The sequence below is a fragment of the Homo sapiens genome, chromosome 20 (assembly GCF_000001405.40).
Source record: "Homo sapiens chromosome 20, GRCh38.p14 Primary Assembly".
Classification (NCBI taxonomy): Eukaryota; Metazoa; Chordata; class Mammalia; order Primates; family Hominidae; genus Homo; species Homo sapiens.
The window spans coordinates 11,580,872-11,652,960 of NC_000020.11; the positions used below are offsets into that span (position 1 = coordinate 11,580,872).

The 72,089-nt window shown below is 38.5% G+C and overlaps 2 pseudogenes, besides 2 other annotated features; one reads left to right on the forward strand and one right to left on the reverse strand.

Moving 5' to 3' along the window:
* Window positions 1-27,378: 27,378 nt before the first annotated feature.
* LIN28AP3 (LIN28A pseudogene 3) lies at window positions 27,379-28,249 on the reverse strand (annotated as a pseudogene).
* Window positions 27,632-28,133: an enhancer, noted in NCBI's record as "H3K4me1 hESC enhancer chr20:11589151-11589652 (GRCh37/hg19 assembly coordinates)". NCBI's record gives its function as "activates a minimal SCP1, AML or CMV promoter by ChIP-STARR-seq in naive H9 embryonic stem cells {active_cell/tissue: H9 hESC(naive)}" and the evidence as "EXISTENCE:reporter gene assay evidence [ECO:0000049][PMID:30033119]".
* Window positions 28,134-28,633: an enhancer, noted in NCBI's record as "H3K4me1 hESC enhancer chr20:11589653-11590152 (GRCh37/hg19 assembly coordinates)". NCBI's record gives its function as "activates a minimal SCP1, AML or CMV promoter by ChIP-STARR-seq in naive H9 embryonic stem cells {active_cell/tissue: H9 hESC(naive)}" and the evidence as "EXISTENCE:reporter gene assay evidence [ECO:0000049][PMID:30033119]".
* PGAM3P (phosphoglycerate mutase 3, pseudogene) lies at window positions 40,245-40,604 on the forward strand (annotated as a pseudogene).

The window sequence follows — 72,089 nt, forward strand, 5'->3', positions numbered from 1 at the left end:
CAATCAATCAGTTATTTCCAAATCTTCTTGATTAGATTAAATTTTATTAAATGTGTGCCACTGTATTAAATTCTAGGAATACAGCCAATAACAAAGCAGTCATGGTCCCTGCCTTCAGGATACTTATAGTCTTTAAATTATATGTGAATACAAACTAATAAAGTACAAATACCAGAATATGTAATTCAAACATAGTTATCTCATTTTAAAATATCCACCATGGAATTTTATATTGGGGATACTTACCTCCTTTGGGATTTCTTTCAGAGTTAAATTATGCTGAACCAAAAACAATACTGCCCAATGAAATGCCACAGCACGCTGCCCAGATTTTTGCATTAGTTAGGTAAGTAGCCCATTTTAGCAATTCAGCCTTCCAAAAAGTCTCTCATGCCATCAATCCCAAAAGGAATGTCTGATTGAATGGCAGGCTTGCATGCCCATTCAGGGCCCAATTCTCTTCTGTCTTCCTCTATTCTGCCTCTAGAGTGTTAAATGGGAAAGACAGAGCACAGAGGATTGTGGGAGGTTTCCATGGTCCAGGCCAAGAAGTACTGCAGTTACTGCTGGTCACATCTCTTTCACCAGATGCAATCACGTGACTGCAACTGACTGCAAGAGAGGCTGGGAAATGTAGTCTAAGGTTGAGTCCAGAGGAAAGAGGAAATGGTTTTGGGGAGCACATAGCACTTCTGTGTCACAACTTGTGTCTGGATGCATTTTAGCCGTTCCTGGGGAAAGAAAGAAACAAACAAAAAAATAAACAACAACATAAAACCTGCTTTTAAAGAATATTTATTCTATGGAAAGTTATTAAAAACTATGTCACAACCTTCTTAATTAGCTCTTTTCTAGTTAATTTGATATTTTAAAAAATTATTTTCAGTTCATTTACATCTATAGAAGAGTTACAGAAATAGCACAGAGAGTTATTGTACATCCTGTACCCAGCTTCCTCTAATGTTTAAATCTTACATAACCATAGTACACATAGAAAAAAACTAAGAAATTAACATCGGCACAATGTTATTATAGATTTCACCACATATTTTTGACTTACGTCTTTTCTTCTGTTCCAGGTATTTCTATCTACTTTTAACTCACACATACACACACACACACATGAACACATCCCTAAGGCTTTATTTCTTCTTTGAGTTTCCTAATTTCTAGAGTAAAAGACATTTTTCCATTCTCATAAGTAATCATTATTCAAATATCATTGGTTTTCCAAAAGTGAAATCTTACATAGACTATAACCATTGCCAGGAGTGTGGCAGTCATCAGAGGAAAGATGCTAACACATGGTAATAATGATAAGAATAACGACATAATTGAGGTCTACTGAGCTGTTACTACATCTGGCAAGTGCTAGTATGACTCACTTAATTCTTGAAGAAGTTGTATGAGAAACAAATTATTTTAACCCTCTTTTCCTGGTAAGGAAACTGAGGCTCCAAGAAGTTACACAATTCATCGGTCCCACAGCTAGTGAGGAAAGAGCCTAGGTTCACTTCAGTCCATTTTAACCACAAAACTTCAAGGGAAAACTGAAACTAATAAGGACAAAAGCATATCCAAGGCATTTCTGGATGGGGTTATATCCAAGCATTCACAAGAAGTATCCATTAGAAGGAGCATTTAGAGGTAGGTTTTTGAGGACAAAAAGAACAAAAAATGAGCCTAATGATTTAACTTTTTGCCTTTATTCCTAGTAGTTCAGCATTTACCTAGGACAACAATCCTTCTTCCCTCTCAGTTGTCAGGGGTCACATAGGAATTAAACTGGTTGCAAGAGCAAGAGCTGAGGTTCTGAGCCTTGGTACTTTCTGAACTTAGCATTTCCGACCTTGAGTCATGTTTGCCACCTGTGGCCCTTTCTGATCTTTGCAAATCCGATTTCTCTAGTCAGCCTAGTTTTGAGACCTAATTACTTGGCATTTCACCTCTGACGGTCTCTGCGCAGGCCTGAATGTTAAGCCCTGTGATTCTAGCAATAAGATGCCCCTGTGTCTGCCAGTGAGTCCAGGCTCCTTGCATGAGTACCATCTGAGATCCATCTTAGAAAAAATATATTCCATTAGTGCAATCATTCCCAAAATGTGAGCCTTGGGCTACCAACATCAGCATCACCTGGGAACTTGTCACAAATGCAGATCCTCAGGGTCTTCATGCCAGCCCTACTGAATCAGAAATTCTAGGCAACAGGGAACATCAATCTGTGTTTTAACAAACCCACTATGATTTTGATGGATGCTAAAATTTGAAATTCCTGAATTAGTATCTGTGTCTCCTCATTTGCTATGATGCCCATTGGTACAATGGATTAAGACAGGGAGGACTTAGTGTCTGACAGCTCAGCAACTTAGCTGGTTGCATGCCCCTGGGTCCTTGCTCAGCCTCTGTGCTTTTCCATTTTCTCATTTTTAAAAATACACCAAAGAGCTATAATCGAGCTCTCGTTTTTCTGTGTTTGCTGATGAGTAACTAATGGAGGGTTGTGCTATCCCATGTTAATCTTAACTGCCTGACTAATGCTTAGCAATGGCTTTTGTACAAAGGTTGTCCTTGTGATTTCTGAACCTCTTCTCCTGCTTGGATTTAAGCAGCAATATCCCATCACATTTGTATTACATAAATCATTGGGGCATGGGTTGAATGTTATATACTCATAACTATGTGTAATTAAACTTAATATGGATTTGACCATTAGTTAAACTCTCACGCTTTGAGATTAGCTATAATTGAGGAAGGCATGACCTTTATTCTAACAGGGTAGAACTTTCTCTTGGAGCATTTAAGGTTAAGGTATGAGAGGACTTTGCTGTTATACAAAAATATTCCACATAGGAAGTTCAAGTAAAATACTAAACCTTTCTAGGCCAGAGTTCTTTAAGAAATTAATCCAGATAAAACCATGAGATAGAGATAATTGCCACAGAAATTAGCAATCCTGCCAAAAGAACTGACCATGCATAGGCTGATCTTTTAGGAACACGGAAGGGACCTTAAAAATGTCACATGGAAACCACTCTTTGGGAGTTGTTTTTTGGATCAGAACAGAAATTAAGAAGCTAGATAGAAAAAATTCATGAAGATGAGTGTCTTAGTTTGAATTCCCCAGAAGCAGATTCTGAGTAAGAATTTTAGTGCAAGTGCTTTATTTGGGATGTGATCCCAGACAATACTAGCAGGAGGGGAGCAGAAATTGAGACAGGACAGAGAATGAAGGCAACACAGTGTGTATTATCAAGCAAGTTATCACTATCAGCAATTGAAGTGTAGGGTCAGAGTTTCTGAATACAAGTCTAGGATAGGCTCTGTGGCTTATCAACTCAGCCCTTGAAGAATTATACCACTTCTTTACGCATTACATCCTTCTTCAAAGAAATGAAGATAAAAATGCTCTCCAAATGGGATGATGCGGTTGCTATTGATAATAAATGGCTACCTTTTATTGAATACTGATCCTGTACCAGGTTCAGTGTTAATCTTTACTCCAAATCCTAGGAGATAGGTAAATGTTCTTCAAATTTTACTAAGAGATCATATCAATTATATACATATATATGTATTATATAAATATATATATTTAACTTTTAAGTTCGGGGTACATGTGCCGGTATGTTATATAAGTAAACTTGTACCATGAGGGTTTCTTGCACAGATTATATCATCACTCAGGTATTAAGCCTAGTACCCATTACTTATTTTTTCTGATCCTCTCCCTCCTCCTATGTTTCACCCTCTGATAGGCCCCAGTGTGTGTTGTTCCCCTCTATGTGTTCATATATTAGCATCATTTAGCTCCCACTTATAAGTGAGAAAATGTGGTATTTAGTTTTTTGTTTCTGTGTTACCAACTATATAATTTTATAAACATAAGGGGCTTTGCAAACTGTAAGGTGATGTTAAAGAGAACTTGTTGCAGCTTTTCTTGAGTCAATGGAAAGTCCATACTTAAGTTATAATTTTGCAACTCATTAGCCATGAGGCTTCAACCAGATAACTTTGCCTCTTTCAGTCTGCCTCCTATATTAAAAAGTACATAAGCCAGATGCTAATATTAGGCATTAGGGGAGGCTGGATACATGGGACAGAGGTCTCTGCTGGGTATTTCTTTGCAAATTCTTATAAATCTGTAATTATTTAAAAATAAAAGTTAAATAATCATAGTTGGGCTGGTGGAAATATAAATTGGTCTAACCAATTTAGAAAATTGGTATAATTTATGAAAGCCAAACATATGCATACATGTAGCCCAGAAACTACAGTCCTAAATAGATACACAACAGAAATACAAGCATACGAGCACCAAAAGCTATGTACTAGAATGTTCATAGCAAGATAATGTGTGACAGTAAAAAATGCAAACAACACAAGTGGCTATGAACTGTAGAACTGAATAAGTTGTGATTTACTCATGTATTGAAATATTATGAAGTGATGAAAATGAATAATCTTCAAGAATACATGACAAGGATGAATAATATTACAGATGTGATAGTCAGTGTGACAAACGTCATACAAAAGAGAACAGTATAATTCTATTTAGAAAAAGTTCCCAAGAAGCAAGATATGTCTATGCTATTGGAAGGCAGGATGTCTGGGAGGGCAGTGACTGAAAGAACACAAGAGGTGGGCTTCTAGGAAACTGAGAGTTTTCTGTTCTCGTTCTGGGTGCTGGTTACATGGGTACACTCATGGAGCAATTAAATTATTATCTGTGTACTTTTCCATAAGTACTTTGTATTTTTTAAAAGTTTACCTAATAAAAGCACTATGAGTTGGGTTAGATGACTCCAAAAGATTCTTCTAGCTCTAAAATCCTGATCATGAGATGAGGCTCTGCCATCTTCCCATATCTATTGAGATGAGGCTGGGAGTTGAGTTGGTCCACTTGCCAACATGAGGTCAACACACTGGCTCTGTTTAGTTCTGCAACACGAGGATGCCCCTTTGCATGGCACAGTTCATTTTCCTCTCGCTGGTACTCAGCACAGAGATTTATACAAACAGGTACTCAGCAGACACATGTTCAAAGATTTTAGATCATGCAATTTTAGAAACTTCCACAGGGTGGCAAGGACGCTATTACTTGATAGTCTTTACACACATAACAACCTTTCTCCTCTTTTTTGTCCCCCTCAGTCTCTTTCACAACATACAGGTTTCCCTATCCATGGCTATTATAAATATTGGAAAATACAGTTTTATAGACTATACTATTTCTAATGAATGCTCCATATTACAATTAAATTAGAGGACTAATCTGAAGCTTGAGTAGACTAAATAAAATAGTGGGTAGGGGGAAATCAGTGTTGTACCAGAGAATATAATTTCTGAAACATAAGAAAATTAGCACAGAACATGACCAAGGGGAGGAATTACAGCAAAATGAGTTGCAAGGTAATGGAATAAAGATGACATAATATTATTTGCCCCCTTTAAAAAAGGTCCTGGGCATTTGATAAGCACAAAATGAATTCAGATAGACAATAGCCAGAAGGTGGTAGATTGTTTGCAAAATAATTGCTGCAATTATTTCCTTCCACATATCTGCATCATTTTGCAATGTGGTTTTTCAAAAACTCCCATTAAGGGGTGGAGCTATTTCCCTACCTGTTGAATTTAGGTTGGTCTTTTGACCTATTTACTAGAAAGTAACAAAGTAATTATCTTCTACTTTTAAACTTAAGACTAAGGAGTCCTTGCACAGTTCTGCTTTTTCTCTTTGACCATAGCCTCTGCCACGTGAACAAGCCTGAGCTGGCCTGTTAGAAGATGAGAAGCCAGGTGGAACAGTCATTCCCATTGTCCCAGCCAAGCACCTCCTAGCCTTTAACCTACCCAGCAGCAGACCAGAGATACCTAAGCAAGGCTTGCCAAGAGCAGCCGAACCTCACCCACATCAGTAGAGCCACCCAACATGACTGATAAACTTGTTAGCAAAAAATTTTTTTTAAAAGATAATTGTTTAAGTCATGAAGTTTCATGTGGTTTGTTAGGCAGCAGTGGCTAACTCACGGCCATATAAAAATATCAATTGCACTAGCTTATTTTCTGCTAAACTTCCTTTTAGATGCAGCTTTGTATGCAGTGAGAGCCTCAGCCTGAAAGTCAAGAACTTTGGATTCAAACTTTTGTAACAGTAAAAAAATGAGAGATCTTGAAAAATCGCCTTTGAAGTGCTTTTTTATCAACCTATCTACCTATCAATCAGTCATCTATCTATCTGTGTGTGGGTATATTAATCTTGTAATGGGTGCACGTGTATGTGTTTAATGTAAACACACGAAGAATGGTCAGTGTCTTCGGTTAAGTTTTCCCAGCAGCAGGCCCCAAGACAAGCATCCAAGTGCAAGTAGTTTATTTGGGATGGGACCCCAGGACCTTTTAGGAAGTTGGGAAGTGACAAAGGGAAAGGAAGACAACCATGAGACTGCATTAACAAATAGGTTACCATTGTGAATAATTCGATTTTTATCTTCCTGGGGAACTCCAGAAAACAGTTTAAAATTTAAATTTTAAACCTTAAATTTATCCTATCCAGGGGTAAGGGAGCTGGAATATTTATCCTACCAATCCCAGATATTACTGGTTGCGAGTTGATCATGAAGGGAATTTTTTTCCCAGTACTTCCCATCACATGCATGGACAAAGTGGGCTCTGGTAGCCAAAGAAAGTCCTCAGGCAAAGAGAAAGGAGTGCGGAACAGTGGAAAGTTGGGTAAGAATGGTAAGGCCCAATAGGAAGCAGCAGAGCACTGGCAGCATCTGCCAGCAACACTGTATCTTAAACCTGGGACATGCTAGATGTACAATTAACCTTTGTATACAAACATTTTTCTATTTTAGAACTTTATTGCTTACAATCTTTAGTATATAAAATGGGTTCTATTTTCACTCTCTGAATGAGAATTCAAGGGAGAATTCTACCTCCTCTGTAGAGCTCATCTTATGCAATTTTATCTACATTCTCCATCAATAAAGAGATCAATAGATAAATAAATACAGACATATATACATAAGATAGATGAGAGTGTGTTCTTTATTCTTCAATAACGATCTACGTTTTACAAATCACAATGTCTGAATTTATCATATTGAAACTATAATTATACTTAGGGGTCTCTTTTCTGCTGATTTTTTAGTTCTGTAAGTATTTATGTAATTCCAGTATGATCCCTGACATATATTAAGCATTTGTGAATGTTGACTGCCTAACCAATGGAATGCACTGATGGGTACTCACCAAATGCTAGTAGAAAATCATAAATATAATTTACATATACCCTATGTGGTTGAATGTCTCAGCAGGCATGTTATATGCTCCACGAAGATAAAGATTCTATTTGTATTGTTTACTTTTATACCCTAATGCCAAACAAAATGATTCTAGCAAAGTAGAAACTAGAAAAATACTTGTTAAATAAAAGAAAAATTGTTTGAAGTCTAAAAACATTACTGAGAATTTAAAAATAGCAAAAATAAATTACTTACATCTTTCTGTATATTCTGTTGCACTGGACACATTCAATTTGCATTAAGCACACAAGATAGCAGAATTTTAGATGACTTCTGTACAATTCATAGATTACCTATACCTAATTGCAAACTTCATTTGAGAAAAAAGTTGATGGTCCTCTTGTTTGAAGAATTTTATTTCTGTTATGAAGTTTCACTGTGGGATCCCAAATACAATAAAATAAGTCAAAGCATTTTTGTGGTCATGGAAAATAATGTATAGCTGATTGTTCATTATTAAACTGCAACATATATTGAATGTTATCATGTTTCAAGGCTATTTTATAATTAGTAAGTTTTTGCAAAATAAAAATCCTAGAATTTTATTTTTCACACCTGCACTCTTCAGAGTTCAGCTTCATCCATATACCTCTTTCTACAGTGAGGTGCATTGGTTGAACTAGGAAATGCAGAGATTACTCTCAATTACCAGTTATTACTGAGTTGCTGTGAAAACATTCAAAAAATGTTGAGATTATTATCAAAGACGCAGGCCAGAAAAAATAAAAAACTGTATAGGACCAGGAAGAGCTGTATTCACACTAATGTCAGAGTTCACTGTACAAATGTCTTAATTTGTCATTATAAAATGAATCTGGAAATACCGAACAAATCAAAAAAGATCTGTTGTGACGTGGTGATTTTTTTTTTGAAAGCTACATACCACCAGAGAGCTTCTGTCATCCAAGTTATTCCAAGACAGTTTTCTATTCTTGCCATGGCTATGAATGACAGCTTAATATAACGTGTGTGGAGGGGAAAAAAAAGAAGAAATTCTTACTCAGACTCAGGGCTTCCAAGTGTCTAATAACAATCCTAAAAAACAACTGCATCTTCAAATAACTCTTAAACTCTAACTTATGGTTTAGCATTCATCTTTACTCAAGTACTAGTAGATGAGATGAATTCAATTATATCAAAGGTGTGGCATCCTATGGAAAATCAAAGACATGCTGGGCTGCTACCATTTAGAAATTGATTTCTCATGAGGAACCTTTACCTCTTTGTCTGTCATCATGAAACTGTCCCTTACCAGTATTGATAGCATTTAACCCTCTGGATGAGGAAAACACTTGAAATAAAAAATAAAACTGGGTAGCCCATAAGCTGCTATTATCTCTAAAAGGAACTGACATTTTAGGATTGATGCTAGACATAAAAATATTTTATTTGTGCTATTTTTTTATTTTTACTTTATTGCAAAGTTTCTACTAAAATAAAATTCAGGGCAGAAATTAACCAAAATTCCATCCCGAAGTCAAAGTTAGTGTTTTTATTTTTCTAATACAACTTCCAGTCCTTGCTCATATTCAAAAGGCTACCTTTTCAATTTTTGCAGTCTACATTTTTACTTAATTTTATACTGTGGCTTCTCCCTCCCACTTTCCTACAACTGTTTTGTGGTTTTTTGTTTGTTTGTTTGTTTGTTTGTTTTTAGCCTTTCTTTCCCAATTCTATCTATTCCATCCACACCATCACATTCCTAATGTAACAAATGTTACCATCTTGGGGTATATTTTTCCAGATCTTTTTTCTGGTCTTACAATCTGTATTAGGCAAAATTCTAAGATTTCCCCCAATGAAAAATACCCTTGTATAATCCCAGCCCTTGAGTATGGGTAACGCCTGTGCGCATAATATGATTATCACTCCTGTGATTATATTATGTTATATTATATTATATTATATTATATTATATTATATTATATGGAAGTTATTTTGCTAATGTAATTGAGGTCTGTAACTAGTTGACTTTGAGTTAATCAAAGGAAAGATTATCCTGGGTGAGCCTGACCTAATCACATAAGCCCTTAAATTAAAGAGTACTGAGCTCTTTCTGAAAGGAAGGTGATTCTTCTCTATGTTTTGAAGAAGTGAATTGTCATATTATAAGAGGACTATGTGGCTAAACCTGAGGGTGGCCTCTGACAGGTCAGAGCAACCCTTAGCCAACAGCCAGGTGAAAAATAGGAACCTCAGTCTTAGAGTTACAATTTTGATTTTGCTAACAACCTGAATAAACCTGGAAGAGGACTTCAAGTTCCAGGTGAGAAAGCATCCCAACAGACACATTGATTTTCGCCTCGTAAGATGCTGAGCAGAAAACCCAGTAATTTTGTGGCCAGATTTATGGCCCAGAGAAACTGTGAAATAATAAAAGGGTGTTGTTTTAACTGCCAAATTTGTAATTGCAATAGAAAACTAATTCATAATCATTTACACACATATAGAGATAACGTCACTATTGTTTGTAATAGGATGTTAAAATGGAAATTTGTAGCAGACAAATTCACAGTTATAGTCAGAGGTTTTATTGCCCTACATCAATAATGTTAGAATAAGTTGATATAAAATTATTAAGAATGTAGACTATTTGAACAACATGAACAAAAACCTTAGGCTAATTAAATACTCAACCCAACAATAGCAAAACATATACCCTTTCCATGGGCACAGGAAACACATTAAAATAGATCATATTCTGGGTCCTAAAACAAATCTAAAAGAAAGCAAATTTAAAAGAGAGTACTTTATCTGAGCAAAATGAAATCAAATGAGAAATTAATAACAGAACAACTCTAGAAAATCCTTAGATATTAAAAAATTGCATATCGCACTGCTAATAACCCCATGAGTTAGAGAAGAATTTCAAAAGAAAATTATAAAGTATTCTGAACTAAATAAAAATTTCAAGACCAAAATATCAAAATTTGTATAGTGCTACTGAATTAATAATTAGGAGTAAATTTATAAAAATAAAATTTTATATTGAAAAAAGAAAGAACTCATATTAATTACCACAGCATTTATATAAAGAGATTAGAAAAAAAAGAAGAGCAAAAAGGAGCCAAATTAAGCAGAAGAAAGAATAATAAATATAAAAGCATTTCTCAGTTAAATAAAAGTAGAAAAACAATACAGAAAATTTAATGAAACTAAAAGGTGGTTCTTTGAGAAGACCAAAACAACTGATAAACCTTTAGCTACACTGACGAGAAAAAGAAAGAATAAAGGCACAATTTACCAAGTCAAAAATAAAAGAAGTGTCATCACACAGGCTATATAGATAATACAAAGATAAAAGGAGAATATTGTAAAAAATTTAATGTTAAAGAAACTTAGAATAAAAATTTTATAAAATACACAAACTATTAAGATTCACTACAGAAGAAATAGATGACCAACATAGCCTTATATCTATTAATTAAACACAATTTAAAGTTAAAAGCCTTACTGACTAAAAAATTCCAGCCTCAGATAGCTGGCTCTACATTGGAAAATTCTTAAACATCAAGGAAGGAATTATACTAATACTACTGAAACTTCTAAAAAGCTGAAGAGGAGAAATAATTGAAAAGTAAATCTATGAAAAAACAAATTATTTTATAAAGTCACCATTATCCTCACACCAAAACCAGAACAATAAAGAAAAACTATAGATCAGTATCTCTTATGAAGATAGATGCAAAAAATATAAATAAAATTATAATAAATTGAATCCAACAATGTACGAAAAGGCTAATATATCAATCATGACTAAACAGCATTTATACTAGGAATGCAAGGTTGGTTTAATATTCAAAAATTAAGAAATGTAACTTATTATAAAACTCAAAAAGAAAAAAGTAAGGTCATCTAAGTAGACATGTAAAAGTAAATTTGACAAAATCTAATATACTTTCCTAATAAAAACTCTCAGAAAATAGAAATACAAGGAGATTCCTCAATCTCTTAAAGGGCATCTGCCAAAAACTCATACTTAATGATGACATCATACTTAATGATGAAAGAAAGTGTTCCTCCTGAGATTAAAAAAAAAAAAAAATTTTCATGACCTGCCTGCAACATTGTCATGGAGGTTCTAGCCAGTGTAATAAAGCAAGTAAAAGACATTAAAAGAAATGAAGATTAAGAAGGAAGAAGAAAACTGTCTTTATTCACAGAGGACACCATTGTCTATGTAAAAAATATAATGGAATCTACAACATATCAATTAGAAATAATAAGGGAGTTTAGCCACATTGCAGGATGCAAGATCAATATAAAAAATTAATTATAGAGCACAACATCAGGAACAGTAGCATCAAGAGCTCCATGGAATCTCCCTCCAGCAAAACAATCATAATAGGTAAAAACTGAAAAAACAACAAAAACCAGATTACTTTAATCTCTTGAAATTGTTATAAGAGCATACAGAAAATTTTTTAAAGATAATTTATTATAATAAATCTAGTAAATATTGGTAAGAACAGTGCTACTCTGTGGCATTTGAGCCACTACCTGTTCCCTCCCTCCTTTCTTCCTGCTCAGCATGACAGAAACATTATGTCAGGGCAGTGCAGTGAAATACACAGGACTCCCTCTCACCCTACTTCCCACTTAAGGACTATGACACCTTTTGGGGAGAATCAGGCCACCAGAATTTCTCCTTCTCTCCGTTTTTTGGTATAGAAATTCAGTCAAGAAGACCCCTAAACGAAGTCAAGAAAGAATGAAAGATATGGGACTTTCTTTCCCCACACAGTTCTAATTAAAGGGTAAAACTTTTATCTCAGGCATGACAGCCTGAGACTATTGGAGCCCAATTTACTCTTGTCCCAGATCACTTGTGAGGCTTCACACTAGAAGATTCCATACCAGATGAGGCAAACTAAAAAAGACAGAAGCCACTGGCTCTGTCCACTGTCCTGCTAGTAAAGCAGATGTGTTACTCCAAGACAAGTGGGTCATTGCCCCCCTCCACCCCACCCCACTCAAGAGCAGTCACAAAGCCCATTTGCCTAGAAAGAGAGTGATCAGATCTCTATGAAGAAACGGATTTTATTTGGAATAGCCTGTGGGAAAGTTCAAGCCTTAGGGCAATTTCAAAAACAATGAAGGTTTTGGTGGTAGGTAATTAAGAAGATGCAGGTAATTCCATGTAAGCATCTACCTAAACCTTAGACCAGCTGAAGTTTACCAGAGATAATACAGGAAAAGATACAGAAGAGCACTCCTAGGGTTGAAGATTCATCTTAAAGCCTACCTCTGCAAAGAGACCTGACTTTCTTGAAAACAGGCTGCAAAGCAATTTAGGTGCCCAGGGCATTGTTGAAAACAATAGAGCAATTATCCATCAGTTCATGTAACCTAACAGCTAGATGTGACCAACAAAGTCAAATAACCTAATAGACGAATCAAGGAAAAAGTCAAAGACAGCCCTTCTAAAAACATTGTCATCCCATAGTGACAGTGCACATCTCATACCACCTTTTTGTTCTAATTGGGCCATTAATGTATTTGATGATGCCCAACCATGTTGCTGAAGCCAACTTTCTTTACTCAGTCTATGACTTAAATGTTTCTCCTGGAAACACACTCACAGACACACCAAGAAATAACGCTTTACCAGCTATCTGGACATTCCTTAGTCCAATTAAGCTGACACATAAAATTAACCATCACAGGCAAAGAGGAGAAGCAGCAAACTTGACAGTCCACTTGATATTGCATTTAAGGAGCAAAATCAAAAGGAATGAAGAAGCAAAAAGAGACTCTTGAAAACAAAAAGTGAAAAGTGACTCATCACATAAAATATATCTCCAATAAGATTAGCAGCAAATTTCACAAAATAAACCTTGCAGGAAAGAAAGCAGTAGGATGATATATTTAAAGTCCTGGAAAAAAAATGCAAGCTGAGAATTCTATATCTGGCAAAACTATCTTTCAAAACTATGGGAGAAATTAAGACATCCCAAGACAACAGCTAAGGGAGTTTATTATCACTAAAACTTTCCTACAAGATATGCTAGAGAGAGAGTCCTTCAAGTTGAAAGGAAAGGACATCAGACAGTAATTCAAAGTCATGTAAAAATATACAGTTCTTAAGCAAAGGTAAACATGTGGACAAATGTAAATAAACAATATTATTGTAATTTTGGTTTGTAACTTAAGTCTTTCATTTTCTACAAAATTTAAAAAACAAATGAATAACAAATTGTAAACCTATGTTAAAGACTATGTGATATAAAGATGTACTGTGTGACATTGATAACATAAAGGGGTTGAAACTGTATAGTAGTAGAGTTTTTGTATGTGATGAAGTTAAATTGGTATGAACTTAAGATAGAGTAACATAACTTTAGGACATTATATGCAATCCCCATGATAATCTTAAATAATCTACCTATAGAATATAAACAAAAGGAAATAAAAAGGGAATCAAAATGTATCACCACAAAAAATCAACTAAAAATAAAGAAAATCAGAAAAGGAAGAAATAAGGGACAAAATAGCGATAAGAAAACAAAATTTACAATGTCAATTGTAAGTTCTTCCCTATCAGTATTTATTCTCAACATAAATGAAAATATTTATATTTTCATTCAAGAGACAGATTGGCTGAATGGATTTTTAAAAATTAACAGGATCCAGCTATATACTGTCTGCAAGAGACTCACTTTAGACCTAAAGACACACATAGGTTGAAAGTGAGAGGATAGAAAAATGATATTAAATTCAAAAATTTACCAAAAGAGATCAGTGGCAATTATATTAATATCAGACAAAATGCACTTTCAGTGAAGAATGGTTACAAAAAATGAAGTAGGACATTATATAATAATTAAAGGATGAATTCACCAAGAAGACATAACAATTATAAACGCATATGAAACAAACATTGAGAGAATTGAAAGGGGAAATAGACAGCTCTACAATAATAGGAGACTTTAATAACCCACTTTCAATAATGGATAGAAAAACTTGAAAGACCAATAAGAAGATAGAGAACTTAAGAACTATTTTAGAGCAATTGTATCTAATAAATATACACAGAATACTCCATTTAACAATGCAGAATATGCATTTTTCTGAAGTGCACATGGAACATTCTCCAGGATAGACCATGTTAGGCTACAAAACAAGTCTTAATAAATGTTAATGTATGGAAATCATATGAAGTTTTTTCTCATCACAATGGAATAAAACTACAAATTAATACCAGAAGGAAAACTTTAAAAATCAGAAATGAGTGAAAATTAAGCAACACACTCTTAAACAGGCCATGGGTCAAAGAAGAAATCACAAGGTGTATTAGTTTGTTTACATGATGCTGATGAAGACATACCCGAGACTGGAAAGAAAAAGAGGTTTAATTGGACTTACAGTTCCACATGGCTGGGGAGGCCTCAGAATCATGGCGGGAGTCAAAAAGCACTTCTTACATGGAGGCGTCAAGAGAAAATGAGGAAGAAGCAAACCCAGTAATCCCTGATAAACCAATCAGACCTCATGAGACTATTCACTATCATAAGAATAGCACAGGAAAGACTGGCCCCCCATGATTCAATTACCTCCCACTGAGTCCCATTTGAATTCTGGGAGATAAAATTCAAGTTGAGGTTTGGGTGGGGATAAACCCACCCAACCATATCATTCTGCCCATGGCCCCTCCAAATATCATGTCCTCACATTTCAAAACCAATCATGCCTTCCCAACAGTCCCCCAAAGTCTTAACTCATTTCAGTATTAACCCAAAAGTCCACAGTCCAAAATCTCATCTGAGACAAGGCAAGTCCCTTCTACGTATGAGCCTGTAAAATCAAAAGCAAGCTAGTTACTTCCTAGATACAATGAGGGTACAGGTATTGGGTAAATACAACCATTCCAAATGGAAGAAATTGGCCAAAACAAAGGGGTTACAGGGCCCATGCAAATTTGAAATCCAGCAGGGCAGTCAAATTTTAAAGCTCCAAAATGATCTCCTTTGACTCCAGGTCTCACATCCAGGTCACACTTATGCAAGGGGTGGGTTCCAATGGTCTTGTGCAGTTCCACCCCTGTGACTTTGCAGGATACAGCCCCACTCCCAGATGCTTTCACGTGCTGGTTTTGAGTGGCTGCGGCTTTTCCAGCCACACAGTGCAAGCTGTCGGTGGATCTACCATTCTGGGGTCTGGGGATGGTGGTCCTTTTTTCACAGGTCCACTAGGCAGTGCCCCAGTAGGGATTCTGTGTGGGGGCTCCGACCCCACATTTCCCTTCCACACTGCCTTAGCAGAGGTTCTCCATGAGAGCCCTGCCCCTGCAGCAAACTTTTGCCTGGGCATCCAGGCATTTCCAAACATCTGAAATCTAGGCGGAGGTTTCCAAACCTCAGTTCTTGACTTCTGTGCACCCACAGGCTCAGCACCATGTGGAAGCTGCCAAGCCTTGGCAGCTTCCACCCTCTGAAGCCACAGCCCAAGCTGCAAGTTGGCCCCTTTCAGCCACGGCTGGAGTGGCTGGGACACAGGGCACCAAGTCCCTAGTCTGCACATAGCACGGGGACCCTGGGCCCGGCCCATGAAACCACTTTTTCCTCTTGGGCTTTCGGGCCTGTGATGGGAATGGCTGCTGTGAAGGTCTCTGATGTGGTGGCCTGCAGGCATTTTCCCCAAAGTCTTGGGGATTAACCTTAGGCTCCTTGCTACTTATGCAAATTTCTGCAGCTAGCTTGAATTTCTTCCCAGAAAATGGGTTTTTCTTTTCTATCACATAATCAGGCTACAAATTTTCTGAACATTTATGCTCTGCTTCCTTTACAAAACTGAATGCCTTTAACAGTATCCAAGTCACCCCTTGAATGATTTGCTGCTTAGAAATTTCTTCCGCCAGATACCCTAAATCATCTCTCTGAAGTTCAAAGTTCCACAAATCTCTAGGGCAGGGGCAAAATGCTGCCAGCTACTTTGCTAAAACATAACAAGAGTCACCTTCGCCCCAGTTCCCAACAAGTTCCTCAACTCCATCGGAGACCACCTCAGCCTGGATTTTTTTGTCCATATTGCTGTTAGCTTTTCGGGTAAAGCCATTCAACAAGTCTCTAGTAAGTTCCAAACTTTCCCACATTTTCCTGTCTTCTTTGCAGCCCTTCAAACTGTTCCAATCTCTGCCTGTTACCCAGTTCCAAAGTTGCTTCCACATTTTCGGGTATCTTTTCAGCAACCTACTCTACTGGTACCAATTTACTGTTTTAGTCTGTTTTCATGCTGTTGATAAAGACATACCTGAGACTGGGAAGAAAAAGAGGTTTAATTGGACTTACAGTTCCACATAGCTGGGGAGGCCTCAGAATCGTGGCCGGAGGCAAAAGTCAGGGGGGCAACAAGAGAAAATGAGGAAGAAGCAAAAGCAGAAATCCCTGATAAACCCATCAGATCTCATGAGACTTATTCACTATCATGAGAATAGCATGGGAAAGAGTGGCCCCATGATTCAATTACCTCCCCTGGGTTCCTCCCACAATATGTGGGAATTCTGGGAGATAAAGTTCAAGTTGATATTTGGGTGGGGACACAGCCAAACCATATCAGAAGGGAAATTAGAAAATATCTTGAGACAAATGAAATGAAAACACTACATGCCAAATTATGGGATTCAGTAAAAGCAGTGCTAAGAGAGATAATTGTTAATGTTAAACACTTGTATTAAAAAAGAAGAACAAGCTCAAATAAAAAATCCAGTGAGGAGAGTAAAAATCACCTGGTGACCATCAAGCAAGCCCCAAAGACAAAAATTTCTTATCTGAGGAATTTAGAAGTAATTAGACTTTCCTATTGTCTAAAGGCACCTGGTTCCAGGCCTCTTTTCAACTTAAAATTTATAAATATAACTAGAATTTCTATACATCTCTGGAATGCACGCATATCAAAACTCATTGTGCAACCTTTGCCAACATTAAGGAACCATAATATCTACAAATGTAATCATTTATTGTGCAAACTACCTTTCACTTCCTGCTTTAAGGTCCATAAATACTCCTAAGGAAAAATCCACTGTGGGCACTCAGTCCTCTCTTGCTGTGGTGCCTGGCTGCACTCTTCTGCAGTGTTCTTTGTATCTAATAAAACTTTCCTTTTCAAATCTATACTGTTGTTGGTAAATTCTTCTTACCAACCCATGAGTCAACCACTTCCCTATGCAGGAACTCTGACACCTCGCCTGATACCTAGGTTTACACCTGAAGGACCTAAGAAATATATAAAAACAAACTAAACCCAAAGTTTGCAGAAGAAAATAAATTGTAACATAAATAAATAAAATAGAGACTAGAAAAACAACAGAGAGCATCAACAATACCAATAATTGGTTCTTCAAAAAGATCAACAAAATTAACACCTTGTAGCTAAGTTGACAAAAAAAGAGAGAAGTTTCAAAGAACTAAAATCCAAAATGAAAAAGAAGACATTATTAATTACTACTAATTTTTTTTTTTTTGAGATGAAGTCTCACTCTTGTCCCCCAGGCTGGAGTGCATGGCACAATCTCGGCTCACTGCAACCTCCGCCTTTCGGTTTCAAGCGATTCTCCTGCCTTAGCCTCCCAAGTAGCTGGGATTACAGGCACCTGCACCACGCCCGGCTAATTTTTGTATTTTTAGTAGAGACGAGGTTTCACCATGTTGGCCAGGCTGGTCTCGAACTCCTGAACTCACGTGATCCACCCACCTCGGCCTCCCGACATTACTACTAATTTTACAGAAATAAAAAGAATTATAAGAAAGTCCTGTGAACAACTGTACCTCAACAAAATAGGTAACCTAGATGAAAATGGACAGATTTCTAGAAATGTACAATCGACTAAGACTGGATCATGAAGAAATAAGGAATTCCAACAGATGGATAATGAGTAAGGAAATTGAGTCAATCATCAAAAACCTTACATGAAAGAAAAGTTCAGAATCAGATGGCTTCATCAGTGAATTCTAACAAATGTTTAAAGAAGAATTAACATCAATCTTCAAATTGTTAAAAACATTAAAGAGGAAAGAATACTTCTATAGTCATTCAATGAGGCCCGTATTATGCTGATGCCAAAGCCAGAAAAAGATATGACAAGAAAACTACACACCAATATTACTTATGAATATCGATGCCAAAAATTGTTTGGTTTACTAGGAAACCAAATTCAATTGCATATTGGAAGTATTATATGCCAAGATGAAGTAGGATTTATTCCTGGGATGTAAAGGTAGTTTTAAATACAAAAATTAATTTGCCATACCACATTAACAGAATGAAGTTGGGGAGCGTGATTATCTAAATTGATGCAGAAAAAAAATGCCAAAATACACATTTTCTCGTGATAAAAACACTCAACACACTAGGAATAGAAGAAAACCATCTCAGCACAATAAAGATATATGTAGAAAACCCATAGCTAACATCATACTCAATGGTGGAAAACTGAAAGCTTTTTCTATAAGATCAGCAACAAGGCAAGTACGTTCAATTTTACCACTTTTATTTAACATAGTGCTAAAAGTTGTAGCCAGAGCAATCAGGAAAGAAAAATAAATAAAAGGCATCTAAATTGGAAAGACAGAAGTAAAATTATCTCTGTTCTCAGATGACATCATCTTATATGTATAAAATCCCAAGAATACACACAAACATCCCCCCCAGCACACACACAGGAACAAACAAAACCTGTTAGAACTAATAAACATATTTAGCAACGTTTCTGTAAACAAAATCAGCACATAAAAATTGGCTATATTTGTGTCCTAACAATGTGTAAGCTGAAAAGAAATTTAAGAAAACAATTACATTTACAATAGCATCAAAAGAATAAAAAACTAAGTCTAACCAAAGAGATGAAAGATTTATACACTGAAAATGACAATCCACTGCTGAAATTCAAGAAGACACAAATAAATGGAAAGAAATCCCATGTACATGAACTAGGTGATTTACTACTATTGTTATGATATTCATACTATCCAAACTAATCTACAGATTCAATGCAATCCCTTTTAAAATTTCAATGATGTCTTTTGCAAAAATTAAAAAAAAAATCACTCCTAACATTCATAATAAATCTCAAGGAATTCCCAACTGCCAAAACAATCCTGTAAAGGAAAAACAAAGTTAGAGGTCTTATATTTTCTGCTTTTGAAACTTACTACAAAGCTATGGCAATCAAAACAGTGTAGTAGTAACATAAAGACAGACATATAGACCAATGGAATAGAATAGAGAGCACAGAAATAAATCTTTACATTTATGATCAAATAAACAATGGTGCCAAGATGGCTTAATGGGGGAAAAGACAGTCTTTTCAACAAGTGGTACATAGAAAAATACATATTCACATGCAAAAGAGCAAAGTTGAACATTTTATTGTCTAATATTATTGAAAAAACTTAACTGAAAATGTATCAAATATCTAAACCTAAGAGCTAGAGCTATAAAACTTTTGGGAGAAAACATAGGGGAAAAGCTTCATGACATTGGATTTGGTAGTAATTTGTTGGCTATGACACCAAAAGCACAGACAACAAAAGAAAAAAAATACACAAATTGGACTCCATCAAAATTTAAAAGATTTGTTCATCAAAGGATGTTATCAACAAAGTAAAACAAGTAACACAAAAAATGAGAGAAAAAATGCAAATCACCTATCTGATAAAGGAATAATATATAGAATATAAAAAGAGCCCCTACAACTCAACACCATAAAACAAACAGTTCAATTCAAAAATGAGCCAAGGATTTATAGACATTGGTCCAAAAATATATACAAATGGTCAATAAACATATAACAAATACTCAACATCACCAGGAATCAATAGGAAAATGCAAATCAAAACACAATGAGACACCACTTCTCTTCAAAAATGCATGGGGGATTTGTGGTAATTGGGTATGTCAAGATTATTATAGACACAGAAATGATGATTGTGAAGAACTTTATACTCACAGATTCCCCAGAAACAGGAGGCATAGCAGCCCACACAGGGCCACATGAGAGAAGCAACAAGGTCAGTTAGGAGGCACAAGGGGAACATGGGAAAACATGGCCTGGAGCCTTTATTCGGGGTTTCCTGGGAAGAAATGGGCAAGGCAGGATAGGTACACCCAGTATATTTGGGATATGTTTTAACAATTTTGGTGAGCTGTAGACTATAGGAGTCATCTCTAGTTGTCTGGTATCTGGCTCCAGGGTGATTTAGGACAGGAAAAATATTGGCTCGGTGTGTGAAAGTTTGATAAAGGAGATGGTTGGGGATGTGGACTGAATTGTTTTGTTTGTATATCAAAGACAGGCTGAAAGGGGAGTTGTTTGCTGTCTGAAATTAGTTAGTTACCCTTGGGAAAGGAAGTTTATCTGGTATCAATGAGGCCCCAATTTCCAGAGCATCAAGAGTGTGGAAAACTTAGTCAATACAACTTTAGGATGGCTATTTTTCAAAACAAAACAAAACAGAAAACAAGTGTTACAAGGGTCTGAAGAAATTTGAACCATCAGTATTTCTAGTAGAAATAACAAATGCAGCAGCAACTGTGGAAAACAGTATGGCAGTTCTTGAAAAATTAAACAGAATTAAACCATAGGATTCAACAATTCTACTTCTGGGAATATTTTTTTTAATTTTAAAAAATAAGTTTATGAATATTTGTACACTAGTGTTCATATCAGCATTATTCACAATAGCCAAAAGTTGAAAACAATACAAATGTCCATCAATAGATAAATGGATAAATTAAGTGTGGTCTATAAATACAAGTGGAATATTATTCAGCCTTTAAAAAGAATGAAATTCTGATACATGCTACATGGGTGAAACTTGAGTGCATTATGCTAAGTGAAGTAAGCCAGACACACACACACACACACACACACAAATGCATGATTCCACTGATATGAGATACCTACAGCATTCAAATTCATACAGACAGAAAGTAGAATGGAGTTTTACAGTAGCTAGGGGAGGAGAAAATGGAAAGTTATTATTTAATGTGTATAGAGTTTCACCATGGTATGATGAAAAAGTTATGGAAATGAATGGTGGTGATTGTTACACAACAATGTGAAACTTAATGACACAGACATGTACACTTAAGAATGGTTAAAATGGTAAATTTTATGTCTTGTACATTTTAACACAATTTTAAAAATTAAATCTAACAATAACTAAACAAAACTAGGCAGTTTTTCTCCATAAGCTGTGCTTTTAATCATTTTGTTGTAAGTAATGATACAGAAATGTTTTCACCAACAAATAAGTTTATGAATATATGCAGACATATAGATATATAAAGCACCATTAACTTAAGGTTAGGGTAAAAGCATTTGAGTATGATCGTAGTACAACAGCTCATAAAGCAATATTTAATAATAACCTAGACAAGACAATACATGGTACAAATATATTACGAGAGAAAAAAGGTTGTAATCCATTGTTCAGTCTTTCCTCAATTAAAATAGAGCTTTATTCCTTAGTTTACCTTCATCTTTTCTATTCACTTACATCTTTCTTCTTCTTCTTCCTCTTCCATTTTCCATGCCATTCATGGTAACAGTCTCTGCTGTAAGCATGCAAAAGGAAGAAGGTATTGGCATTTCCATACAACAAAGTTCTTGAAAATTTTCAATGAATTCACTAAATGTTTCTGTTACAAAGATATTCAAGAGAAAACTGAAGAAGCAGCGTAGGGAAGTGTCTTTCCATAGAGAGGGCATGACTTCTAGAATTTACTAATCTAAGAACAAAAGAATACGGCCTATAGAAAAAGTTTGCTTCATAAACAGGAAGTAGAAGTCTGTGTAATGTCATTTTGACCAAAGTCCTTTATCTTAATAGAAAAAGGTGATTTTTCTCTCTAAGAAGGCTAAGTTTAGTAGGGTCAGGTTCTCGAGTTAAAATAAATAAAATCTACTCTGTCTAGGTTAACCAGTAAGGGATTTATTTATAAAAAGATCTTAATAGCTACCAGAATAGCAGTTATCTGGGGGAACAGATAAGGTTGAGATTCCAGAAATAAAACAACACAAACCATTCAGTAGAACAGGCTGCATTTAACAAACAAACAAATAAAATTAATAGCACTGCCATATCAATTACTGGAAGAAAGGAAGTCAGCTTTTCTGAAACCACTGTTGATAAATGCTTTGTAATTTTCTAAAATGTGTTAACGTAATTAGGTGATAGTCCCCAGTTATTTAATTAAATGCTAATCTAGTGTTTTTGTGAAGTGACTTTGGAGATGTCATTAAAGTCCCTAATCAGTTAACTTTAAATAAGGGAGATAAGCCTGGATAATCTAGGTAGGCATGACAATCACTTAGAAGACCTAAAAAGCAAGGCAGAGTGTTTCCTGAAAAAGCGCAAAGAAATTCTTTCTGTTGACAACTTTGGCCCATGCCCGTGAAGTTCCTCCTACTCATAATCTTCCCTTTCTGACTGCCCACCCTACAGATATCAAACTTGTTTCAACTGTATCAGTTCACACCACTGTATAATTCAATTCCTTGGCACACCTCTCTAGAGAGCTAGAAAGCGAATTAAATATGTATAGTTAGAGAGACAGGAAATTCTGTCTGCTGTAACACCCTATGGCAAAAACCTGACTTTGCAACCACTTCCATTCCCCAAATCCACAGGCTTCCCATAACCAAAGGACAATTCTACTCAAAACAATGTCCTCTATTTCCTGCCTTCAGATCAGTGAAACTAGTGGGTATATGTAAGTCAAATGCCTACAGCCTAGCTCTAAGTGAGACTAGGAACTCAATTTTGATTTCTACTTTGAAAAGACAGACTTCTCACAGGTGAATTTTCCCAGATACTGGAAGCCTATCCAAAAGGTTGAAAACAGCCATAAATATAATTCCTGGCCGGGCGCGGTGGCTCACACCTGTAATCCCAGCACTTTGGGAGGCTGAGGTGGGTGGATCACAAGGTCAGGAATTTGAGACCAGTCTGACCAACATGGTGAAACCCCGTCTCTACTAAAAATACAAAAATTAGCCAGGCGTGGTGGCACGCACCTGAAATCCCAGCTACTCAGGAGGCTGAAGCAGGAGAATCGCTTGAACCCAGGAGGCAGAGGTTGCAGTGAGCCAAGATCATGCCACTGCACTCCAGCCTGGGCAACAGAGCGAGACTCTATCTCAGAAATATATATAATAATTCCTGCTCCTCAAATTTCTGGCTTCTCAAAAGGTCTTAAAGGAAGAATTTACTCTTTAACCTATTAATCCCAATTAATAATTGAGTAACATATTCAGGATTAATAGCTGAAAGAGCAAATTGTGTTTTATCAGCTTTGAGTATGTTACTCAACTGACTTGAGATCTCAACATAATGGTGATCATGCTAGCTTTGATTAAACAATCACGTGATGACTATTTTCCTATGTTAATGCATATTAGTCTGTGCATCAGTCTGGATGCTCTAGATTATAGGGCTGTAACAAGTAACCTCCAGAGCTCTGTGGCTTAATACAACAAATGTTTATTTGTTGCACATGGTACAAGCCCTATGTGTTGGGCAGGGGGCTTTTTTTACCATAGTCACTTAGGAATGCAAGTTGAGGGACACTTCTTCTTGAAGTGCACTTCCATAATTATCAAGGCAGAAAAAAGGGACATGGTATATTGTGCATTTTATGTTAAAACTTCTATAAGAGAGGTCACAGGTTCCTTCTGCTCACATTTTGCCAACCAAATATAGGTCATTCTTAGATTCTGGAGAATATGGCAAGTGTAATCTAACCATAATTTTTGAAGAAACACAATGTTTGTTAACAACCTTCTTTTTTTTTTTCATTCCCAGTAAGTCTTTATTTATTCACTGTATTTTCCCAGGGAAAGGAGAAGGGAAGGGAAGAGTCAGCATGTGTTACAAAATGATTAGAAAATGGGAAAGGAAGTACCCAGTACAGCAAATTCAACCACAAATAAATACACCCCAGTGATGGGGTCACCAAAGCCCAAAGGGGCTCAGTCTCCTGCAGTTCAGGAATGAGGGGAAGGGATCAGGAAAAGAACAGACAACCTCAGGCTTTCCTACCCTCCCTCCCAATAAACGCAAAATTTCACACAAAGCTTTGGTTTCTAGCAGCAAACATGGAGTTACATTCATTTGTCTCCTATTAAACAATCTTGCGGCCACTTTGACAAAAGTTTCTTGCACTTGCATAACAATTCCTGAGTGCCTTGGATATACATTCGTATTCCCTTTCTTGGCCTCCTGACCCCACTTTCCACATGGAAGGCCCCCAGTTGCTTCTCTCTACTTTAGGATTAAAGATTAACTAGGTTTGATCCATCCAAAGTACAGCAGTGTCTTAAGAGTTTGGCATGGATACATCAGGAAATGGTCTTGACTCAGGAAGTTGGGAACAAGCGATGGAGGGTTCCTAGCTTCTTCAGGATGTTTGCATAAATCATTTAAGAGTTGTGGAGACACTCCGAGCATTAAATGTGTATGTGTCTGGGTGTGTAGGTTTTCTTTTGGGGATGAACAGAAAACAGGGCAGGGTAGGAGACAAGTTTTTAGGACAGAAGATGTGGTCTAATAGGTAATGGGGAAGAGGAACACAAAATAAAGGATGGTTCAAGATCTCCACTTTAATAAGAGGGCACCCCAAACTAATGTTTGAGATCTTTTTGCCTGGCGCAGAACCTTCTGTCAAAGATGGTCTCAATACAAAAAGAAGTTATAAGTAAACAAGTAAACAAGAAGTAAACAAAACCCCAAAAGAACATGGAAAAAGACCAATGCATTGTATTTACATAAAGTAGGCCCTCTAGCAATCACCAACTGGGTGAAGTCCTACAAAGCCCAGACAAATACAATAACTGGGGGAGTGGGGAGGGCAGCATTACATAAAGTAGGCCCCCTAGCGATCACCAACTCGGTGAAGTCCTACAAAGCCCAGACAAATACAATAACTGGGGGAGTGGGGAGGGCAGCATTTAGGGAAGATAAGAACCCATGATCAGACACACACCACCCAGTGCGGTCCATTTCATTTGTCCCGTTTCAACACAGTGAGGTGGGTTTGTGGTGATCTCAGAGCATGTAAACGAAACCCTTTTCTCCTTTAGCTACCGATACTATTAATCACTACTGTAGCAAGCAGGGCATGGGCTCCAGGCACCACAAAGAAGCCCTCGCATCAGGAGATCGAGACCTTCTTAGCTAACATGGTGAAACCTCGTTTCTATTAAAAAGAATACAAAAAATTAGCCGGGCGTGGTGGCAGGCGCCTGTAGTCCCAGCTACCCGGAAGGCAGAGCTTGCAGTGAGCCGAGATTGCGCCACTGCACTCCAGCCTGGGCGACAGAGCAAGACTCTGTCTCAAAAAAAAAAAAAAAAAAAAGAAGCACTCGCTTATGGGTTTCCCTGGAACCCCCAAATTTTGAAAGGTTAAGGATTTTAGACCTTGCTTCATATACCCAGCCCTCGACAGCACAGGATAAGTACAGAGGTATTGGTCTTTAAACTTATCCCTACCAACTCACATTTTTTTCCAAACACACATACCCTCTGGAACATGGTAGACCTAATCTAGTGAAGAATGGATCTGGGATGTAAAGCATGTCCTGTGCCCTAGGATTAGACAAGCCTCACCTAATCTTGGCTTCCTCTCTGGGCCTTTCACCTGGCCCAACCTCTCCTAATCTCTCTGCACCACCATTTCCTGTTTAGACTAATTTCCAATCTTCCAGTAGTTGGCTATCGAGTCATGAGGCAACCCAGTTAAAACCTAGTCTCCCATAAAACATTTTCAAGGCAGAGGGGGTTTCAAGAGGATATTATGGCAGAAAAGCCAGCTCTCATTAGCAAAAATGAGGTAGTTCAATAGGCCAGGCACTCCAAATAGTTGCTCTCCCTGGTTCCAAAAATGACAAAAAGTATTTCTGCTGTGCAAACCTGGAGTTGCTGCCGGCTTGTTCCTGAGACCGCTCATGTACCTGAGAACACAGTGCAGGAAATGAGGGCCTTAGGTTAAAATATACAAAAATACAAAAGCAGAATATTTACATTAAGGAAAAAAACATTAAAATGCACAAGATGACGTCAGTCGCACACAGCTAATGCAGTTGGCATCCTGCAGAAAGTGAGACCTGAGGTGCTGTATCCAAGGGCGCAAATAAATAAAATCACATTGGCCCAGAATGGGGTGGGGGTGAGCATAGGAGCAGCAGGTTTGCAGCTGTTCTCCCAAACACCCTTCTTGCCATCATCTGTAGCCATTGCTTGGGAGAGTTCCCAGGACCCTAACCCAAAAGTGGGTATAAGGATACAAGATGTGAAAACAAAACAAAAACACTGCCTTATTCCTGAGAGATTCCCTCCCACAGAATGTAGTGGCTTGGCTCCATGGATCTGGTCTTGTACTTAATCACTTCACTCTGGCGTGGGAATTATTACTATATATTCTTCTTTAAAAGTGTCGGAGGTGTTTGAACCAGAGTAACTCCATCTTGAATAGGGGCTGGCTAAAATAAGGCTGGGACCTGTTGCGCTGCATTCCCAAGAGGTTAAGGCATTCTTAGCCACAGGATGAGATACAACATACAATTCATAAAGACCTTGCTGATAAAACAGGTTGCAGTAAAGAAGCCGGCCATGTACCAGCAAAACCAAGATGGCGATGAGAGTGACCTCTGGTTGTCCTCACAGCTACACTCCCACCAGCACCATGACAGTTTACAAATGCCACGCCAACGTCAGGAAGTTACCCTGTATGGTCTAAAAAGGGGAGGCAGGAATAATCCACCCCTCGTTTAGCATATAATCAAGAAACGACCATAAAAACGGGCAACCAGTAGCCCTCAGGGGCTGCTCTGCCTATGGAGCAGCCATTCGTTATTCCTTTCCTTTCTTAATAAACGTGCTTTCACGGACTCACCCTGAATTCTTTCTTGCGCCATGTCCAAGAACCTTCTCTTAGGGTCTGGATCGGGACCTCTTTCCGGTAACAAAGGAAAACAACTTCCCTATCTAGGCCATTTTCAAAAGCTGGAAATTCCCGCTGCCATCCCCCACCGCCCCCAGAAGCCCTCACTTGCATATGGACAGAGCATGGTTGGAGTTCCTTTGCCTCACCTTTTCCCCCCACCTAGAGGGAAGAAGGGGCGATGGTGTGAACCCCAGCCTGAGATACATGGCAGTGCCAACTGGCCCAAATGCACCCTATTCCCACTTTCTCCACTTTGCCTGTTCCATGAAACTTCCTGCTCTTGGGAAACAGGAAGCTTCACCCTTTGTGGCTCAATTCTTGGAACCCCAGAATCAGGGCAGGGCTGTGGATTTCTTCTTCTTCCCTTGGAGAGTAGGTTGGCTTGCCCTGTGCGCTAGGGGCCTGCTGGGCCTTCAGCAGACACGAGGCTACCACATGGCTGATGCTCTGGCAGAAGTGGCACTTCTTGGGCTGGGGTGGCAGCTTGCATTCCTTAGCATGATGGTCTAGACCTCCACAGTTGTAGTACCCGTCTCCTTTTGATGTGCGTTTCTGCATGTTCTTCTCCTTTGGCCGCCTCTCACTCCCAATGCAGAACACCCCACCAGGTCCGGTGACACAGGTAGTTTCCACACCCTTGGGTGACTCCTCCACTGTTTCGTCCTCCTTCAGGCTCCAGGAAGCCCTCCGTGTGCAGCTTACTCTGGTACACAAAGACGTCCACTGGGGGATCGAGCGCGACCCTGGCTAGGGCGGTCATGGACAGGAAGACAAACCCCAAGCCCACGTTGAACCGCTTACAGATGCCCGCATCGTGCAGCAGCTGAGGCTTGTCCGCCGGCGGGGCCGTGTCCTCCGGCACCTCTTTAGGCGCCTCCTCTGCCACCTTAGCGCAGCCACCTGCTAACTGCTGGTTGGACACGGAGCCCAGGGTCGTCAGCTGAGCCCGCAGCCCTGGGTCCCTGGTTGGGCGGCTGCTGGCCCCAGAGAAGTCCGAAGGCTTCAACCTTCTTCACTACCTATGTTTTCAACGGCTGTGTAAAAGAATGCATATACTTCACCTTTAAAGGGTTTACTTGGTGGAAATAAAAAAGGAATTCATAAATTTTAAAGTTTCCGCTTACATAACAGCAGCTAGATCTGGTAGGGAGTCGGAGCATGACAATTCCATGGTATGCCTGCTGCAGAGAGGGCCCAGGGTAAGGTACCGCTTCCCCACCTGGGAACACACAGAAAGATTTCTAGGGCAGTATAATTATTTCTAGAATGAGAAATCATTCCAAGAAAATAAAGAGGTTGAAAACACCTGTCTGGCTTCCCTTAGGGGAGATCACAGATGGTTAAAACGGGAAGTAGAGAAAGGAAATTATCTATATATATGTGTATATAATCATTGGAGAACCTGAAAATATCAGGAGATAGATGAGTAGATTCATTTCATAGATGCAGCCTTTAGCGGGAGGGCACTTCACTAAAAGAAGCCCCAGCCCCATGTTCTCCAAACATGCATTGGGAAAATAGCATTTGCACAGGGTACTTCTGAAGAAGATCTGTTTTCTCACACTCTTCAAGGAGGCATTTCGAGATTTCAGAAATCCTTCTGTGCCTCAGAAGGGAGGGGTGGACTCACAGATGTGTGGCAATGGCCTGAGTATGTAATGAAGAAGCCACAGTGTGCAGACTTAGAGCAGAGGCAGAATGGTGGACCCTGAGATATTATCTGTGGATACCTGGAAAGCAAGTCAGAAGGAAAGGCAGGACCAGTCATGCGTCAGCAGTCACCAGTCCAGGGAACAGAAGAGACACGTCACCAGTGGCAACAGCCATTGATGATCTGAGGACAGTGAACATCTTTATTGGTTCTGTGGAACTTCACAAACCTCCTGCCCTGATGCGCCATCTCCAGGGAGGGTAAAGAGAGGCTGGAAAAACAAAAAAGGCTGAATTATCCAAAATCAGGAATTTAAGCCAGAAGTAAGTGAAAGTTGGCAACTGGAAGAATGAGTCCACAGGAGGAATATTAGGACTGTTATAGAATATAAAGTTTATTTTATGTGTAGAACTCATTATCATTTTATATAAATGTATAATCCAATGACAAATACCTTCAAATATTTAGCAAACTTGGGTCTAGTTCCATGGAAAAGTTGAGCATTTATGAAAGTTAAGAAATATTTAAGAAATTAAAAATCTTTCAAGTGTTTCTTCTTTTTTTTTTTTTTTTTTTTTTTTGAGACGGAGTCTCACTCTGTAGCCCAGGCTGGAGTGTAGTGGTGCGACCTCGGCTCACTGCAACCTCTGCCTCCTGGGTTCAAGCAATTCTCCTGCCTCAGCCTCCTGAGTAGCTGGGACTACAGGTGCACACCACGGCTAATTTCTTTTGTATTTTAGTAGAGACAGGCTTGCCCAGGCCAGTCTCGAACTCCTGAGCTCAGGCAATCCACCTGCCTCAGCCTCCCAAAGTGCTAGGATTACAGGCATGCGCCACCATGCCCAGCCAAGTGTTCTTTAAAAATTGTGCTTTGTGACAACTCTAAAGATAAGCCTATTCTAGAAATCTCTCCATTGAATGCTTATTTTAATTTCAATAAACTTGGGATAATAGTGTAATAAAGTGTCATATGGTTATTCTTCATCTTTAATAATTATTAATACTCTACTATTTATGCTTCATTTTTCTTTCTTTTCATTTTTTCTTTTTCTTTCTCCACCTTCCTTTTTAATTTCCTCCTTCCTTCTTTCTTTCCTTTCTTCCTTCCTTTTTTTCCTGAAGTATCTTAAAATACAAATACACTCAATAGATGTTTTCTAAGTAAATAAATGACACACATGTGTGGCTTTAAATGTCAATTAAGAAGTTATTGTGGGCCAGTTAAAATTACAAGTTGTTAACTCTTTCCCCTTTAGAAGTTTTGAGTCATGAAGACAGGAAACAGATAAACAATTATAATTTAGTGAACTAAACACAATAATAAGAGTATGAACTGGGATAGTATGTAAATGAAAGGATATAAATTAATAGGAAGAGCATAATAGGAAGAAAAAAGATGATAGAATATGATGGAAGAAAGGCTACTACGGGTGGAAGGAAGAGCATTGGGCACCAGGAACACTTGTCTGTCCACGGTATGTAGGAGGATAGCGTGAACAAGGGCAGTAATTCATCTGAAAAAAATTCAGGTTTTTACTTCCAGATTTTCAGGAAAGGTAAAAATGAGAATCAAACCTATTAAACACATTGTGCCAGAGACCAATAGTCCCCTTTTTGATCCTCTCTTCACCTACCCCTTGAGGGAGGCACTTAAGGTAGTTTGCATGCATGTGGAAATTACAAACATATGTACATGTGAACATATGCATACAATATATAGACCAATATGTATATGCTATGTATATTTATATGGTGTATCCATAATGTAAGATATATGTGTGTATATATGTGTGTACAAGTTTCATTTGTGTATGGAAATAAAACAACCTTGGATGGGAAAAAAAAAAAAAGACGAAGAGGCATGAGAGGAGAGCATGTTACCTTCAGAAACTGCAAGTGATGAAGCCTCAATGGGCCACAGATGAGATTTATGGAGAAGTGGTGGAAGACGAGCCTAGGGAAAGCCTATAAAGGAACAGGCCTTTATATCCTTGTATATATGTTTTAAATCCTTAGATTTAGGGGGAGTTTTTCAGTTTTAAGCTGAAAGGAATGGATCAGATTTAGTTTTGGAAAAATCAATGTGAAGGATAAACACAACCTGGTATAAGGTAAAGACTAATGAGATAGACAAAATTGGCAAGAGTGATAAAAAATGAAACAGAAAGGTTACAACTAAAACATATTAGGGGTAAAAGAAATATATAACTGAGCTCCAGGTAGGATTTGAAAAGAAAAATAAATTATAGTGAACAACTCGAAGCCAGTGCTATGAAAAATCAAATAGTGAAACATTTTTAGGCAAAAGATAACATCAAAACTAACGAGAAACATGACAGTTTTATAATATTTCAATAAAGAAATTTAATAGTTAGGCCAGGCGCGTTGGCTCGTGCCTGTAATCCCAGCACTTTGGGAGGCCGAGGCGGGCAGATCATGAGGTCAGGAGATCGAGACTATCCTGGCTAACACGGTGAAACCCCGTCTCTACTAAAAAATACAAAAAAATTAGCCAGGCATGATGGCGGGCGCCTGTAGCCCCACCTACTTGGGAGGCTGAGGCAGGAGAATGGCGTGAACCCGGGAGATGGAGGTTGCAGTGAGCCAAGACCGCGCCACTGCACTCCAGCCTGGCCGACAGAGCGAGACTCTGTCTCAAAAAAAAAAAAAAAAAAAATGAAATTTAATAGTTAAAAAATTCAGCCCCCCCCAAACAAAACAAAAACATAAAAAACCTAGTTTCATAGTTCTAGCAGATTGTTTCATAAGCAAATACTAACAGATATTCAAAAATCAGTAATTTTTTTACTATTCAAGAAATCACATCCTCTCCCTTTCCCTCCCTTCCTCCTTCCCTCTCTCCCTCCTTTCTTCTTTCCCTCCTCTCTTCTTTCCTTCCTTCTTTTCCCTCTTTTATTCTTTTCCTCTTTATATATTTTATTTTTAAGGGTGACATAATCTTGATATCCAAATTTATAGATGATAGTACACGAAAAAAAGCTTCCTTAGAGCATCACTGATGGCCATAGGTACAAAAAATCCAAATAGAATATAAGCAAGAAAATCCAGCTTCTTAATACATGGACACATATACACACATATATAAACACCATTAGGAAAAGTTGGGTCTATTCTAGGAAAGCAAAAATATTTTCATTAGAAAAATCTATTAATGTAATTTGGTATAAACTGATTAAAAGGAAAAAATTGTAATTTTCAACAGAGGCAGAAAAATCATTTAATAAACCCATATCCATTAAAAATAAATAGTTCCAAATTAAGAATAGAAAAAACCTGTTAAAACCTGATTGAGCAAATTGCATTCTTAAAAATAAATGATAGGAATATTTTCTTTGAAATCTGCAACAAAATTAAGACACTCACTGTGAGTGTTACTTTTAGTATTGTATAAGAGTTTCTAAAAGGAGTTCATTAAGATGAGAAAAGGGAATTTTAAAATATAAGTATTGTAAATAAATAAGATACTCATTATTAAAAAATGTTATGACTATTATAATTGTCAACATAAGAAACAAAACCAATAGAGTTAATAAAGAGTTTAAGGAATATTGCTAAGTACAAAACCTTTATTTAAAAATGTATCTCTAGATATCAGGAATTAATACTTAGAAAACACTTTTTTAAAGGTATCATACAAAATGTTCGTAAATATATAAAAGTATAATACAGTATTCAAAATCATAAAAGAGAACATCAGTAATTGAGAGATAAACCAAGTTCATGGATGGGAACACTCAAACTCAATATTATAAAAATGTCAGTTCTCTCAAAATTAATCCATAAATTCAATGCAATCCAATCAAAATACCAACAGAGTTATTAAGAAACTTGAAAATTTATTTTAAAATTCATAAGGAAGAGTAAAGGGCTCAGACTAGTCAAGATAATTGAAGAAGAACAGTGTAGGGGTTCTTAGTCTACAAAATAACAAACATTATTATAAAAGTGCTACGATTAAGAGACTGTAATACTGGTTTAAGAATAGACAAAGAGACAAAGAATTCAAACAGAGAACCCAGAAACTGAATCACAAAACCAGGTCAACTTGATTTATGACAAAGACAAAGATTAGTGAAGAAAGGATATGCTGGTCAATAAAAGGCACTGGGGAAATTATCATCCACTGAAAACAAATAGTATTCCTACCACAAACCATATGAAAAAAATTGCAGTTGAATGAAATGTTTCAATGTTGAAGGCAGAAAATCTCTTTATGACTTTGGTGTATTGGGAGGATTCATTTTATAATACACAAATAGGGAAAAAAGAGAAGATAAATCCAATCTCACATTGTATTAAAAACTTTTGTGCATTAAAAGACACGATTTAAAAAGTGTAATGACAACCTACAGATGTAGAGAAAAGGTTTGCAAGGTATACACACAACGAAGGAGGAGTACAATACCTTCTTTATGCATGTAGAAAAGTTTTCTATCTCTGTCATAACAAATTACCATGAATTTGTCCGCTTAAAGAACGCAAATTAATTATCTTACAGTTCTGTAGTCAGACACAGGACACAGGCCTTGCTAGGCTAAAATCAAGGTGTTCTATTAGAATGGCTTTTATCAAAAAAAGAAAAATATTGGCAAGGATATGGAGAAAAGGAAACCTTTGTACATTGTTGGTGGGAATGTAAATTATTACAGCAATTATGGAAAATAATACAGATGTTTCTCAAAAAATTAAAAATACACTTAACATATGATCAAGTAATCCCGCTCCTAGGTACATACCCAAAGGAAATGAATTCAGTATATTGAAGAGATATCTGCACTGCCATGTTTATTGCAGTATTAGTCACAGTAGCCAAGATATGGAGTCAACCTAAGTGTCATCAAGTAATGAATGGATAAAGAAAATGTAGTGTGTGCATATTATACACATACACATATACATACACAGTGGAATACTATTCACCCAGCCTTTAAAAATAAGAAAATCCTGTAGTTTGCAATAACGTGGATGTACCTGGAGGACATTATGCTAAGTGAAATAAGCCAGGCACAGGAAGGAAAATATTGCATGATCCCTTATATATGAACTCTAAAAAAGTTGAACTCATAGGAGTAGAGAGTAAAATGGTGGTTACCAGAGACTGGAGGTTGGGGATTTAGGAAAAGGTGAGATGTAAGTGAGCGAGTACAAAGTTTTGGTGAGACAGGTGGAATTTGTTCTGGAGATACATTGTACAGCACAGTGACTGCAGTTTATAATAATGTGCTCAAGATTTGAAAATTGCTAAGAGAATACATTTTAAATGGTCTCACCACAAAAATGATAAGTATGTGAACTGGTGGATATTTTAATTAGATTGATTTAATCATTCCACAATGTATGCATAGATCAAAACTTCATGTCATACCCCATAAATATATATAATTAAATAAAATGAAATAAAATTAAGGTGCTGTCAGGGCTACATGCCTTTTTAGAAACTCTAGCAGAGATCTCTTCCTTTGCTTATTAAGGTCATTGACAGAATTCAGTTCCTTGTATTGTAGGATTGAGATGACCATTTCCTTGCTGGCTATTAGCTGACGGCTGTCTTCAGCTTCTGAAAGTCATCCACGTTCCTACCTCCAGCTTCAGAGCCAACAACGATGGGTTAAGTTCCTCTCATGCTTCGAATCTCTTCTTCTTCCATCTATCTCATCTCTCTGACATCTTTTTTTTTTTTTTTTTTTTTTTTTGAGCCGGAAGGTCTGGGTTCCATTTGTTGACAGCAGTTTATACACATGGATTTCCTTCCCATAGTTATTTCCTTCCCAGCACAGACACAGAGCCCTTGAGAAGGGCAGTCTCTGAACAAGGGAGCCAGGAACACAGGTAAGACACATCCTTGGCAGGCACGTTCAGTCCCAGCAGGATGCAATCCTTCAAGTTGGAATTCCAGTGGGTATTTGAGAGGGACCAAGGTTGGGGGTAGAGAGGGAGTCTTCAACAGGACTCACATCTCAGTCCAGGCCTCCTCTCTCACTATCTGAGTCCATCCAAGTTTTAGGACCGTGGGGGACAACAGTCAGGCCCTCCCACCTCAACAGGGCAGATCCTTCAATCTGTGCCAAGTTCACACACGCCTGCTTCCACTGGTCGCACAGTTAAAGAGAATCAGCCTTATGGTCTCTGACCTTAAGAGGTCTTCTGCTTTTAAGGACTCATGTAATTACTTTGGGCCCACTTGGATAATTCAGGATAATATCCTTATCTCAAAGTTCTTTAATTAATCACAGCTGCAAATTCACTTTTTCTATGTAGGGTAACATATGCAAAGGCTATTATTTTGCCTGTGGGTATATCCATCTCTACCTATGCGTGTATCTTAAGATGAATATAATTAAAATTACCCAGTTTTTAAACATGGGCTCAAAGATATGAGCAAGGAATTTAAAGAAGTTCAAATTGAAAGACGTATTAAAAGATTCTTCATATCACTAGTAAACAGTGTGAATAAAAATTAAAACTGTGTATCATTTTACCAGACAACAGCTGATGCTGGTAAAGCTGTGAATCAGTGGAAACTCTCACATTATTCTGATAGAACTTAAATGTAGAAAACCACTTAGGAGAGCAATTTCATAATTCTGGTTAAGTTAATAATTCTTACCCCTCAATCCAGTGACTGCAGCTTCATGTAAGCATCCCTGAGATAGTCTCATGCACAGCCAGAAAGGAGACAGGAACAAAGATTATTACTGCAACATGATTTGTAATATAAAACTAAGAGAAATAAATGTCCATCAATGTAACATTGTCTAATTATTTTGTTTCATTTCATTTCATTTTAAAGCTGTGAAAATACGTGATCTAGAAATATACTCACGTAGATAAAAGAATCTCCGAAGATATTAAGTGAAAAAAATCAAACTACAGAATATACTCAGAGCAACATAAATTCTATAAGACTTGCAAGCACACAAAACAAAAACATATACTGTTTTGTGATACAATCATATGTAGTAAAAATTATGAAGATATGTGTGGAAGTTCTTACACGCACACGGGAGTCAAGAATTTAAAATTCAGGAAAACAGTTTCAAGTGGGGGATCAAGGATAGATTAGGAGAATGCAGCTCCATTAGTACACATTTTAAAGTAAAAGATGAATAGATAAGTACTTGTTATTTTTAAATACTTCATCAACATAAAGAATTTTATAGCTTTATAAGAAAAACATCACTAGGATTGAGATGAAGGAAAATTTGGAATGGGCAGGTAGAGATGCCATAAAGCTAGAATGGCTATTGCAACAATTACATGAAAGATGCTAAGATGCCAAAGCAACATGGTGGTGAAAAAATACAAATGAAAAGATAGATCCCAAATATATTTTGAGATTTAATATGCAAAACCAATTTAACAGAAAGGCTTTAATAGTAGATTCTAGGATGCATTCAACTTTTTGATTCTGGTGACTTTGTGAATATTGGCACCATTGACCAAGATGTATGGGGAGGAACAGGTTGCTAGGGAAGATAATAATTTGAGTCTACACTTTGTTGGCAATACTTGAGATGAAATTAAGGTGACATTGGGTTAGCTACTCAGTAATACCCAAATACAGTCTTCATGTAATCATCCCTCCCTAAGAGGGCCTCAAGAAAAATACATGTACAAATGGCATAGTAGTAAATAATACTCTCTGGTCCATATTTGAAGCAAAACTCTAAAAGACTGGACATGACTCGAACTCCTGTGATCCAGACTTGAAGTCATGGCCAAACTTCAAGTTGTAACAGTGGACTTTATTACTTCAAATGAGAGGAAAAATTAATTCAGAGTCTCCCAGCATAGGAATCGGAACACAGGTTTCAATGCAGGGCTACAGGTTTATAGAGTAAATACAGTGGAAACAACAACAAAATGTCGGCAATGTCTAGGCAAAAAGGTGCATCGGGCAGAAGCTTCATCGTTTGGGAGAAAAAGAAAGTCCCCGGGACTAGCAATTTTCTAGTCTAGGGAAAAAACAGTGTGGTCCATAGTGTAGCCCTTGCCATTTAGTTGCATCCATACCCGTCAGCCCCCACCTCTGCATTTTCAAGGCTCCTTACTGAAAACAAGGCTTCTCTGCCTGAGGATATTTTGTGTTTTTGTTTGTTTGTTTGTTTGTTTTTCTCTGACCAGCGAGCCTGCTCCACTGGCATAAAAGGGAAGATACAACAGGTCCCAGAAGCAGCCATTACTGTTGAGTACAGGAAGTTGATGTATATGTACCGCTTACTCAATCCTTGGTCAGGAGCACTCTAAGGCTTGTACGTCACTGTCTCCTAGAGTTTCCAATGCAGCTCCAGTTGCCTGCAGTGCTGACTTTCTTGATAACACATCCACTTTCCTGTATTGACTTTCTTCTCTGTCCTATCTCCTGTTCTTACTCTCCTGGTGCATGTCCCAACTAAACAACGTGCACTCAAGCTTCATGGTTTGCTCCTAGGGAAACTCAAATGAAGAGAGCAAGACATTCAAAATGGCAGTGGGTAATGGAATAGAGAGGGTGAATCCCGGCAGCCGTCTCCCTCAGATTTTGTCTAGTTAGCTGGCGAAAGATGGCTGAAGACTCCCAGCATAGCTGGTACTCCAGTGCACAAGCTCCTGGCATGTCATCGGTATTGCACCCCAACACCAACACTGACAGAGACCTTCCCAAGGGTGTTCCATCTGTGTTGTTCTGTGACAACACCATAGGTGGCTGGTAAAGTTTGCTTAGTAAAACAGAATAACACATTAAATTTTTATTGCCATTACTCTGGCTAAAAGAATTACTACCGTGTAGGAAGAATTTCTGCTTGCGGAAATACTGTTAATTGACAGCTGGGAAAAATTGTGGTGATAAAAGTTAATTAACTTTACCAGGTTTCTCTGGATTTTACAATACCTGCCGTTTTTAAAGGCCACTGCCAGCAATCTTGGCAAAACAAATGGAAGAACTCTGCAATAGTAACTCAAACTTCCTATTTCCTTTTTTTTTTTTTTTTTTTTTTTGAGACGGAGTCTCGCTCTGTTGCCCAGGCTGGACTGCGGGCTGCAGTGGCGCAATCTCGGCTCACAGCAAGCTCCGCTTCCCGGGTTCACGCCATTCTCCTGCCTCAGCCTCCCGAGTAGCTGGGACTACAGGCGCCCGCCACCGCGCCTGGCTAATTTTTTGTATTTTTAGTAGAGACGGGGTTTCACCTTGTTAGCCAGGATGGTCTCAATCTCCTGACCTCATGATCCACCTGCCTCGGCCTCCCAAAGTGCTGGGATTACAGGCGTGAGCCACCGCGCCCGGCCCAAACTTCCTATTTCACAGCAAAGTCTGAAGTGAACCAGAGGCACTAGCAGGAAAAACATTCAAACAGTTCAAACAGCTCTTGGGAGAAATTGACCATCACCAGCTTTCTTTCAGATAGCTGGAGCTTCCAGTTCCGTTTTGCAAAATATAATGCATGTATGACTTGTATCAGAACCCCTAGTGATTTAAAAATCACTTCTAAAAATATGCGAACTTGGGGTCAACCTCAGATTTACTGACTTTGAATTTACTGACATAGAGCTCAAGACTACATTTTTAGCCGGCTCATAAGGTAATCCTTCTATAATCTCGAGGTGAGAATCATTTATACTTCCTTCAGTGCTACCAATTTGAGCTGTATTTAAGTTAGCAAGCATTATTTTTAAAATAAGAAAATTAATGTGTTTTCAACCATTCACATATCAATATTGAATTTGAACTAATGGGAGCTGAGTTGCTCTAAAGCAATGGTTATCAAACTGCATTCAGAATATGCAAAAGCAAGCGTATGTTTGATTCAAATTCTGTTTTTAAAATATTTTAAAGCTGTATTTTAACAACCCACATATTCAAATGTGTCACAGCCCAAATTTTTAACACATTAGAGACAACCAACTTAAGCCATGTTACCACTTCAACTAGGCTTTGTGCTGACTTCTAATAGTTTTCCACTATACCTCTGCATCTATTGAACTTGGAAGAAGGTCATAGACAAGAAAGATTTAAATTCTGCTCCGATGGCTTTTTGCAGGAGTAAGCATTTCTGCACACATAAAATTGTACACCTGAGTTCCAAACAGAAGCTCATACTCATCACGTTCAATTATGTGCCAGGAAAGTCCATGAATAGCAGTCTCTGCGCCCAGAACATGAAATGATTCAGTAAGTGAACACAGAATACATTTAAGCATGCTGATGTCAGAGTTTTAATCTTTATAAATGTTAAGTGTTTGGTCTATGATTTATACTCATACATTTTTCGTAGTATTTCAGGTAAAGGTGATAGGATTACTCAAAACAAGAAATGGATCAAGGGTTAAAGAAAGAAAAAAGCCGAAAGAACTGTGCTGCTAGAATGGAGAGATTGAGCAGGCACAAGAAAAATTGACACACTGTGCTATGTAAATAGCAACTGGTTTTTCAGCCAAAGGGGGTCCCACTGGGGAGAGTATGAAACAAAAGTCTTGTGAAAATTCTTGGGATGAGTCTCTCAGAGACAGTAGAGCACAAGAATAATTATTAGGCATGTGGCTTCACCTTTATAAGGCAAAAGTGCCCAAGTGCTCCTGTGTTTTATGGAGTGATATGTTTCCACATTTTCTGTATCCCTTTCCAACTTACAATGCCATATTTAAAGCAAACATAGTGAGTAGAAAAATAAGGATCTTGGTTTCTTTCAGCATAAAAATTACAGGGCTTTATATAAAAACTGTATGCAAGCGAAGTTTAGATCCAAAGATTAAAATACATATATAGATTTGACATTTTTAAGAATAACGTACACTATGGCATCATTCAAAGGTGTCACTAAATGTGAATAAACAGAAGGGCAGGCTACTCTGGTGCAGAGTCATGCAGAAACAAAATGCCGTCAGTACCTTTGCCTGATGAGAACAGGGAGCATGCAACGGCCTTTATCCAACATTTGATCAATGAGTTTGTAATCATTTTAAATTTAATTTGATTGAACACAAAAAGGACTGACCCATGGCCATCTTGACTTTATTTTTTAAGCGATCTGAGTATTTTTTGAGGGTGTGTTTTTGAAGATAAACATCAAGAAGACTTACGTTAGAAACACTGGAAATTTGGGAGGGGGATGTATTGCTAAATGTTTATATCCATTTTCAAAGTGCCATCGTATAATTTGGTTTCTATATGTCAGCGTACCCAGACTGAAGGGGAAGAAGAAAAGGCACAAAATATGACAGGAGTAGAGAATTTCATTAAAACATTGCTCCCAGCCAGCACCACGTCCCCAGCTTGCAACCATGGCTGCCTACACACTGGTGCAGATCCAGCATGGCCAGAGTGCCTGGAACCTGGGGAACCGCTTGGGCCATAAGGAGTGAAGTGCAGCAGGCAGGCATTGCAAGATGCTGGCTATGAGTTTGACATCTGCTGCACCTTGGTGCAGAAGAGAGTGATCTGAACCATCTGAACAGTGCTGGATGCGATTGACTAGACATGGTGGCTTGTAGCAAGGACTTGGCGCCTCAGCACTATGGGGGAACTGACTAACCTCAATAAAGCAGAAGCTGCTGCCAAGCATGGTGAGGCCCAGGAAAAGGTCTCAAGCCCTCCTATGATGTCCCACCCCCTCTCATGGAGCCTGACCATCTCTTCCATAGCAATGTCAATGAGGACTCCAGGTATGCAGATTTCACCGAAGATCAGCTACCCTCCTGTGAGAATCTGCACCCACTCCCTTCATACGCTGTAGTCAGAATAGCACCTCTGGGGCATAGGTTCTCAGTCCAAGCCAAAAGAAATCTCCCCTTACCCAAGAGAATTGAAAGGTTATAACTCAGGTTTCTGCCAGTGCTATGTTTACTAAAGACCTGCTTGAGTAGGAAACAGGAAGGAATCATGTTAAGGCATGACCAATGAGGAGAATCAAGAGAGCCTATTTGCTCTCCAGAGCCAGTCCGGTACTCTTTGTAGTCAAATCAAAGAAAAGATCTAGTCATTCCCATGGAGATAGATGTAACCTACATGATAATGTGAAAACCATTTTCCCCCTGACCCCAGAGGAGCTGGCTCCAGATAAATGTAATAAATGTAACCTGCATGATGATGTGAAAACCATTTTCTCCCTGACCCCAGAGAAGCTGGCTCTAGAAGTCTTCAGAAGGTTGGGATTAATCCTGATTTCAGTTTATACATAGCATTTATTTTTATAAATATATATACCTATATAAGTATATTATAAAAGTATATATAGTTTATATACTTATAATATGTAATAACATATATGCTTATATTATTATATAAGTATTATATATTTATATAGGTATATAAGTATTTTTATATTTTATATATAGATATACACACACACACACACACACACAAAATGACCCCTTTTTAAGCTTTTAGTGTTGGTTGAAAGAGTCCTACATGTGGTCATGAGAAAATGAGCCATTCCTCACACTCATATGGGATAAGCATCTTGACCTCCTAGGGGTTGGAGTACATTCTGCTATGAACCTTACATTCCCTTTCCAACCTTGTTTCGTGGCAGTGAAATGCCTCTTGATCATGTCCACGTGTGTCTTTCACTATCTGATTTCTGAATCATGTTCTAGGGGTTTGGCCCTGTTACATGGGCCTAGTACTCATTTTGAGAATTACTGTATTAAACCTTTTTTCCAGATCAATATAATAAAGGAGTAATATGCATTTTAAAAAATGCTGAAATATGTTCGAGAGAGGTTAACACTAACTTTGATGCCAATACTTGTCAAAAGTGTTGAATGATAACACAAATGTAATTTTATAAGAGTGCCTTTCCAATTAGATCTTTGTGAATTCTCTGAAATAACATGAATGATGATGTCCAAATGTTATCATACCTGCAGGTGTTCATAGGCAGCCCTAAGGTGAGGGGTTCCAAAGAATATTTCTGTTGAAATACACATGCTATATATCTTTATCTATAAATTGTGAATAGAAAGTGAGGAACCATGGCCTCATGCATGCACACAGGTGCTCCTTTTCTTGTAATTTTATCTGGATTATACACTGTGTACAATAATAGGGTGAAATTCATTGAAGTGAAGCCCCATATGCCCAAGACTTAATAGACCTGAGTAAGAAGAGTGGAGGTGCCAGAGCAGAGGATGAAGGTAACAAAGTTGTGGAGAGGAGGAAGGGACTGAATCCCAGAGTGCATATAAGCTGGGTTCTATCCACCTCATTGACTTTTCCCTGGCCTGGAGCTTATCACTGGTAAGAGGACACAACAGTGAGAGCAAAATGACAGTACTTCCTTTGAGACTGACCCCCGTGCTTGGCCCCACTTTCATAGTTGGAGATAATGTTGGATGGGGTCAGTGAATCCTGAAGTATAAAGAGATTATCCAACTGCACCTCCAAGTCAACATAGCTGCCCAACCTTCGATGCCTTGCTGGGCTAAATGAACTTGATCTGGACTTCAGAAAATATAAAACATTTTGTTGCATGCCAGGTAAAAAAGATATAATTTGATTTTTCTGAAATCTTGAGTAAATCTCTGAAAAGATGAGCAATGAGAAAATTTTTTAAGTGAATTGCTGAATCTCATGTTACTGAATGTATTTAAAAAGCATTTTTACCCCTCCAAAAGGGATGTGTATTAAAATTCAATAATTAAAATAATTGGATAGTTAGATATTTAAAATAATTCCTATTTTGAAATTAAATTTTTATTCCATTTTCAAAATTATAGACATATTTGTTTGAAGTGTATTTTAATATTTCAAAGTGACTTATGAACTTGTTACCATTTGCAGCAACTTGTTTGTTGGCATCAGGATTTTTTAACTCTATATGCAAAACATATTTTACAAAATGAGAAAAAAATATATGACAAGGTTGGCTTAAGACTCTGAATGCCAACAGTAAGTTTTGGTGTTGTATCTGTGTTTAGGCAACATCCTCAATAAACTCTTGGTTGAATTTACAGTAAGTAAACCTAACATATTTGAAACTGCAAATAAATGTATAATAAAACAACACTGTTTTTATCTACCCGTTTATTGAAGGAGAGTGTAAAACTTCATAGGATCTCACTATAAAGAGCATTTACAAACCACAGCTCTAAGGCAAGAAGAATGGATTTGAAGATGACATGCGAAAGCGTAGGTTAGGGGTGCACATGAGGTCTGGGTAGGGCCTCTGTGGGTGCTATGAGAAGAGGGAGACCCTACAGAGGGAGGAGGAGGGGGCAAGAGAAGGCTGGAAAGGGGCATAAAGAGGAAGATCCGAAAACATATTTTCATCCCCAACTTTTGCCAGAGAATACTTCTCTCTACCCAGGAGAGAGAGAGAGAGTCTGTTCTTACATTGAAGTTTCAGGACAGGTACCAAATTGGAGTTGCCATTATGAGGATGTTTTCTATTAAGAGGTCATAGTGACTGGTGACTTTTTTATGTCTACAATCACACATGAAAATTGCATCATAGACCACATCATTCTAAAAGTTGAGAAAATCTGCCTCCTACGAAGTAAACTGATCACCTTTACAAACAGGATAGAAAATTTAAAAGGGTTAATAATATTCATGAATTAAAAAATGCTTTAAAGAAACTTCAATTTCTTTCCCTCTCAGTACAGTTGTTTTTAAGGGGGAGCAAAGATGCAAAATTAAGTCAAAGTTCCAATTACAGAAAAAGGTCAAATTAGGATAAAAAAATGTACAGAACATGATAAACAGAAATTAGTTGTAACCTCTTGGGCAACCTGACAAAAGTGGGAAATGAATTGTGTGCTCAATAATTAGGGTGGAAGCCCAAACACACTGGGCTTTCAGCACACCTTGAGGGCTTCTGAGGAAAACAAAGCAATTTATTATCTAGGCCAAATCTGAAGAGACGGCCTTGAGGGCAGAGGGCTTGCTGCAGTGTTACCAACTCATGGGGAATTTTAGCTGTGTGATAAGTGCCTGTTAGGACTCCAATGCTAGGAAGAACATTTTCAGATGAAATCAATGGTAAAATAATATACTATGATTAAAGAAAATCAGTTGCAAGCCAAAATCATTAAGCAAAATTGCAACCTCTAACCTGGAGTAGCAAGTTGGTACATTATTGTGTTCTGTTAGGTAGTGAGGCAGTAACACATATCTGAGGATTTACGTGTTAGTATGATTTTCTTGGCTCTTGAGTCAAAAATGCTTTTAGTTATGCAAGCAAAACAAGTAGAAATGATTTGTACTCCAGTGACTGTTGGGATTTACTGGTTTTAAATTTAGACGATTTCAAATTTTGTTTGATCGTGAACTGCTATCAAAGGGGATAAACATTACATGTGTTAGTTGTCTTTTGCTGCATAACAAATTACCCCAAGACTCAGTAGCTTAAACAAAATACGTATTTATTATCTCACACAGTATTTTTGGATCAGGAATTCAAGAGCTTCTTAGGAAGCTAGGATTGCAGTCTTTGGAAGGCTTGACAGGGGCTGGAGGATCCACTTCTGAGGTGCTGGCTGTTGGTGAGGCCTCAGTTCCTGTCCTGTGGGCCTCTATATAGACCAGCTTGAGTGTCTTCAAGACATGGTGGCTGGCTTCCATCAGGATAAATGATCCTAGGAACCAAGGCAGTAGCCATAATGTGTTTTATGACTTCTTAGAAGTCACTCACTGCCATTTCTGCAGCATTCCACTGGTTACAGTATTTTCATATGGGAGGGAACCACACAGGCATAAATAACAAAAAGGAGACCATTAGGGAGTCATCTTACAGGCTGGCTACCAAATTCTCAAAAGTAAATTTATGTGGACCCTAATCCTCTTCTATCCCTTTCCTATTTTAGGAGGATAAAAACCTCCATAATGCCCTCAAACTTAAAATACTAACCAGATAGAGCCATTAGCCATTCCTAGGAGGAAGATCAAATACAAGGCTGCTGATCTTGTATTTGGGAACACAGAGGGATTTAGAGCTGTACCAATTCTGGAAATGCTAACACCAAACAGATGCCCAAGAGAATCTGTTTGGAAAACTGTGAGTACCAAGGTTGACCACAAGAACACAGGAAGTGACTTGTTCAGAAAGCTGAACAAGTGGTCCCGTCTCAGAGGGAACTGGTGGACAGCATAGACTGCTAGAAGGTAACACAGAGATAGACCTCAGAGACCACGTATGGCCACAAGAGAAAGATCATCCACTATCCTCAGGAGCTGATGTGATCGAAGACTATGCTTCTTGGGAGACTTTATCACTACTGGTACACTGCACATTTAATTGCATTTCCTGCTAAAATAAGAAATTAAAATCACAGTCTCAAGAATGCTTTCATATACGTGGAGGGATCTCAATCCAGGAACAATGTGAATTCCACTTTATTTTTGCCTTTCTCTAAAGGATCCTGATTCTTTGCAACATGCTTAAGTGTGTAAGATATCTGGCTTATAACCAGTGGTATGCTGGTAAATGCTTAACACCTGACTCTCCAGGAAATATATATATATATACACACACACACATATATATATATTTGTAGCATTTGACAATTTCCATTTCCATAGTGGAAATGTTTCCATCATGGGGTGATATCAAGCTACCAATGTGCTGTTACATAGAGAGCTGGAAAGAGATGAAGATGCGCACACTCAGTTCCAGCACAACACTGCTTACAACACAGACTTAATACATACCGTGTTTTGGTCCCTCCTAGATTTTGTCTCTCTGAGCTTGTCTCATGTCTTGGGTAGAAATCAGCAAACTTTTCCTTCAGTATTTCAGGCTATGTGAACTATACAGTCTCTGTGGCAACTATTTAACTCTGCTGTTATAGGTCAAAAGCTGCCACAGGCAGTTTGTAAATAGTGGGCGCAGGTGTTTTCCAGGAAAACTTCATTTATGCAAACAGGTGGTGGCCTGTTAGCAGTAATTTTTGTAATTTTCTGAACTGTGATGTGAGTAAGCAGATTCCCTGGAATCAGAGGCTGAGGCAAGGATTTGGGTATACGTCATATGTTGAGGAAGGACTCTCAGGTGAAACCTTCAAGGCAGTGAGGCAGTAAGACAAGGAAAGCAAAGATCTGAGTAAGAATATGGCATGAGTTAAACAAAGTGTAACCTTGGCCTGACTCCATGGAAGAGCTCTGGAGCATAAGTCACACTGCAGCGTTGTCCTACCTTGAAAACAGGTGGCTGGGTTTTTCGTCCCCAGGCCAGTCAGTTGTTGGCCAGGCTCCAGAGTGGTGATTATGGAAAAACCTCCAAAGGGTCTCCATCTCTGGGCAAGGTGGTTCAACCAAGGTGGGCAAGGTGGTTCAACCAAGGTGGTTTGGAGAAGGTTACAGCTGTGAACTGTTAGTGGCAATGCTCACAGATGACTGTACCAGCTGGTAAAGGGAATCTAGCCTGGTCCCCCCAGTGTCTACTACAGTACAGGTTCTCAAACATTAATGTGCATGAGAATCTCCTGGAGGGCTTATCAAGACATCGTTTGCTGGGATTCACCTCCAGAGTTTCTAGTTGGTCTGGGATGAGACCCAAGAATTCATACTTCTAAATTCCCAGGTGATGCTAATGGTGCCGATCCTGGGATCACAGATAAACTTCAGAGACCATGTATGTCCACAAGAGAAAGATCGTCCACTCTTTTCAGGAGCTGACGTGATTGAAGACTATGCTTCTTAAGAGACTCTACCACTATACTTGTACACTGCACTTTTAATTGTACTTCTGGCTAAAATAAAAAGAAATTAAAATCGTAGTTTTAAGAATGCTTTCATATACATGAAGGGATCTCAATCCAAAAACAATGTTAAAGCCATTTTCTTTTGGCCTTTCACTAAAGGCATGTTGCAAAGAATCAAGGCACTTTGGGAACCACTGTATTATGATAATAATTCCTGAGAGCAGAAAGCTAAGGGCTTAGATGACCCATAGTTTTTATTATGGCTTATTATCTGAAGGATGGGAGGGGAGGTGTAGGGGAAGAAATGAGTTTCTCAAATGGTTTTCATTCTCTTTGGCTATGGCTTTCCCTTATTCAGTAAATCTAGCTTTTACCTGAGATACATTTATAGTATACTGCATGGACTTAGTAAAAAAAAATTCACAAGATTATCTAAAGAAAATTTAATAATCAAATCCTTTTAAGGTTACTATGCCCCTGCTTCTGACCACTACCTCCTTCTATATTGCGTGAGTCAATCTACAACACCTTTAAGGCAATAAGTTATCAAGAAGTATCACTTTTGACTTGGAGCTGATCTTTATCATCCAACTTCCATGATGCAGGGAAGAAAACAAACTCCCAGCTTATCCCCCAGGCTTCACCTAGCACCTGCCTGAGATGTCTCACCTCCAACAAGCTTGACAGTGGAAACTTGAAGGACAGTTGCTATTGCCACACCTTAGGGCAGGTGGAAACAAGACTATTTGTGAAGGTGAGCAAAACCAGCACCAGAACTGCAAATGTACAAGAGGAATGCCAGGTCTGTGCTGCTGGTTGGGCCATTTAGTCTTGTCACCTTGACTGTTTCTTTTTTTTCCAGTGAGTTCACTGTTGGCAGCCTCAAAAAGGAAAGCAGGGGATCTGTGCCCCTGGTGAACAAAATAATCCAATAATGAAAGAAACTTCTAACAGCCAATTTTCCAGAGATAGCCAGGACCAACTCGCTAAAAAAGGCTTTTCTAAGGCAAACAGCTTTACATATGCAAAGATCATTAGCTCATCTTCAAAAAGGGAAAAAATGATAGCAGTGCTTCTGACGTCCTCCAACTTACAAACAGGTATGTGTTCTACTTTTGCATCTTTATTTTCCATTTTAATCTTATAGAAATTCGACAGCTGGGTTTTGGTTCATGGAACAGAACCACAAAATACAAAAAATTAGCTGGGCGTGGTGGCGGGTGCCTGTAGTCCCAGCTACTCAGGAGGCTGAGGCAGGAGAATGGCATGAACCAAGGAGCCGGAGCTTGCACTGAGCCGAGATCACGCCACTGCACTCCAGCCTGGGCACTGAGCGAGACTCTGTCTCAAATAAAAAAAAAAAAAGGAGAATTCTAAAACACTGTAATGTCTTGACACACTAGGATGCTACTTAGGTTTGAAGTGCAACCAAATAATTTGCTCCTAATGACAAATAGCAACATTTGCAAATAATTAACTTTTTAAAATGGCTTGGAGTGGACTTGAATTACTTTTATAATGTTAATGTCATGCTCTTGCATTCTACGGTTTTTGTTTTGTTTTGTTTTTCAGCATGTGAGAAAAATCTTGACATTAGAACTCATGTTCCTGGAATCGTGCATCTCCCTGCATTCTTCCAGTAGGAGTGTTTCACTTGGAAATGTCAATGCACTTGTAGATGAAGAATTGCTAGTGTGATCACTACAAGCCCATAGAAATATAATGTGAGCCACAAAGTTAAATCATGTATATAGTTTTAATGTTTCTAGTAGTCACATCAAAAGAAGTAAAAAGAAACAGATAAAATTAATTTTAATAATATTTTTATTTTACCCAATATATCCAAAATATTATCATTTCAACAGAATCAATACAAAAAAACATATGAGATATTTCTGCATTCTTTTTAAATACTAATTCCAGGAAATCTGGTGTGTACGGCAATCTTAATTTGGACTGGCCACATTTTCAGAGCCCAGAAATCTCGTAAGGCTGGAAATGACCACATTGGACATCTCAGTTCTAGATTGATTTCCTTAATTTATGGCAAGAAGTAGAATCCCAAGGCCCAAAGTAACTTGCCCAAGGTTCTGAAGCTGATTAGCAGAGAAAAGGGGAGGTAATCTATGCACTGGGTTTCACACTAGCAAGTCACAGCACCTCCATTATACAGAAGTTGTTGTTGATTTAAGTATTTCCCTCCTAAGAAAAAGCTAAATAAGAACACACCAACTTGGCCTTAGGGAAATATAGTGTGATGATTAAGAACAGAGGCTTTGGGGCAAGAATGCTGGGATTCCCACCCTGGTTCTTCTATATACTAGCTGTGTAATCTTAACCAGGCTACTTAGCTTCTCAGTGCTTCAGTTTCCCTATCTGTAAAGTGGGGATGTTAATAACACTACCTGTTTCTTAAGGTGGTATAAGAATTAAATGTATTAACATACACATATGTAATCATACACATATAGATGTAACATATGAAACTCAGAAAAGTAACTGGAACATAGAAACTATTATGTAGGTGTGGGCTATATATTACTAATATTGTCCAAAATTTTATGAGAAACAATTTGGGATGAGTATAAATTATGATCAAACCCATATGCTTCTACCTGACAGTCCTTCACTATATTAGAAGAAAAGGGTGTAAATGTATCACCACAATGTACTTATTAAAGTGATAGATTTTAGAGAATTTTTATTTTAAAAAATGTTTTCGCCAAAATGAGCTCCCAAGTGACTTTTTTAATCAAAAAATCTAAATATAAACCTCCCCGTACTCCCAGTAATTGGGTTTTTATTAAGGTGTTAATATATTGTTTTTGCAGTGTTTTTCCTGATATCTAAAAGGAATGCAGTTGAGTTTAACATTCAAAAAGGCACACATTTGTATCTGAAATCTAACACAAAGCACAAAAATCATGATTGCCAGATTCAACATGGATCAAAACCATTTATTTACTGCCTAGTCAGTACAAAATAAGGCCTACAGCTGAAGTTCCTCTGAAGTCTGCTTTACAGCTAGGAATCGTTTTTGGATTCTCTCTCTCTCTCTCTCTCTCTCTCTCTCTCTCTGTGTGTGTGTGTGTGTGTGTGTGTGTGTGTGTGTGTGTGTGTGTGTGTTTTAAAAACTTAGGGAAATAAAGGTCAAAATAATTTTCTTTATTCCAAAACCAGAAAATCATCCTGAAAAACATGTCCTAAAAATAATAACATCTGATTACCAAAGAAGGTCACTTTATCTAAGGGATTTTAGTAGCTGATATTGTTTGGGGGAATTTCTCAGGTGAATTTATTGTGGGTAGGTTGTGAAATGGGGTCATAGTCCCATAGTTTATTTTACAAACTTTCTTACACTGAACCAAACTACAGAAATATGTAATTTCACCTCAGCTGGCGACATTTGTTCTCAGAATCCAGAAAGTTTTTATGTGCTAAAAGTCATATTATTTCTCAGGGACTATACTATTTTAGATTTATATATATAGTGCCTATTCCCTGAATTGGCTAAAGCCCTTTTACATATCAGTAATGCTATCCTTTGAACCCAAAGATAACCCCTTGGTTGGTGGTGCTTTCAAGAATGGGGACATTTGGGGTGAGTTATGGTGGCCCCAAAATCGTTTTTCATAGCATATAACTGTCAAACTATGCCTTTGGGTTATCACTGGGCCTGCTGGTCTCACTGCCATTGCTCACTGGGACTACTTCTTTGTCTTAAGTAGCCCATGGCTGCCCACACAAAAATAATAGTAATAATAAAGTGGGGTATGACTGCTTGCTGTATGTTAGATTTTTCTTCTTCAAGCTGGGATTTAAACACATTTGCCTATGATGATATGTTATTATTTGCCTCCACAATGCAGCTCTTTTCTCCTTCTTGATTCCAGTCTACTCTCAATGTACCTTGACATAGACTTCAGTGACCTTTTGATATCTGTTCCTCAGGTCTAAAGGAATTCTTCAGTGGTAAGCATCATTGTAATGTTTGTTGATTGTCAACATTTTATAGCCTGGCTAGAAATCTTACTGTTTATTTTTCACCAGTGACTTGAAGAAGATTTGGAAAATCAATACCTTATTTTCTTTCCAACTCATTTGAAGCAAAATAGCACAAGTAAGAAACAATTTCGCTAATAACAGCAATTCAGGGATAGGTACATTAAGTACATTTTCAGGCTCATAGGTACAGTCAGTGCCAAATCATAATCAGTACTCTTCTTCTCACTAGCATTGTAGAGGGAAGACTGCTAGATTTAGGATCCAAGGAGGTGAAGACGATTTCTTTTGCACTGCTTACTGACTATGTGACTCTGGCAAATCCCAGAATTTTTCTGAGCTTTCATTCCCTCATACATAAAATAGGGCTTAGGACTCCAGTAGGAGTCATTTTGCCTTCACAGCTGAGCTGACCCTTTCTTAGTGACAACAATCCATTCTCACTTCATATCATATGGTGGGGCTCTCAGTGATGGGGCCAAAGCCCTGCCCTCAGCAGGACAAGCGACATACTCTAATCCAATCACAGTCCCTTCCCCGAATTTACATCTTGAGTGGAGATTCACAGAATGGCGAGTGAAGGAGCTGAGCCACTTTGTAATCCCATGAATCCTGGCTATTTTACTGAGTGAGGGCTTACAAATTGCCATGTGCTGTTCCATGTGTTCTACATAAATTACCCCATTTAGTTCTCACAACCACTGAACTTAAATGTTTATCTATGAGACAGCATATCATTGTCTTAAATCAGATTTCTCCAAAAGTAGAACCCATGGCAGAATTTGGAACCACACAGTTTCTTTGAGAAGTAATTCCAGGAGGCATCAGATGTCGGTGGTGAGACAAAGAAAGTAGAAAAGGCCATAAAGATTATATTAATGATCCTGACACAGCTTTTATGATGTGCCCTATGCATTGTAACCTCTTCAAGGATCCTAAATCATGAGCAAAACTAGGTATTTAGATGCTGCATGTGAGTGGATTTTTGTATGATATTCTTTTATGGTGTTTTGTAGAAATCAAGGGAGAATGACTTTTATGTTTGGTTCAGCATAGCATTCCACAGAGTGGTATAAGTGAAAACAGTAGCTCAGAAACAGAAGATACCGTACATTTTTTAGGACTTATAGAAATCATGCGGCGAACTTTGAGATTTCACAGGCTATGGAATGGGAAGTTAAGAATATAAAATTGGGGGCAGCACTGTTTTTTTTTCTTTCTAAATCATCAAGATCTGGTAAACCCCAGATAATGTCAAACTTACATTAAGACAAATAAACACAAAGCCATATCTGCACATCTACTGAATTTTTGTAATTCATGTGTATTCAAATTTGGGTCCATGGTAAAGAATAACTTCTGGTTTTGAGGAGCCAAGATGGCCGAATAGGAACAGCTCCGGTCTACAGCTCCCAGCGTGAGCGACGCAGAAGACGGGTGATTTCTGCATTTCCATCTGAGGTACCGGGTTCATCTCACTAGGGAGTGCCAGACAGTGGGCGCAGGCCAGTGTGTGTGCGCACCGTGCGCGAGCCGAAGCAGGGCGAGGCATTGCCTCACCTGGGAAGCGCAAGGGGTCAGGGAGTTCCCTTTCCGAGTCAAAGAAAGGGGTGACGGACGCACCTGGAAAATCGGGTCACTCCCACCCGAATATTGCGCTTTTCAGACCGGCTTAAGAAACGGCGCACCACGAGACTATATCCCACACCTGGCTCAGAGGGTCCTACGCCCACGGAATCTCGCTGATTGCTAGCACAGCAGTCTGAGATCAAACTGCAAGGCGGCAACGAGGCTGGGGGAGAGGCGCCCGCCATTGCCCAGGCTTGCTTAGGTAAACAAAGCAGCCGGGAAGCGCGAACTGGGTGGAGCCCACCACAGCTCAAGGAGGCCTGCCTGCCTCTGTAGGCTCCACCTCTGGGGGCAGGGCACAGACAAACAAAAAGACAGCAGTAACCTCTGCAGACTTAAGTGTCCCTGTCTGACAGCTTTGAAGAGAGCAGTGGTTCTCCCAGCACGCAGCTGGAGATCTGAGAACGGGCAGACTGCCTCCTCAAGTGGGTCCCTGACCCCTGACCCCCGAGCAGCCTAACTGGGAGGCACCCCCCAGCAGGGGCACACTGACACCTCACACGGCAGGGTATTCCAACAGACCTGCAGCTGAGGGTCCTGTCTGTTAGAAGGAAAACTAACAACCAGAAAGGACATCTACACCGAAAACCCATCTGTACATCACCATCATCAAAGACCAAAAGTAGATAAAACCACAAAGATGGGAAAAAACAGAACAGAAAAACTGGAAACTCTAAAACGCAGAGCGCCTCTCCTCCTCCAAAGGAACGCAGTTCCTCACCAGCAACAGAACAAAGCTGGATGGAGAATGATTTTGACGAGCTGAGAGAAGAAGGCTTCAGACGATCAAATTACTCTGAGCTACGGGAGGACATTCAAACCAAAGGCAAAGAAGTTGAAAACTTTGAAAAAAATTTAGAAGAATGTATAACTAGAATAACCAATACAGAGAAGTGCTTAAAGGAGCTGATGGAGCTGAAAACCAAGGCTCGAGAACTACGTGAAGAATGCAGAAGCCTCAGGAGCCGATGCGATCAACTGGAAGAAAGGGTATCAACAATGGAAGATGAAATGAATGAAATGAAGCGAGAAGGGAAGTTTAGAGAAAAAAGAATAAAAAGAAATGAGCAAAGCCTCCAAGAAATATGGGACTATGTGAAAAGACCAAATCTACGTCTGATTGGTGTACCTGAAAGTGATGTGGAGAATGGAACCAAGTTGGAAAACACTCTGCAGGATATTATCCAGGAGAACTTCCCCAATCTAGCAAGACAGGCCAACGTTCAGATTCAGGAAATACAGAGAACGCCACAAAGATACTCCTCGAGAAGAGCAACTCCAAGACACATAATTGTCAGATTCACCAAAGTTGAAATGAAGGAAAAAATGTTAAGGGCAGCCAGAGAGAAAGGTCGGGTTACCCTCAAAGGAAAGCCCATCAGACTAACAGCGGATCTCTCGGCAGAAACCCTACAAGCCAGAAGAGAGTGGGGGCCAATATTCAACATTCTTAAAGAAAAGAATTTTCAACCCAGAATTTCATATCCAGCCAAACTAAGCTTCATAAGTGAAGGAGAAATAAAATACTTTATAGACAAGCAAATGCTGAGAGATTTTGTCACCACCAGGCCTGCCCTAAAAGAGCTCCTGAAGGAAGCGCTAAACATGGAAAGGAACAACCGGTACCAGCCGCTGCAAAATCATGCCAAAATGTAAAGACCATCGAGACTAGGAAGAAACTGCATCAACTAATGAGCAAAATCACCAGCTAACATCATAATGACAGGATCAAATTCACACATAACAATATTAACTTTAAATATAAATGGACTAAATTCTGCAATTAAAAGACACAGACTGGCAAGTTGGATAAAGAGTCAAGACCCATCAGTGTGCTGTATTCAGGAAACCCATCTCACGTGCAGAGACACACATAGGCTCAAAATAAAAGGATGGAGGAAGATCTACCAAGCCAATGGAAAACAAAAAAAGGCAGGGGTTGCAATCCTAGTCTCTGATAAAACAGACTTTAAACCAACAAAGATCAAAAGAGACAAAGAAGGCCATTACATAATGGTAAAGGGATCAATTCAACAAGAGGAGCTAACTATCCTAAATATTTATGCACCCAATACAGGAGCACCCAGATTCATAAAGCAAGTCCTGAGTGACCTAGAAAGAGACTTAGACTCCCACACATTAATAATGGGAGACTTTAACACCCCACTGTCAACATTAGACAGATCAACGAGACAGAAAGTCAACAAGGATACCCAGGAATTGAACTCAGCTCTGCACCAAGCAGACCTAATAGACATCTACAGAACTCTCCACCCCAAATCAACAGAATATACATTTTTTTCAGCACCACACCACACCTATTCCAAAATTGACCACATAGTTGGAAGTAAAGCTCTCCTCAGCAAATGTAAAAGAACAGAAATTATAACAAACTATCTCTCAGACCACAGTGCAATCAAACTAGAACTCAGGATTAAGAATCTCACTCAAAGCCGCTCAACTACATGGAAACTGAACAACCTGCTCCTGAATGACTACTGGGTACATAACGAAATGAAGGCAGAAATAAAGATGTTCTTTGAAACCAACGAGAACAAAGACACCACATACCAGAATCTCTGGGACACATTCAAAGCAGTGTGTAGAGGGAAATTTATAGCACTAAACGCCTACAAGAGAAAGCAGGAAAGATCCAAAATTGACACCCTAACATCACAATTAAAAGAACTAGAAAAGCAAGAGCAAACACATTCAAAAGCTGGCAGAAGGCAAGAAATAACTAAAATCAGAGCAGAACTGAAGGAAATAGAGACACAAAAAACCCTTCAAAAAATCAATGAATCCAGGAGCTGGTTTTTTGAAAGGATCAACAAAATTGATAGACCGCTAGCAAGACTAATAAAGAAAAAAAGAGAGAAGAATCAAATAGACACAATAAAAAATGATAAAGGGGATATCACCACCGATCCCACAGAAATACAAACTACCATCAGAGAATACTACAAACACCTCTACGCAAATAAACTAGAAAATCTAGAAGAAATGGATACATTCCTCGACACATACACTCTCCCAAGACTAAACCAGGAAGAAGTTGAATCTCTGAATAGACCAATAACAGGCTCTGAAATTGTGGCAATAATCAATAGTTTACCAACCAAAAAGAGTCCAGGACCAGATGGATTCACAGCCGAATTCTACCAGAGGTACAAGGAGGAACTGGTACCATTCCTTCTGAAACTATTCCAATCAATAGAAAAAGAGGGAATCCTCCCTAACTCATTTTATGAGGCCAGCATCATTCTGATACCAAAGCCGGGCAGAGACACAACCAAAAAAGAGAATTTTAGACCAATATCCTTGATGAACATTGATGCAAAAATCCTCAATAAAATACTGGCAAACCGAATCCAGCAGCACATCAAAAAGCTTATCCACCATGATCAAGTGGGCTTCATCCCTGGGATGCAAGGCTGGTTCAATATACGCAAATCAATAAATGTAATCCAGCATATAAACAGAGCCAAAGACAAAAACCACACGATTATCTCAATAGATGCAGAAAAAGCCTTTGACAAAATTCAACAACGCTTCATGCTAAAAACTCTCAATAAATTAGGTATTGATGGGACGTATTTCAGAATAATAAGAGCTATCTATGACAAACCCACAGCCAATATCATACTGAATGGGCAAAAACTGGAAGCATTCCCTTTGAAAACTGGCACAAGACAGGGATGCCCTCTCTCACCGCTCCTATTCAACATAGTGTTGGAAGTTCTGGCCAAGGCAATCAGGCAGGAGAAGGAAATAAAGGGTATTCAATTAGGAAAAGAGGAAGTCAAATTGTCCCTGTTTGCAGACGACATGATTGTTTATCTAGAAAACCCCATCGTCTCAGCCCAAAATCTCCTTAAGCTGATAAGCAACTTCAGCAAAGTCTCAGGATACAAAATCAATGTACAAAAATCAGAAGCATTCTTATACACCAACAACAGACAAACAGAGAGCCAAATCATGAGTGAACTCCCATTCACAATTGCTTCAAAGAGAATAAAATACCTAGGAATCCAACTTACAAGGGATGTGAAGGACCTCTTCAAGGAGAACTACAAACCACTGCTCAAGGAAATAAAAGAGGACACAAACAAATGGAAGAACACTCCATGCTCATGGGTAGGAAGAATCAATATCGTGAAAATGGCCATACTGCCCAAGGTAATTTACAGATTCAATGCCATCCCCATCAAGCTACCAATGACTTTCTTCACAGAATTGGAAAAAACTACTTTAAAGTTCATATGGAACCAAAAAAGAGCCCGCATCGCCAAGTCAATCCTAAGCCAAAAGAACAAAGTTGGAGGCATCACACTACCTGACTTCAAACTATACTACAAGGCTACAGTAACCAAAACAGCATGGTACTGGTACTTAAACAGAGATATAGATCAATGGAACAGAACAGAGCCCTCAGAAATAATGCCGCATATCTACAACTATCTGATCTTTGACAAACCTGAGAAAAACAAGCAATGGGGAAAGGATTCCCTATTTAATAAATGGTGCTGGGAAAACTGGCTAGCCATATGTAGAAAGCTGAAACTGGATCCCTTCCTTACACCTTATACAAAAATCAATTCAAGATGGATTAAAGATTTAAACATTAGACCTAAAACCATAAAAACCCTAGAAGAAAACCTAGGCATTACCATTCAGGACATAGGCGTGGGCAAGGACTTCATGTCCAAAACACCAAAAGCAATGGCAACAAAAGCCAAAATTGACAAATGGGATCTAATTAAACTAAAGAGCTTCTGTACAGCAAAAGAAACTACCATCAGAGTGAACAGGCAACCTACAACATGGGAGAAAATTTTTGCAACCTACTCATCTGACAAAGGGCTAATATCCAGAATCTACAATGAACTCAAACAAATTTACAAGAAAAAAACAAACAACCCCATCAAAAAGTGGGCGAAGGACATGAACAGACACTTCTCAAAAGAAGACATTTATGCAGCCAAAAAACACATGAAGAAATGCTCATCATCACTGGCCATCAGAGAAATGCAAATCAAAACCACTATGAGATATCATCTCACACCAGTTAGAATGGCAATCATTAAAAAGTCAGGAAACAACAGGTGCTGGAGAGGATGTGGAGAAATAGGAACACTTTTACACTGTTGGTGGGACTGTAAACTAGTTCAACCATTGTGGAAGTCAGTGTGGCGATTCCTCAGGGATCTAGAACTAGAAATACCATTTGACCCAGCCATCCCATTACTGGGTATATACCCAAAGGACTATAAATCATGCTGCTATAAAGACACATGCACACGTATGTTTATTGCGGCACTATTCACAATAGCAAAGACTTGGAACCAACCCAAATGTCCAACAATGATAGACTGGATTAAGAAAATGTGGCACATATACACCATGGAATACTATGCAGCCATAAAAAATGATGAGTTCATGTCCTTTGTAGGGACATGGATGAAATTGGAAACCATCATTCTCAGTAAACTATCGCAAGAACAAAAAACCAAACACCGCATATTCTCACTCATAGGTGGGAATTGAACAATGAGATCACATGGACACAGGAAGGGGAATATCACACTCTGGGGACTGTGGTGGGGTCGGGGGAGGGGGGAGGGATAGCATTGGGAGATATACCTAATGCTAGATGACACGTTAGTGGGTGCAGCGCACCAGCATGGCACATGTATACATATGTAACTAACCTGCACAATGTGCACATGTACCCTAAAACTTAGAGTATAATAAAAAAATAAATAAATAAAATAAAATGTAAAAAAAAAAAAAAAAAAGAATTCAAAGACACAGATAACAAAAACAAAAATAGAAAATGGGACTATATTAAACTAAAAAGCAAAAAAAAAAAAAACTGAATAGAGTGAAGAGACAACATGTTGAATGGGAGAAAAATATTTGCAAGCTATTCATCCAATAAGAGACTAATATCCAGAATATACAAATAATTCAAATAATTCAGCAATTTATAAAAACAAATAATTTAATTAAAAGTGGGCAAGGAACATGAACAGACATGTCTCAACAGAAGACATACAAATGACCAAGTATATGAAAAAAATGCTTAACATCACCAATTATCAGGGAGATGCAAGTCAAAATTACAAAGAGATATCACCTCACCCCAGTTAGAATGGCTTGTTGTTAGAAAAACAAAAATAACAGATGTTGGCAAGGCTGTGGAGAAAAGGGAACTCTTAGACACTGTTGGTGAGAGCATAAATTAGTACTGTCACTATGGGAAACAGTATGGAGGTTTCTCAGAAAACTAAAAATAGAACTACCATATTATCCAACAATCCCACTTTGTGGTATTGATCCAAAGAAAAATAAATACATATATCAAAAAGATACCTGCCCTTGCATGTATACTGCAGCACTATCTGCAATAGCAAATATATGAAATCAGCCTTAGTGTCCATCAATGGATGAATGAATAAAGAAAATGTGGTATATATACAAAATGGAATAGTATTTAGCCATTAAAAAAAGAATTAAATCGTGTCATTTGCAGCAACATGAATGGAACTGGAGGTCATTATGTTAAGTGAAATAAGCCAGGCACAAAAAGACAGATATGATATGTTCTCACGCTTATGTGGGAACCGAAAAAGTTAATCTCATAGAGGTAGAGAGTGAAATGATGGATACCAGAGGCTGGAAGGGTGTGCGGGTAGGAGTGGGGGATGAAAAGAGGTTGATCAATGGGTCGAAACATAAGGTCAGATAGAAGGTGTAAGTTCTAGTATTCAATAGCAGAGTAGGGTGACTATAGTTAGCAACAATGTGTTGTATATTTCAAAGTAGCCAGAAGAAAGAACTTGAAATGTTCTCAATACATAGAAATGATGAATATTCAAGGTGACAAATACTCCAAATACCCTAACTTGATCATTACACATTCTATGCATGTAACAAAATATTACATGTACCCCATATATATTTAAAATATTACATATCAATAAAAAAGAAGGCTGGGCACGGTGGCTCATGCCTGTAATCTTAGCGCTGTGGGAGGCTGAGGCAGGCGGATCACTTGAGGCCATGAGTTGGAGACTAGCCTGACCAACATGGCAAAAACCTGTCTCTACTAAAAATATAAAAATTAGCTTGGCATGGTGGTACACGTCTGTAATCCCAGCTACTCAGGAAGCTGAGGCATGAGAATTGCTTGAACCTGGGAGGCAGAGGTTGCAGTGAGCCGAGATCACACCACTGCACTCCAGCCTGGGCAACAGAGCAAGCCTCTGTCTCAAAAAATAAAATAAAATAAAAGAGAAATTAAGATAAAGGCTTGGTAAAGACAAATCAACAAGAAAGAATACTTGCATTGTGTTAACAGTACTTGCACAAAAATTGTCCAGGTGTCATCTGGGGTGTCTCTAAATCTTCAGAGCTAAATTTTTCATGTTTCCAGGCTATCCTCAATAGAACATCAAAATTTTCCCCCAAGACACCTGAAAAATTCAGGGATGCTTGCATTCTTAGTATACCCGCTCTAAACTCTTGCATCTGCCAAAGAAGATTGGCTTGCCATCCTATATATTTGCTATGTATATACCCATATACTTATGTGTACACACACACACACACCACCTACTTACTCCCCTACATAAGCTTATATGTAGAATTCATTCCTATCAACTTTTAAGGAACTAACAAGAAAACTAAAAACACACATATTGCATGTTTGTACACAACAGATTTTATTTGAAAAGTTTGGGGCTTATATTTTAGCCATGAAATCAACTTCATGTGGAATATATAAAACTCAGTTGCACCACTATAATTGTCTACTGGCTACTGCATTTCATGTTATTATCCCTCCCTTACACTATATCCCTGATATTTCCCTTTTTTAAAAAATTATTTCTCATTAATCCCTAAACCCATATTCACTCTAGGAATTCAAAGTTTTCTTTTTCCCTCACTCAAGTGTAATAGTGGCTCTTACATCTTGGAGTACATATGAAACTTATTTAATGTAACAATTCTTAGGGCCAACCAAAGACTAGAAATCAGATTTAGGGTGGGACTCTGGAAACTGCCCTTTTGACAAGTATATTAGATAGTCGTTTTGCAGCTGTCCCACAGAACACATTTTGAACAAAGATGTCAATGACTTTGGTTCTATCCACCTATCACACCTAAACTCAGATCCATATCCACCTTTGTTCAGACGAACAAAAGTACCCTTCCATTTAATAAGATCTGCACACTTCAGAAGGCTGATGAAGTTGTAGACAGCAATGCTACCCCGCTCTCCTGTAGTTAGAAACACTTCTTACAAAAGCCTATCTTGTTGAGAAGACAACCTGCCATGTTCCAGGCAGATTATAGGTTTCTTGGAAAGTACAAGGATTAGTTAGAGGGCATTTTTTTGTATTTCCAAGGCTTCACAGTACTCTGAGGGAGGCTGTAAATGGTATTTTTGCCCAGAATGCAGAGCAAAGCAGGATCAATACTGTGATAAATAGTGGAGTGTAGTGGAAAGACAAGACAGGAAAAAATTAATTCCCTCTAGGCAAATACGAAGGCTGCAAAGAAATTCTCCAGTAGACAACAGATAATGGGAGGATGGGAGCATTCCAGCCAAGGGGATGCATAAGCAAAGGCCCCAAGTACGGTTTCTACAACACATTCTAAAAATGGAGAGTAAATTCAGTAGGCCTAAACTGTAGCTGTGATGGAAGCTGACCTTAGGAAGGGAAGACTTTCTATGCCATGGAGGAATTTAAATTTTATTCTTTATACCATATATCAGGTCTATAAAAGCAGTCATGGTGATGTTAAAAAAATAAGAAACTGATCATAGTAATGACTGCATAACATTGTGAATGTGCTTAATGCCACCGAATTGTACACTTAAAAACAGTTAAAATGGTTAAATTTTATGTTATGGATATTTTACCAAAATTTTTTAAATAGGAAGGAAAAAATCAGCAATCAATTTGGGATGAAACAAAAAGAAGGTTTCTGGTGAGACCTAAACATCACAGAGAGGGAAGGATTTGAAAGTGTCAGAGCACTCACTCCGGGCTGTTTGAGAGATACTAGTGAACACATGGAAACAATCCTGGTAAGAGTGATTGGTACTTATAATTAAATTAAATCTAAAGAAAATTACTTATTGGAAAGAATTGACTGTGGCTACTGGCAAATGGAGATCCCTAGACTTAAATGAATTATATTCTCCAAAGAACCACTAGTCCAACTTAAAAAAACAGAAACAAACAAAAATCTCTACCGGAGACTTAAAATGACATTCGGGGCACCCAGTGTTCTACGAGCAGGTAGCAAATTGAAAGAGTTGCTCGACCCCAAAAAGGGCATAATCTACAATATCCATTACAAATGTGACCAAGAAGGACAATGGAAGAGGAAAGATCTTCAGAGAAGTGAGTCAAGAGTCTTGAGAGCAAAAGAGTTACTTCCAAGGAGCAGCACTGGTGCATAATCAAGGAACATTTCTTACCCCAGAAAAGGGAGACTTCCAGCATTTGTTGAGCAGAATTTCAGATTTGCTCTAAACCAGTGACTGCTCCATGCCTCCCATCCTTCTCCCTGATGAATGGAAGTGATTGTTTTGACTTTCCTGTCCCTATTCCACCATTATGCATTGGATTTTCCAGTGCAGAGATGCCTATAAAATCCTGGGCTTTGAGCCGGATGTCACAATTGGATGAGACCTTGCAGTATGTTCCATGGGGCCTTTGAGTGTAGTTTGTAGGCATAATGGAAAAAGGAGGAGATTTGTGATTAAGAGGACAGACTAAGATAGATTATATTCGTATTCCTAATATTTACTCTCACTTCCATAAGAAGCTTATACACCTCGGCATATTGCTATGACATACAATGTTTGTGTGAGAAAGACATGTCTGCATACCTGCCTCTGTAGGGGCTGGACCAAGTGACATGCTTTCGCCAACACAATATGGGCAGATGTAATGTTTGCCACCGAGGAGTTTAAGCCTTAAAAGTGATCATGTGTTTCCCCCATCTGTCTTGCTCTTTCCCTCTGCCAGTGAATATGCACTTCTAAATAGTGAGAAAATGTGGAACAGAGTTGGGCAAGTGGCAGCAGCCAGCTGCACCTGCCCAAAAGTAACAAATGTTTGTTGTTGGAAGGCACTGAGATTTGGAAATTAATTGTTACCAAATGAAAGCAAACTAATGAAGAAATCTAACTCTCATAAGAAGGTTTCACATAAGTCTGTTGCAGCTGATACTAGTATAGCTACACAAGCTTTTGTGGTTGTTGTTGCTAATATTTACCTGGTGCACATTTATCTATAATTTTTAGACCTCTCTACTCATGTATTAGACATGTCTTTTGTAGGGAACATATAGCTTGAGCAATGGTTATCAAACTTGAGCATGCCTCAGAATCACCTGGAGTGCTTGTTAAAGAACAGGTCTTTAGGACCCAGCACCATAGATTCTGTTTCAGTAGGTCCGGGGTGGGTTTCGGAATGTGCATTTCTAACAATTTTCCAGGTGATGCTGAAGCGGCTTTGCCCAAAGATCACAATGTAAGGACCACTCAGCTAGTTGTTTCCTTTTTTATTTTTATCTTGCCTGACAATCTTTTCCTGAAACATTTAACCCATTTTTAGCCACTATAATTACTACTATATCTATATCCATGTCTATTATTATTTCTGAGTTTATTTATATTGTTTTTGTGTGTGTGTCTTTGTAGGCCACCTTTTCTGTTGCTTCATCTTTCTTACTTTGTTTAGGTAAATTTTTTTGTTTTTTAATAACATAGAAGTCATACATTCTGCCTCTCTTCTTCTATTGGTTTCCCTAGAAATTGAAGAAACTAAGTTACTAAAGTCAAAAGTTTGTCAGTATCTTTGCACATCGTCCAGACAAAACAAATACTTTAAACACAATAAATTCAATCACTTCTCTTTTTGTTATTATTATCATGTATTATATCTTTTTAAAAAATATTTTGCAAATTATGCCTTATAAAATTTCTATCTGGAATCTGAATCTTGAATTTCATCAGAAATACATCCTCTAGATTTTATTTTACAAGACTGTTAATGATTAACCATATTTCTATTTACACATTTTAACAAACCTTATTTTCACTGTGAAAAGATCATTTTAAGAGAGAATTCTAGGTTAACTACTATTTTCTCCCAGATCATTGAATATATTTGTTGACTATCTTCTGGTTTCCATTGGTTTTACTGTAAAGTTTGCAGTTGGTTGTCTTTTTCACTAAGTTCCTTTGAAAATCTCTTTGCCATGGATTAGTATAATTTTTTCATTTTATTCTGTTTTAAATTTGTTGGGCATCCTAAACCTGAACATTTTTGTCTTACTTTAGTTATACAGAAGTCTCTGACAGTGTTCTCTTCTTCATTGTCTTTCTAAGCTTTATTCTAAATACATTTTCAGATCTATATCTCAGTTAAAAATAATATTCTCTTCAGCTAGATTTAATCTTCACTGAAATCCATCTACTAACTTTTAAAACTTTATAATTATATATGTATTTTTATGTCTAGAAGTTCTATTTGGTTTTACCAAACCTTATTATTTCTATGAGTTTCTTTCTTCTTCCTCATATTTTCACTCATACATAAATTATTAAAATGTATTAAATATCCATTTTATATCTCAGCTGGATAATTGTAATATCTGAAGGATTTGCTGAACTAATTCTCTCTCCTAGCATTTGTTTTCTTTTGTGTTTTAAAGTTATGACTTGTGATTTCATACCCATAATAGACTGAATGCTTGTGTTCTTTTTAAAATCTATATATTAAAATCTAATCCCCAATGTGAATGTATTTGAAGGTGAGGCCTTTGAGAGGTGATTAGGTCATGAGGGTGAAACCCTCATATAAGGGATTAGTGTCCTTATTAGAAGACTCCAAAGAGTTCCCTTGCCCCTCTTTCCACCATGTGAGGATACAAGGGGAAGGCGGCTCTCTGCAGCCTGAAAGAGGGCACTCACCCGGATTCAACCATGATGGCATTCTCGTCTCAGACTTCCAGCCTCAAGGACTGTGAGAAATAAATGTTGTTTAAGCCATCCCATTCTATAGTAATTTGTTATAGCAAGCAGAATTGACTAAAACTATACCCTCAGGATGTTTTACATGGAACTTCTCTGAGATGTGAGTTGAAGCTGGGTCTCTGCCCTCACTCAAAGTGTGATCCATGGGTCAGCAGCAGAGGGTTCACCTGTGAGATTGTAAGACCTGCAGAATCTCAGCCCCGCCCCAGACCTCCTGAATAAGAATTTCTATTTTAATCATAACCTCATGCACAGGAGAATTTGAAAAAGGATAGCTAAGGGAGAATTTGGATTTCTGGGGCTTTTTTTTTTTTAGGGCTTTTTTGCAAGGTACCTGGAGGAATCATTGCACCTTACATGAAATTCTAAGCTGGAGGTTTTTTGGGATCACACAAGTTATATCAATTCAGGATGCAAACTCTTGTGCAGGCTGGTTATAAATTCTCCAAGATGTTTTTCTCCTTTCACCCAGAACCACAGTTCAAAAGGGGCAAATTTCCTAGCAGTTCTCTTAGGGAGCAGGTGGGCAGCATAGATTTACTAATAGATCCCCTGACAGCAAGGGGGCAGTCCATTATAGTGCCAATTTTGGGAGCAGAGATAAACCTAATACACTGCTCCATGGTGTGGTGAGGGCCGAAGGCTGTATCTCCTAATTCTTGCATGCCCAGAAGGCCATAAAATCCGAGGCTCCACATCACGTAGATTCAACAAATGCCTTCTGGACAAACTTGCTTCTCCTATATCCTGCCTGACTCCTACCTGCACTAAGTTTTTAGCTTTTGAATATTCTTTCTTCTTATCGGTTCAGTAATAAATTTGAACATACTCTGTTTTTCAATACTTCTGAGTATTTATTTTTGTTCTAGCAGAAAGGTCGTCTAGAGTAACCTTACATACTCCAAGAAACAGGAACTCCAGCCTTAAGACTCACTTTCATCATGAAGGAGAATGCACACCCAGGGCAGAGACGGTGAAATACTTAACTCGATGACCAAAAGAAGAAGAAAACCAATCGAGAAAGCCTTTTGACTCCTCCCTATTGTTTAATGCAAGTTCCTATTATGTCTTTATCTGGGGCCAAGCACAGTGCTTCTCATATATTACCTTATTTAAATCTCACATCACCCCATACTCACTCTAATTATCGTCATCCTCCTTCCACACATGAGGAAATGGAAGCCCAAGAGGGACAGAATTTTCTCAAGGTCACCTATCCACAAAGGACTAGGATTTGGACCCATGGTCACCTGAGTCCAGTGCTTGCTTCCAGTGTTATGCTGCTATTCTGAAACCGCTCTACCCTACCTCCTGATGGCAGCAGCAGGCTGTCCAGAGCAGCTGTTGCCATCATGTCAGCCACTGCAGGGAGGACACCAGGGAGGAGGCACAGCTGGGTCAAGGGTTGTGCCACGCTCCAGAGGGCCGGTGGAAGCCCCCCTGGAGACCACTGCCCTGGGGGCCACTGTGATGGCGCAGGGAAGGGCGGGCAGAGAGGGGCTCAGTGAGGACCTGGAACCCCCACCCCAGGCTGAGAAAAGGCATGGCCAGGGCTGCCTGCACACTCTATGGAGTGAGCAGGAGCCCTGCTCTCCCAGGCACAGGGTCCCTCTCTGCACTCTGCACTCTGCAACCTCGGGGGCCCCAGGCCCCCTCGGCCTCTCAGGCTTGGGGGTGTCTCCCACTGCCTGACCTCCCCCTACTCCCAGAGCCTGCTCTGATCTCGGAATGGAGTTGGGGCCAAGCCCAGTTGCTGTCACAGCCTGATCAGATGTGCACACATTTGGGGCAGCTCTGACACACCACCCCCCTGCCACCTCAGCCCCCTCCAGAGTTTGGGGTCCAACAAGCATGGGGGAGAAGCTGAGGTGGGGTTGAGGTCAGCTTGGCACTGGCCTGCATGTGCCCCTTGGTGCGAGCAGCCTGGGTGCGATGGACAGTGGCAGGATGCAGACAGGCTCCTGGGTGGAAGGTGGGGGTTCCCCAATGAGGCTCCACCTTCAGGCCAGGAAGGGCCTGAGGGTTATGGGCCCAGCTTCCAGTGCCAGGGTCCGGAGTGGGAACTTATGGTGCCTTCTCCTGATCCACCCATGGCTGCCCATGGACTAATGGGCATGCACTTCCTCCCTTCTGAGGCCCATAAAAGCCCTAGACTCAGTTAGAACTGAACAGACATGGGACAACCAGCTGTGGGGAGGAACTACCAATCTGCTGAGAGCTGGAACAGACAATGGGAGGACTGGCTGCAGAGAGGAGCTACCCTCTCTGCTGAGAGCTGAACACTCATTGGGACGACCTGCCTAGCAGAGAGGAGCTACCCCCTCTGCCAGGAGCTGAACACTCATCAGGACACCCTGGCTATGGAGAGGAGCTGCCTGCTAAAGGTTTCCTCTGAGCTGTTCTATTGCTCAATAAAGCTCAACTTCAACTTGCTCACCCTTCAGTTGTCTGCATACATCATTCTTCCTGTTCACAAGACAAGAATTTGGGACCCACCAAATAGTGAAGATAAAAAATCTGTAACACGAACAAGGCTAAAACATGCCTCTTGCTTACCATGTTACAGGTGAAGAGAAAGAGAGAAGAGCTGGGTGGTCCTTCAGAGAGCCCAGACCTGGGAGCTCCCCAAGCCAGGGCCGTGACTTCCTCTTTGGCAAATAGTGACAAGAATCAAAGGAAACAGAATAATGGAATCCTATGATTGCAACTAAAGTAAGTAAGGAGAAACGTGATGCCCGGATTATGAGTTATTTTTGTCCGTAGATGTTTATTCCAAGAACTGCCTTGATAGATGCAGTTTAGGCAACAGGTAATTCTTAGAGATGATTAATTCCAGGTGGATCAAACCTTAATATCCTTTTGAGGATGATTCACTTCAATTTACTGCATCATTACTTTTAGGAGGCAGCAAATGATACCAAATCCTATACACTCTTGCACATTCACTCCAGCTTCCCTCCCAAGTTGAAAACCATTTAAAAATAATTTGAGATAAAGTTCAGTCAGTTAGCTAGTTACAGCATTCTCTTAGGGTAGCATTAGCATTAATTAATGCTTGCAGATTGCTTTGAAAATCACAAATGCTATGGAAGTGCTGACTATTAATTTAGCAAAAGCACAGGCCATGAAAGTTGAAATTTGAAGGCAGTTGCACACTGATGAAATGTTTTAATACTTAAATGAACCAGCCTGAAGAAAGTCTCTGACATCCCATGTTTATAAATCATGAGGAAAAGAGGTTTAAAATGGAGAGATTTAAAATGAGATTTAGAAGAGAGTACTGAAGTGGAAGTGAATGGGAATGACTGTTGACTATAAGAAGAGAGTAACAAACCTTAGGGATCATCAAAATCACAATTTGGGGTTTCTACATTCATCAATTGGGAGGTCCCCCTTGTGCTGGTAATTGGCAGTAATTCAGGAGATAAGAAAAGGGGGAGAATAGGAAGAAGAGCAACAGAAAAAACAAAAAATATTAAGCGGAAGAAGAAGAAAAGGAAGACAGAGACAAAGCTGAGGAAGAAAAAGGAGAAAACTTATTTAATGAGATGCTAATGAAATGGCATTTCTCCAGTGCGAGTCAGCCCAAGGAGCAGTTATATCCCAATAAGGACTCCAAATTGAAACTACTGTCTGACTCCATCGTCACAAACAGTCCTCTCCAAATTTCTCCTCCTTTCCTGGTTTACCTGTGGATCTGAATGAGCAGATCTTGTGTCCCTTCCTTTTGCAATCATCACATGGCTTCTTGAGATAGGACTGGCATCCTATGCCCCTCCTCATCCTCATCCTATGCCTCCACCAAGACACTTAGGAAGGACTGGTTCTGCTGCCTTCCACACATCTCTGTGTGATCTTTAACTAATTCTTTAGGACTGTCCTTGGTGTTCAACTTCTCCAGTGAGGTCAGCAACATTGGGCCTTTGTCCCCATATCTGTGCTGCTCTGATGGCTGAGACCTATATGCTCTTCCCAATGAAGATTTCCAGGAAAGTGGATTTCCATGGCTGTGAAGATAGCTGAACTATTTAACTTGTTCCCTGGAAGAAACTTTCTCCGTAATTTTGTTGTGGTCCTACAGGAAGGTAAGAACATGAATTAAATGAGCTTATATAGCAATCTGTGATGTTATAGAAAAAGCTCCTTATAGAATAGATAAGAGATTACCTCCCCTACCTCTCTCCTTCCACTTTTCTTTATGTCTTTCCTTATGTTACATTAATTTTTTATTTTAAGCATATCATATATTTGTATTGCAGGATATTTAGAAAATAAAAAATGCATAAAAATTTAAATTTATAAGTGTGTGTGTGTGTGTGTGTATATATATATATATATATATATACACACACACACACATATATATATATATATATATATATATATATATAAACTATAGGTCATCTACCCAGGCATATTCATGCCTTGCATTTAGTCATAGTGTCTGCCTTATATTGATGTATGTTTATATTATATATAATAATATTGTATGGATATTTTTATATTTTATAATTATTTAAATTGTATTATATAAATATAAATTATGTTTGTACTGATAAACTTACAAATATGTTATATTTTTATTTACAAACATATGAATATAAATTATTAAAACAATTATATTATTTATATGTTATATATTTCATTTACATTCTGTTAAAATATAAATACTTGAAAATATTTATCAGATATAAATACTTGTATTTTCATAATTTATATTCATATAAATATTCTTATAAGTATCAGATACAAATACTTGTATTTATAAGATATAAGTATAAAATGCAAGTATTTATATTTTAATATTAATATTATAAAGTATTTTCCATTCATGTCTTCATAATGGATGCTTAATATTGTGTCATGTGGGTATATCACAACTTTTGCTTAAACTTGCAATTGTATTTTTAGTTTTCTCACAGTATTTATCCTTATAAATGATTTTATAAAAAATATCTTTGGGTGAAAAATTTTAAAAGAATTTTTATTAAATGAGACAAGGCTCATTTTCAAAAATATCATTCAAATTTTATGTTTTCTAATTGTCTCTTTTTTTTTTTTTTACTGTGGCTCTTTCTGTAAGTTGTCAAATATACAATTGGACAAAAAGTTATCCTAATCAGGGTAATCAGGTAATCTTTGTGAGTTTAAGGTAAGAAAAACTTTTCGTCTATCCTCTTAGGTTCCATTGCTGGAACCTGTAAATTAAACTGACAAAAAAGAAGAAAAAGTTTACATGCACAGAAGCTTCATATAAAAGAAGTAAAAATCTAAAGGAGTGGTTAGACTTGGGGACTTATATGCTGTTTTAACAAATGGCAATACGTTGTGGAAAGTGACTAGACAAAGAAAAGAGATTTTGGGTTTCAAGAGGCAGTAACTTATGGGAAGGTAAACATATGAGGTAAATTAGTGATAAACAAGGTTTATTTAGTAAGGTTTGCTTACGTAGACTCATTTCAATGCCATCTCTGGTAGGGAGCCATCTCTGAAGTCATTTTTCTCTTCCTGGTTCTGGAGAGAGGGACACCAATAAAAATGGAAATTTCTGCCTTGCATATAGTCAGATGGAGGAATTCAGACAGCTCTTTCTAAATCTGCTCTTTCTCGACTCTCTTCAGCTCAAAATAATCCTTATGCCAATGTAGCATATTTTGAAGTGGCATATTCTGATCCCCTCCATGAGTATGATAATCACATTTCAACAGAATTTGGATTCTGATCAGAGATTTCGAAGCTTATTTAAAGAGCAAAACAAAATGAATTAAACTCTTTCTAAGACATTTGTTAAATGTCCAAAATATGTCAGATGCTAAGCACACCAAGATGGTGCTAGAGAAATCAAGATGAATGAAACATGGTCCCTGTCTGTGAAAGTCTTCTGATCTTTTATTTGGCCTGTGTAGCACGTTGATTGCAAAAAGGGACATAATTCTTCCCCTCTCTGTATTTACAGTATTTATGGCACTGAAGCATTTTATATCTATTTCTCCACCCTTGAGTCTTGGATGGCATGTGACTTGCTTTTGTCAATGAAATGGAACAGAAATGTCAGTATGCTGGTTCCACCTTGAGCCTCAGAGACTGGGTGCACCTGGCAACCCCTGGGAACCTTGCTACTGGCATATAAACAAACTTAAGCTAGCCTGCTGGAAGATCAGAAACCACACAGAGCAGAGAGGAAGTGGCCTACAGAGGCCAACTTGAACATCCAGCCCCTAGCCAAGCTGGCAGTTGACCATAAACACATGCCGTCTAAGGCCAGAAGAATTGCCCAACTATGTCCGGAGTTGTGCACTAAATAAAGGTCATTTGGGAAGGTTGGTAACATGAAAGATACTAATTGATACAGCCTGTAAACCAATTGCACCAATGTGCTTAGTGTCATAATAGAGGAAGAAGCAAGAAGCTATAAGCTGTTGGCTTGTCCTTCTGCTTCAGCTGCTTTTGATCTTGTTGACAACACAGTTTAAGATAATGAGGGTCAAGATATCTTGAAGAGGGGGAGCTTTCTACGAAGGAGTAAAAACATTCTGATAAAGGAGAGTCTGACATATTTTTCTTAAACAATTTTAACTCCTCACATGTGCCTTTCCTGGGCAAGGGTGCAAGGTTACCCAAGCAATAGAGGAAACTGTTGTTGAACTGAGCTACAAATTCTCTTGTTTTTGGATCTGGTCATGGGTGGTTATTGATGGTGCCAGGGAAGTAATTGCATAGGCATTCTGGCCCTGAGAGGCAATACCACTGAGCCATCAGGAATTGCCTAATGTGCCTAAGTTAACAAGGTTATCCAAACAGCTCTTTTCTGCTCCAAGTAGTAGCTTTGAATTTGCAGCTTTGATTCAGTTAAGCCAGCATCCTCATGCTCTCTGGGCTTCATCTCTTTGGTAAGCCTATAAATAATTCTTTCTTTCCCAAACCTCTCTCTGTTCCCATCAAAACTTAGCAAACAACTGGGCCTTTCTTCCAGACTCCCACTTTCTACTATATTAGTGCAACTCAAACTTTAATGTGCATAGGAATCACCCACAGATCTTGCTAAAATGCAAATTCAGATTCAATAGATCTGGGGTAGGGATCAAGGATTTGCATTTCTAATAAGTTCCCAGATGATGCGAGGCTGCTTCTCCCAGGATAACACTTTGACTGTTAAGGTACCACATAACAAATGAAAGTATCTCTACTAACCAAAAGCTAGTTAATAGATAACCCAGAGTGCCTGATCTCCATTAAAACTTCCTGCTCTCATTCATTCATAGGCAAGTGAACAACCATAGCCTCTGCCTTCATTCGGGGAGGAAACAAAAACTTAGACTAATTTTGACAGTTCTGTGTGATGAATGCTTCCATAAAAGTGCATTCCCAGGTACAGTATCTTTTTAAGTACTCACTTGCCAGAAGCCACTCCTAACAGGGCGTGATGGCAGGTCATGACATAAATGCCAGAACATCCCCTCCCAATTTTCTCTTCCCTGTTTCATCCCCCACTGTCCTATTTTTGATCATCCCTATTCCATGATTTCTGTCTTGTATAGCTCATCTAAATTAAAATATTCTTGGCTAATTTTCCCAGATCTCCCAACTCCTATTTAATTTCATAGGCTCCAGGAGCTCCCACACCTATAGTACCACATTTGCCTTGTTAGGATATGGCTGATTTAAATATCTGACACCTGCTTCTCCTCAAAGCAGTCTTTTCATTTTAAAGTGCAGGCCTTAACTCTCTACCTGGCCATGCATCCAGTAGTGTAGATCCTCAAAGCTCTAGGTGGATTGCCGGACCAGCAGCATTAGCATCACCTGGGAGCTTATCAGAACTGTAGACTCGCCCACCCCACCCCAATCTACTACA